The 72,089-nt window shown below is 34.9% G+C and overlaps 1 pseudogene; it reads right to left on the reverse strand.

The window, feature by feature from the left end:
• Positions 1-260: 260 nt before the first annotated feature.
• On the reverse strand, positions 261-28,048 carry LOC149550644 (chaperone protein ClpB1-like; annotated as a pseudogene).
• Positions 28,049-72,089: the final 44,041 nt, after the last annotated feature.

The raw sequence follows: 72,089 nt of genomic DNA on the forward strand, positions 1-72,089 counted from the left end.
TTTTAATTTCAACTATATTTTAGATTCTCTTAGCATTTCATCACTGATCTTCCAATCTTTGTGCAAGCAAGTTAATATGTTTGAATCAATATCCTTCTAGTGTGATGTCCATATCTACTTTAGGACTAGAAACCTTCTAATACAGAGCTCAGATTTCTGACCGACTAAACACTTTGTAGCATAACTTTCAGTATTGATATAGGAGGGTCAATGGATAAAATGTATTTAGATAATTATGCTTTTGGACTAGAACCCTTCTAATATAAGGCTCAAATTTCAGTCTGTAGTTAAAATTCTTCTTCCCATTGAATGGTAGATTGGACAAGCAACGAGGCATGTAATACAAATGTATAGAAACAAGAAAAAGACTCTGAAAGTAGACATACAGGATCGTACGCCTTCTCAAGGACAAGGTCTAAAGCTGCATCATTGACTGCCAGAGCAATTCCCCTCTCTGCAAGGCGTACAACTACATCTTTTATCTGCAATCTAGCGACTTTCCTCAATTCCTCTTTTGTGAGAGGATCAAAAATAATTATCTCATCCAGTCTGTTTAATATCTCTGGCCTGAAGTGTTTTCTGACCTGCAATAAAGTTAAAAGATAATTCAACACAACACCTCCTTTTTTTAGGATCATAGATATCTCCATGACAACTAGATCAGGATGACTGAGTACAAGAAACCACAAAATGGCATAACTCAACTACATTTACTTGTTGCATTACTCTCTTTTTAGCAACATGCATGGATAGGCACCAAAGAGTCCTGCAAGCAAGTACTATGCTCTGAGGTTTGATGTCAAGATAATGACTGTGTTAGAGAAGTTAACTGTCCAACCATGCCCATCTGTCAATCGACCATCATCAAGCATCTGAAGCAAGGTGTTTAATATAGATACATGCGCCTTCTTAACTTCATCAAATAGAACAACACTATATGGCCGTCTTCTAACTGCTTCAGTTAGTTGTCCACCTTCTTCATAACCAACATATCTGGAATTAATGATTAAAATTCAGCTAAAATATTAGCTACTTTTAGTTAGTATATTAATATAAAAATAAAGAAAAATTCTTTGGAATAAGACCAATTTGAAAGAAGCATAATACACTATACATACCCAGGTGGAGCCCCAATGAGCCTGTAAACCGAATGCTGCTCCATGTATTCAGACATATCAATCCGAACTAGGAGGTTTTCATCATCAAATAGTTGTTCTGCAAGAGCCTTTGCAAGCTCTATTTTTCCAACTCCAGTGGGTCCCAAGAATAGAAAAGATCCAGTAGGTTGTTGTGGTGTCCCGAGTCCTGCCCTTGATCTCAGCATAGCATCTGCAACTGCGTTAACTGCTTTCTCTTGCCCAACAACTCTTTTATGCAAACTTTTGGCAAGGTCTAATAGCCGCTCCTTATCATTTTGGCCAAGTCTGGTAACAGGAATGCCAATCCATCGAATCACCACCTGCATGAATTAGTAATTTATATTAATAGCCCTGCAATTGTGCAGTAAAGGTACTGTCACTAAAATTTACTTTCAGTTTTCTACATTGCATACAAATCATAAACCATCACCATTGTAAGTCCACCCTGAATTTAAACTCATAGCCTATAGTTACAAGTGCTAAAAGTATCAATAAAATAAGTGTTAAGAATAATTTAGAACATCCACATTAGACACACCTCTGCAATTTGATCAGGTCCTACAACTTCTGTTAACATTAAATTTCCTTGAACATTAGTTTCATGTCGAGCAATTGATGTATCTATCTCTTGAAGAATCCGTTATCTTAGATCCGCAACTCTTGCCAGATCCATCCTATGCTGTGCCTCCTGGAGAGTATACAACAATTCTTCACGCTTCTGCTTCAGCCGACGAATTCCATCCACTCTCTCTTTTTCTTTCTGGTGTTTCATTTTAAGAGGGTGCAACTTATTTCTCAAATCATTAAGCTCATTTTGAACTTGTGGAATTTGAAAAATAAGAACAGTACGTTATCCTACAGAAATCCCTTGCATACCACAATAATCTTCTCTTTCTATGTGTGTATACAATGCTCATGCAATATAGCAAAATAGTCTTTTTAAAAGAAAGGTAGATCTCCATACTAACCTCCACGAGCCAAGCCTTGCTTGCTCTGTCTTTCTCCTTTTCAAGAGCGTGGAGCTCAATTTCTAATTGAATTCGTTTCCTTTCAAGTGCATCAATTTCTTCAGGTTGACTATCTAATTGCACTCTCACATTTCCACATGCCTCATCAATCAGATCAATTGCTTTGTCAGGAAGATTTCGGTCTGTTCATAGTCCAAATAAGAAAACAATAATTAATCAATTTCACAAAGCCCACAAAATGTCTACATTCTACTCAATAAAAATTAGTGTCTCAAGCTTCAGCAAACTTCTTATACTTTAAAATCAAGTAATTAATTATACACAATCACTCGATTAAAATCAAAATTCTATCCATTTATGATAAAATCTCATATCTAAAGAGCTGCCACACAATGTCATCTTTTTCTATCACCACTTAAATCATATGAATATCTATTTGAAGAACTTACTAGTTATATAATGACTCGATAACTGGGCAGCAACCACTACCGCTCTGTCCATGATCCTCACACCATGGTGACCCTCGTATTTTTCTTTCAGACCACGCAAAATGCTGATTGTGTCGGCCACACTTGGTTCAGCCACGTACACCTTCCAAAGACACTTGTTGAGATAATCTACTCACAAGGTGATCTATGATCCTACAGTGATACAGACCTGAAAATAAAATGCACCAATAAAATTAATCAAGGGCCAACTTTCTGAAATCGGCGCTTGAATGCAGCATCTTTCTCTACGTATTTTCGATACTCGTCCAGTGTAGTTACTCCCACACACCTCAAATGGCCGCGGGCAAGCATTGGTTTCAATAAATTAGCAGCATCCATTGAACCCTCAGCACGTCCTGGGACAAACCCCCTTTGTCAAATTGAAGACAACTAATTATAATGATACATATTTAGATTTAATCAAATGGAGAAAGAAAACAATTTAAAAAAAAAACACTCACCAGCACCGAGAACCAAATGTATTTCATCAATAAAAAGAATGACTCTTCCTTGGGATTCATCCACCTCCTTCAAAATAGATTTTAGTCTTTCTTCAAAGTCACCCCTGTACGTTGTTCCAGCAACTAGGGCTCCCATATCCAATTCTATCAATCTAAATTCCAGCAAATTACTGCAACATTCCAAAGAAATTTTATGAATGTCAAAGTGCAAATTCATGAAGTCCCAAACCAACTGCAAAAACTGCAATTTAATGCCAGTCCCTATCCTAATACTACTTAAATATTCCCAAGCATCAACATTTTATTATATGTTAGCTTACAAAGGCAAAACTAGTTTACAAGGACATGTGCCAATCTTTAACCAGAATGCACAAGGAATCATGCTGACCAGATATCTAGAGCTTAGAATAGCTTGTGCAAGTTGCTTCAGTGTTATTAATTTCAGCTTGTAGTAATATATAAGGGGGCATAGTGTTGCATCATTTGAACTGTCAATTGCTAATTTAGAAAGAGGTGTGCCATGTAGAACAGTGTAACGTATATATTGCCACCAAAGTAAAATTCGAATGTAAAGTTTGAACAATAATATAACTAACATAAAACAGATTATGAAATCCTTTTGCAAGTACTAATGTATGCTTACTACTATCTATCTTACAGGAAGCCCTGGGTATATAAAATAAAAATAAAAAGACCGGCATAAACGTCAAATGTTCCTCTCTTATTAAGCTTTTTCTTTACTTCAAAATTGCTAAAAATAAGAACCTGTTTAGCAGAAAACAACTTACCTTGGCACATCTCCTCTAACAATCCTTTGAGCCAGTCCCTCCACCACAACAGTCTTTCCAACACCAGCCTCTCCAAATAGCACTGGATTGTTCTTCATCGTCCGACACAGAATTCTGATGATTCTCTTGGTCTCTTCATCTTTGCCAATAACTGGGTCAAGCTTCCCAGCTAGTTCCACCAGGTCGCACCCATAGATCTTCAGAGCCTGGAAGTTTGTATGACCAAAGGTAGTCTCTAACTTCTTTCCTTCTACCCTCAGCTTCTCAATTTTAGATTTAACACCCAAAGCACTTACACCCGCTTCTTCAAAGTTGTCCACAATCTGTGAATCCTCCAATAATCCTAGAATAAGATGATCTAGAGCCAAATGAGAATCTCCTTTCTTCTTTTGTCTCGATTGTGTGCACCTGATGCATTTGATTAAAGCAGTGCTGGGGGGATTTTCTTGTGGAGCAGGGTTATGAGAATCAGGATATATCTTATAGCATAATACTAAATTTAAATTTTCTGGACGAAACCCCAATCTACCTACGATATCCAATGATTCAGGAATTCTAATTTATTACATCATAATGAATTTAACTCTGTATAAAACGCATCGACTGCCAAAAAATAAATATCAATACTATTTTAACAAATTGAGCCCCAGTTAGCCCATAGCTCACATCGTGCAATGTATCCCAACAAATGTAAACCCTACCCTGATGCTATTTTCTCTAGAACTAAATGATAACAGAAAAAAAAGTGAAATAAATTCAAGATCAATGCACCCATCAGAGCAGATCTCTGGTCAAATAGCTCTGGTTCTTCAACTCTTGCGCGCGTTGAAGCTGAATAGAATCAATGAAATGGGCAGCATTTGCCTTTTTTACATATTAAGCTCGTGTTGGTCAAAATTTTGACCAACACGGGCATAGATTTAAAAAAAGCCATATTTTCCCTTTCCATACCGACCAATTTAATAAATGGTCAAAAATTTTGGTCGAAAAATGACCTCAAATGTACTAGTGTTTTCTTGGCTTGCATTAAAACATACGATCTTGACTAGTGACAGATTGAATAGACTGCATATTGTCCCATCTTTTAACTTTATTTTATGTAATGAGTGTGAAGAATCAGTGGATCATCTCTCTGTCTCATGCCCATTTTCTTATCAGTGTTGGAGCTTCATTTTGAACAAATTAAATTATAGTACTCCACTTCAAAATGATCTTTGCGATCTCTTTCAAGCTTGGCTAGTTCTTTACTCAAACTATTTATTTGCAAATCTATGGAAATGTATTCCAACATTGGTTGTCTGGGTTATATGGTGGGAAAGTATTAAGCATATTTTCAAAAAAGAATCTCATTCCTTAGAAAAAGTTCTAGAAAGAATTGAAAGATCTGTATCGGAGGTGACAAACACAAGTTCGAGAAACTCAAAATTTAACCCTATTGTTACCTCTTGGGATTCATAAGTGATTCAGAAATGGAAATTTTTATTTATTCCAGATGGTTGGAAAATCAATAACACAACTTCTTCTCCCTTATCTCGAAGAAACGTAACTTGGAGACCCCCAGATGCAGGATATTGGAAACTAAATTTTGATGGTGCATCAAGAGGCAATCTTGGAAATTCTGGTCTAGGTGCATGCATTAGAGACTCTAATGGCGAAGTTGTGGCACTTACAACTTCCCCTTTGCCTATTGGTACAAATAATATTGCAAAAGTCCAAGCTCTACTAGCTAGTCTCATTTTAGCCAAACAAGGTAATTTTCGGTTGTTGTATATTGAAGGTGACTCTTCTGTAATTATAAATGTTTGTATTCATACAAAAATTTATTCTTGGAAATTAAAATACATCCTCATCCAAATCTAGAGGCTCTTAGATAATTGTCATGGTGTTTGCATATCACATACATTAAGGGAGGGAAATCAAGTTGCTAACTCCCTTTCAAACATGGGTTGTGATGGGCTATTCCTCTCATCATTTCATTCGATACCCATAATTGAAAAGTACAATACTCTTAAAAGTTTAATCAAGCTTGATAAGACTATCTACTCGCACCTGAACTAACCTTCAATCATGGCGTGGGTGTTTTGTTACACTCACATTTATTATATCTTGTGGTTTATTATCCCTATTACGTGCGACAATATTTGGGCAATTAATGGTGATCTCAAAAGTTCTTGACAACTATGCATTGTTGTTTTCTCTTGCTTCAAAACGATGCATGGGATGGATATAGCTACTCCATGTGGGTTGTGTCACAAGGTTCATAACCGCAACTCTATCCACATTAAGAATACTCTGCATGCTGCCTCTCGGTCTTTGGGTTTTTAGTTTGAAGAACGTGTTAAGAAAGTTGGATATGCTCTTGTTGACCTGCAATGGGTTTCAAACTTGATTCATCCTCAGGGGCCTTGCACTGGTAACATGAATCCTCAAACTAAAGACTGGAATGAATGGAATTATATTTTTGCACTTGCTATCCCTTCACTCTCAACATCTCATGTTGGTTTGGGCTGGTCGCCTATCTCTTCAGTGGAGGCATGTTTTGGTTGGGGTCCTGTGTGTGATTATGGTGAGGACTGGAATGTTTCTTTCACCAACCCAGCTGGTGTTCATGATGCTTCTGTATGTGACAACAAACCTCTCTGTGGCTATGGTGATATGGAAGAATGATTCTGGGCCTGGTTTTTTCTTTTTGGGTTGTTATGTTTTATGAATCTTAACTTCTTAAGGGATCAGTTGTTATTGGGTTTTTTTTTTTTTGAAAAATGATGACCATCAGTCTTTGTTCACTGATAAGTATATCATCAGGTGGTAGTTGTTTCACCCTTTTGTGATTATACTTTGTCAATAGTTCTATGAAATTATGTAAAATCTATGTATATAAGGGATGAAGCTAGGTTTTCTTCACTGATTCTTTCCCAGTTGACCTTTTTGAATCAATTTTAATAAAATATTATAGTGGCTTGCCACTTTTTGCCCAAAAAAATAAATAAAAATATTTTGTATTTTAAATATATTATAAATGTAACTTATTACTTTAAATTCATTTTCTTGATTGTTTAGTCTCATTTTCTTGACTTTTTGTTGGTAAACAGATTGTTCTTTCCAATGTAACTCTTAAATGCTCGAACCTGTGAGAAACAATTTGATACCAACAGTTGGATAACCTATCATGAGGTTGATAGATTTCCTCTAAATTGAAAGGTACAACTCCCTTACCAATGATATTCAATGAATTTGTTTGTTCCTAAAGTAATTGGGTACGTTCTTAACCTGAGAATGGAAGAGGAAAACCAAGCCAGTCCTAGACAGAAGTAACTCAGCCAGACTTTAGTTCTACACCTAGCCAATACCAAGAACCCACAATTCCTATGACTTCTCGACATTGGTAATGCAATGAATGCAGATTATGTGAATGCAATGAAGAAATGAAGATTTAATATTCATATTTCTGCAATAGGAATACGTGCAAATGCTCTGATCTACAACACATTCGTTATCTGACACAAGATGCAAGATAATGTCCAAAACCAAATACAACAATGCTTTGATTGAATATATTCGAAAAATAATACCCAAATTCTCTGACTTGAAGCAAAACTCTTCTTTGTTTTGAACACAACAAATACAATGCTTTGATTTTTATTTGCCTGCAATTCTGGACAAATCTATTACAGAAATCAATGCATGAAATGAAATGCATAAAATAAACTACTGTCTCCCCTCTACTCCAGCAATACCTACTCTTGCAGAAAAGAAGAACCCCTTGCAAATGAAAAGGTTTTACAATAAATACGTTCTCCAGCAACCGTTTGAATTCTTCTAGTGACTTTTCAGTTCTGTAACTGATCTTGTCTCTTTGACTTCTCATATTTTTCCTTTTGAAAACTGATATGCTTATTAACATATTTAAATTATATTTTAACAATTGACATTTAAATATGTTAAATCAATATCAAAATCTTTCCTTTGTTGAGCGGACAACAAAATAAATACTGCTGCTAGGTAAAAATGGGTCACGTTTTGGGGGGAATATCTTTTGATTCCACCGTTGGATTGAGCCCATCTTTGGATATGTTTTTCCAAACCTAATTATCTTCATTCTGATTGGAGCGATCAGAAAAATAATCATTGAGTCAAAAGATATGAGCTACTGAATTCTACTCTATATGACTATTACAAAATTAGAATTGATAAAATAAAGTTTCTAGCCATTCTTCTTTCACATGCTATGTAACCTAGATGTCTTCAATTTGCCACTATGTTATCTTCCATGCTTACCATGTTTATTCCTTGTTGAATTTTGGAAGTGATTCTCTAGAATGCTTGTGGCAGAAAATCCCAAATGAAAGTTGAAAAGCATACCAAGTTCTTAGTTTTCCACTTCTCTATTGTAGGTGAAATTCACACATTCTAGTAACAGCTGCACTTTGAAAATAATTAACAAACAATAATTCTTCTTTGCTATCAGGTCATTGGCTATGGAACACTCTAATTCATCCTTTGTGGAAATTTGACTTTTTTCTTCTCCCTTTGCGGAAAACTCCAAACTGACTACGAAAGGTGAAGTAGAAAATGAATTTTCCACTTCATATTTAATGTCATGTTGATGTCCAAATCGTCAAGAAATAAATCATTATGAGATTACCATTGTTTGTTTAATCAATTAAGAGCTCTTTTCCATCTTTCTAATGTGGATTTGATGCTTGGTGGAAATTCCATTTTTGAATGCAGAAAGCGCACCCAATTTTCAATTTTCCACCTCCATGTCGTGGGCACAATTTTGATGAAGATTGATTCATAAATTACTTTTTTGAAGTGATCTTGATACTGGACCCTATATATCTTCATTTTGGATTGAGATTTGCCTTTTCTCTCCTCATGTGGAAAATTGAACTTTGACTGCGAAAGGTGTAGCGGAAAATGAGTTTTCCACTACGCTTTTTCCTTTTGGTGGAAAATGAAACATTTGCTTCTCCAATGAAAAATCTAAAACTGACTGCAAAAGGCATAATGGAAAATGAGTTTCCCACTATGCTTTTCCCTTTCGTGGAAACTGAAACATTTGCTTCTCCAATGGAAAATCTGAAAATGACTGCAAAAGGTGCAGCGGAAAATAAGTTTTCCACTACCTTTTTCCCTTTGGCGAAAAATCCCAAGTTGACTACTCCATTGCGGGAAATTCAAGAAGTGCTTCTTCATGGTAGAAAAATGAACTTTGACTTCCATTTGCTTTCACATTTGCATATCTGGACTCTGTAACAATTCAATCCTTCATAAAGACTTTCTTAGAATCAAGGAATGCATTAGTTGAAATTTATCATGGGTGGCGACTTAAAAGTTTTAAAAATTGGGATACTTTTAGTGCGCCTACAGCTGGCTCTGAATGGGGATTATGTGCTGCAAAGTGCATAAAGAATCCAGAATCTCTAGCAAAAAACAAGTGCCTATCCATTGGGCTACATAGTCTATGTACAAATAAGATTATCAAAGAATTTCTAGCCCGGAGGGCGGAGGGGAGCAAGGCAAAACCAAAACTAAGAAAGTGGGAAACACTAAGCTAAGTACACCAAAACTGCAGAAACAAAAGCTTATTTACAAACACAGGTGAGGAGGCCTCACCAAAAGAAGAGCAAGTAGGAAGAAACTCACACATGGCCATTAATCGACAAGGAGAAGTATAATCCTTTCCGGAAAAGAAACTTGCACTCCAACAAGCTATAACAAAACCATTTCATTTCCATGACTTCATCATTGCTGAAGATGAATTTGGAAGCATGCCGAAAATATGTGACCCAAAAATATTTTCCAAGTAACCATGCTTTGTCATAAATTTTTGATTTTTTTGTATCCTCATGCACATTATTTCTCATACATCCAAACATCCTTTGTTGAAAAGAAAAATGATCACACACTTCTGAAAATGGAACCGCAAAATTTTTACACTCGTAACTTTTGATGTGATCACTCTTAAGAGGAATCCCAGTAGATAAATTAAGATTGTAAAAATCTAAATGTCCACACAATTCTAAAACATATGTTGCATCATACTCACATTCACTACAATCATCTTTGATAGCAATTTCAAATTTCAAACCAAGATTAAAACATAATAATTCTTCATCGCACATAGGGTCAAACTGAACCAAAATGACTTAATCACTTTTTGTGGCTATCAATTCTGAAAATTTTTCATCCAAATTTAAAATCTCAATACTCGACTCAGTTGTAGAAGAAGACTTACATTTGGCCAGCATCAAGATTTGATTAGGTTCCATTTCGTGATGAAAAAAAATATAATCCAGCTCTAAACCATCTTCATGGTGTTGCAACACTTCATTAGCCGTCAAAGGTATTTTTTTGGAATCTGACCTTGCAACCACTTCTTCAACCACATCTTTAAACTTAAAATGATATTCATCAAAACATGTTTTAGCCTTTTCATCAATACACAATTCATCAAGAATACTCAACTTGGCATCTTCTACGAAAGAAAATAATTCTAACACTGTAGATTGAACATCATCTTTTCTATTATCCTTTTCAAACTTGTAAGTCCCATATTCTACTTGTTTGCAAACAAAAGGTTGAGTTTCATAAAGAGTCTTATGCAAAATATAATCTTCATCATTTTCTTCAAATTTGAAACTTTCAACAATAGGAAGAAAAGAGGGTACGGACAATTTTTCTTTTTCTTTTTCATATTCACTTACCATTTTATTACCATCTTCAAGAATCTCCATGTTCATAGAAGTGGGCACATCCAAAAATTGGGATATTTCTTACTCTCCAAGAACCAAGCAATTTGTGAATAAAGATTCTTCTTTTTTTATTGGTTTTTCTCCAGAAAAATTTGCTGAAATGAATTTTCCTTTTCTTTGATCTTGGACATTAAAATATCTTTGGATCTCACACTTTAACAGTAGAGTAGATTGATGATCTTATGAGGGATTTAATCCTTTTCTTTCAGCTTCAGTAATACTTTGTTTAAATGCAATCCAAAGGAATTGTAAGTTAGGATCACTCTCAGCATTTATTTCTTCAAATGTGGGTTTCCTTTTGATTTTCTTTCTTGGTTGAACTTCTTGAGACTGAAAAATTATAGGATACAAAATTAGGTGGGACTTCTGAAACCACTTCATCATCCACCTTTAATTCATTGCTTACCTGCAATACCCTTTCCTCACAATGCTGCAATAACTTCTTTTTTACCTCCAGCTCTTTCATCTTGTGATATCTAGAACAAACACTTCTCCATAAAAGAATTGGAGCATGATCTTCTTCAATGTTTAAATTCATTTTTCTCCTGCGAGTAATGCTTTCTCTAAAAGCATCAAACAAATCACACAATACTGGATCATGAGTTTGATGAAGTTCAATCAAAGAAGGATCTGACCTTCTTCCTTTCACAACTTTAATGGGCATGGTCTTTTAATAACAAAATTGCCAATCTCTTGCAAGTAGAGCTAATAATAAAAATTGAGGAAGTAAAACTTCAGCACTAATCTTCTTTTTTGCTTCCCTAGTGGAGTCACCAAAAATCTGTTGGTAAACAGATTGTTCTTTCCAATGTAACTCTTAAATGCCTGAACCTGTGAGAAACAATTTGATACCAACAGTTGGATAACCTATTATGAGGTTGATAGATTTCCTTTCAATTGAAAGGTACAACTCCCTTATCAATGATATTCAATGAATTTGTTTGTTCCTAAAGTAATTGGGTACGTTCTTAACCTGAGAATGGAAGAGGAAAACCAAGCCAGTCCTAGACAGAACTAACTCAGCCAGACTTTAGTTCTACACCTAGCCAATACCAAGAACCCACAATTCCTATGACTTCTCGACATTGGTAATACAATGAATGTAGATTATGTGAATGCAATGAAGAAATGAAGATTTAATATTCAGATTTCTGCAATAGGAATACATGCAAATGCTATGATCTACAACACATTCATTATCTGAAACAAAATGCAAGATAATGTCCAAAATCAAATACAACAATGCTCTGATTGAATATATTCGAAAAATAATACCCAAATTCTCTGATTTGAAGCAAAACTCTTCTTTGTTTTGAACACAACAAATACAATGCTCTGATTTTTATTTGCCTGCAACTCTAGCCAAATCTATTACAAAAATCAATGCATGAAATGAAATGCATAAAATAAACTATTGTCTCCCCTCTACTCCAGCAATACCTACTCTTGTAGAAAAGAAGAACCCCTTGCAAATGAAAAGGTTTTACAATAAATACATTCTCCAGCAACTGTTTGAATTCTTCCAGTGACTTTTCAGTTCTGTAACCGATCTTGTCTCTTTGACTTCTCATATTTTTCCTTTTGAAAACTAATATGCTTATTAACTTTTAAAGTTAATAATGATATATATTAACATATTTAAATTATATTTTAACAATTGACATTTAAATATGTTAAATCAATATCAAAATCTTTCCTTTGTTGAGCGGACAACAAAATAAATACTGCCGCTAGGTAAAAATGGGTCATGTTTTGGGGGGAATATCTTTTGATTCCACCGTTGGATTGAGCCCATCTTTGGATATGTTTTTCCAAACCTAATTATCTTCATTTTGACTAGAGCAATCAAAAAAATAATCATTGAGTCAAGAGATATGAGCTACTGAATTCTACTCTATATGACTATTACAAAATTAGAATTGATAAAATAAAGTTTCTAGCCATTCTTCTTTCACATGCTATGTAACCTAGATGTCTTCAATTTGCCACTATGTTATCTTCCATGCTTACCATTTTTATTCCTTGCTGAATTTTGGAAGTGATTCTCTAGAATGCTTGTGGCAGAAAATCCCAAATGAAAGCTGAAAAGCATACCAAGTTCTTAGTTTTCCACTTCTCTATTGTGGGTGAAACTCACACATTCTAGTAACAGCTGCAATTTGAAAATAATTAACAAACAATAATTCTTCTTTGCTATCAGGTCATTGGCTATGGAACACTCTAATTCATCCTTTGTGGAAATTTGACTTTTGTCTTCTCCCTTTGTGGAAAACTCCAAACTGACTACGAAAGGTGAAGCAGAAAATGAATTTTTCACTTCATATTTAATGTCATGTTGATGTCCAAATCGTCAAGCAATAAATCATTATGAGATTACCATTGTTTGTTTAATCAATTAAGAGCTCTTTTCCATCTCTCTAATGTGGATTTGATGCTTGGTGGAAAGTCCATTTTTGAATGCGAAAAGCGCACCCAAGTTTCAATTTTCCACCTCCATATAGTGGGCACAATTTTGATGAAGATTGATTCATGAATTACTTTTCTGAAGTGATCTTGATACTGGACCCCATATATCTTCATTTTCGATTGAGATTTGTCTTTTCTCTCCTCATGTGGAAAATTGAACTTTGACTGCGAAAGGTGTAGCGGAAAATGAGTTTTTCACTACGCTTTTCCCTTTGGTGGAAAATGAAACATTTGCTTCTCCAATGGAAAATCTAAAACTGATTGCGAAAGGCGCGGCGGAAAATGAGTTTCCCACTACGCTTTTCCCTTTGGTGGAAACTGAAACATTTTCTTCTCCAATGGAAAATCTGAAAATGACTGCGAAAGGCGCAGTGGAAAATAAGTTTTCCACTACCTTTTTCCCTTTGGCGGAAAGTTCCAAGTTGACTACTCCATTGTGGAAAATTCAAGAAGTGCTTCTCCATGGTAGAAAAATGAACTTTGACTTCCATTTGCTTTCACATTTGCATATCTGGACTCAGTAACAATTCAATCCTTCATAGAGACTTTCTTAGAATCAAGGAATGCATTAGTTGAAATTTATCATGGGTGGCAACTTAAAAGTTTTAAAAATTGGGATACTTTTAGTGCGCCTACAACTGGCTCTGAATGGGGATTATGTGGTACAAAGTGCATAAAGAATCCAGAATCTCTGGCAAAAGACAAGTGCCTATCCATTGGGCTACATAGTCTATGCACAAATAAGATTATCAAAGAATTGCTAGCCGGGAGGGCGGAGGGGAGCAAGGCAAAACCAAAATTGAGAAAGTGGAAAACACTAAGCTAAGCACACCAAAACTGCGGAAGCAAAAGCTTATTTACAAACACAGGTGAGGAGGCCTCACCAAAAGAAGAGCAAGTAGGAAGAAACTCACACATGGCCATTAATCGACAAGGAGAAGTATAATCCTTTCCGGAAAAGAAACTTGCACTCCAACAAGCTGCAGCAAAACCATTTCATTTCCATGACTTCATCATTGCTGAAGGTGAATATGGAAGCATGCCGAAAATATGTGACCCAAAAATATTTTCCAAGTAACCATGCTTTGTCATAAATTTTTTAATTTTTTTTGTACCCTCTTGCACATTATTTCTCATACATCCAAACATCCTTTGTTGAAAAGAAAAATGATCACACGCTTCTGAAAATGGAACTGCAACATTTTCACACTCGTAACTTTTGATGTGATCACTCTTAAGAGGAATCCTAGTAGATAAATTGAGATTGTAAAAATCTAAATGTCCACACAATTATAAAATATATGTTGCATCATAATCACATTCACTACAATCATTTTTTATAGCAATTTCATATTTCAAACCAAGAATTAAACATAATGATTCATCATCACACATAGGGTCAAACTGAACCAAAATGACTTCATCACTTTTTCTGGCTATCAGTTCTAAAAAAATTTCATCCAAATTTAAAATCTCAATACTCGAATCAGTTGTAGAAGAAGACTTACATTTGGCCAGCATCAAGATTTGATTAGGTTTCATTTCGTGATGAAGAAAAATATAATCCAGCTCTAAATAATCTTCATGGTGTTGCAACACTTCATTAGCTGTCAAAGGTATTTTTTTGGAATCTGTCCTTGCAACCACTTCTTCAACCACATCTTTAGACTTAAAATGATATTCATCAAAACATGTTTCAGCCTTTTCATCGTTACATAATTCATCAAGAATACTCAACTTGGCATCTTCTACGAAATAAAATAATTCTAACACTGTAGATTGAGCATCATCTTTTCTATTATCTTCTTCAAAGTTATAAGTCCCATATTCTACTTGTGTGCAAACCAAAGGTTGACTTTCATAGAGAATGTTATGCAAAATATAATCTTCATCATTTTCTTCAAATCTAAAACTTTCAACAATAGGAAGAAAAGAGGGTACGAACAATTTTTCTTTTTCTTTTTCATATTCACTTACTATTTTATTACCGTCTTCAAGAATCTCCATGTTCATAGAAGTGGGCACATCCGTAAACTGGGATATTTCTGGCTCTCCAAGAACCAAGCAATTTGCGAATAAAGATTCTTCTTTTTTTATTGGTTTTTCTCCAAACAAATTTGCTGAAATGAATTTTCCTTTTGTTTGATCTTGGACATTGAAATGTCCCTTTTCTGATTTTATATGATATTTCAAGCCTCAAATCAGATCTTTAAAATCAAACAACCAATATTTCAAAGATCCACCAATTTCTCAATAAACCCCAAATCGGGTATGCCAGAAATAGTACCAAAAGCTTCACAGCTTCACCTATTATTAATAAATCTAAAAGTGGACAATTTTACAGAAATTTGAGCAGCATAACAGCCTATAAAATGACATTTCCAAATCTATATAACATGCACACAATAGCTCCCAAACGGAGGACAAAACAATGCTCATCGGGCTCTCGAAAATAGCATAGAATAGCCCGAAATCACCACAAAAACTTAATAATCTATCACAGAAGTATAATCATATCCAAATACATATATTTAGCTCTATTTTAACATTTAAAAGTCTAAAATACAGCAGCAACCCAAACTGATATGAAATACTCAACTGAAAACACCAAACTCTTACAAAAAACAAACCCGAAAACTCACAAATCTGCACTGTTCAGCACAAAGGCAAACTTTGCATGAGCATGCACATGGAATGGCTTCAAACTCCCATCCTTAGCCTTCTTAGAAACCTGCAAACTCCCGTTCTTGGTTCTCCTTCTCCACAGGTTTGGCAGCCTCTGAAGAATAACAAAGCAATGCGCAAAAATGAAGTTCTGGAATGAGCCCAAAATGCCTCCAAACCCCTTAAAAGAGGGCATAACCCTAACTCACATCCAAGAGGGGTTAATAAAACATATTTTAATAATAATTTTCATTTATTAGCCCATTAGCTTCCAAAGTTTATCCCCTTTTTCCGAAACTTCACCTTTTTGGGCCTGCCTGCCTTAGCAAAGATTATTATTTTTAATTATTTGAAAAGAGGACATGACAAGTCCTCCCCTTCCAAATATTGCTTGTCCTCAAGCAATGGCCAAACAATAGACCAATCAATCCACTTGGATCCCAAATGTAGTCATGAACGATACTATTGTCAATTAACACAGGCTCCTGCAATATCCTCTGCAATATAACCAAGAGGAATCCATAATCAAACTAACAATTACTGCTCAACCAAACTCCAAAGTGACAACTTCCATAGTCAGAAACCCACGAGACACAAACTCTTTGAACATCAAAACTCAAGTAAAGTGGACAAATCAAATTGCCAACATAGTAAATACCATCAATGCATCCCACTGGCCTATACAGAATGTACAATCCAACTCTGCAACAATGGTGAATGCTCCCGAATGAAACTGTACCAAGTATGGAGAATCCACACACCGTACAACTCCTGCAGTCAACACAACTCTGCAGATCACTGGCCACTATCTCATAACCATAACTCCCATGCACCCCTGATGGTGAAAAGCCATCACAAGATAAACAACAAGAAATGGAACCCAAACCAAGTTTGTTTGCCATCAACTCCTCAGCACAACGATCACATGCTAACTGATGTACATACCCTGAAATATAATATTGATAAAAAAAACCAACCTCAGTCAACAGCTCACCATGGACAAGTGATACAACCCACTGTGACTGATCACTAAGTAAGTCAGGAGATGTCATAGCCAAAGGAGTAGAATCAATAACAACACCTGCTAAAGCATCACTCCAAAACTCCTGCTCTAAGTCATGTATTATCAAGTTGTCAACTGCAGGACCTATCGCCATGTTGTGCCCATCACAACTCTCATCCCAAGGCATCAAACTATCCCATAACTGATGATAAGCACTAGGAACCAAAGTACATTTCTGTATCATCATCTCATCAACATGGTCATCAAAGGTGAATTGATGAGCATACCTCACAATGTAATGTCGATAGAATGTGCCAATCTCAGTCAGTGGCTCAGACTGCAATCCAGATGTAACTAACTGCAATTGATCACTAACCAAGTTGGAACTGACTACTACCTCTGAAGACATCGCCAAGGGAGTAGTATTACTAGCAGGAACCATGCCAACTGTCAGCTCACTAACATCACACATGGTCTTTGATACATCATCTCTAGTCTTCATTCCATTAGTACTAGAGGTCACCACCATGTCAGGCATACCACAACAATCTGTTGCAGCACCCAACTCAACTGAACCTAACTCTAATGGGGACAAACTCGATATGCCAATGTTAGTATCAAGGATGGATGCATCCCCATCTCCACTATCTTTGACAATCTCGACCATGGACATCCTTGGATCACCAGACACTATAGCTTGTGACTGTATAGAATATGGTAAAGATTGTAGTTGCTCTAACTCCATGGTCACTTTAGCCAAATGAAACTGTGACTCCTTGAAAGCCAACTATGTACTCTCAAGAATCTCAGAAGTCACCTCAAGGTGCTGAGTAAGCTCACTCACCTCATCTTCCTTGGCCAAAAATGCATCGTATGATGTATTGTCCCACTCCATAAGATAATCTCTATTGGCTACCAACTGCATATAATCCTATCTCAAAATCTGGATAGCCTCCCATAAAGAGTGGAACTCTGTCAAGGAAAGATAACTGCCTCCCTGCTCATCACTAGTTGGAGAACCCCATCCATAAACTGCTAACAACTGACGAGAAGCATCAAAATGTTGGCAAGCAATAGCAATGTCTCGCTCACTAACTCTCAACTGATTAGACACATGATGGCACTAGCTAGACTGTCTCCTACAAACCTCCTCTGATGCACTGTCTAAAAGAGTATCCTCAAAGTTACTAGTCTCTAGAGTATTACCATCCATATCCTGTGAATCAACTCCAAAGCTCATATCAACATATGGAGTATCAAAAACTGTAGCACTAATGTCTAATTCCTCTGTACCAAAAGAAACTGCCAAGGAAACTAAGTCTTCAAAACTACCCACTGCATCCTCCCGGATGTCATCAATGCCAATATGATCCTGGGACTCATTTGTACACACTGCCAAATATGAAAGATCATCAACACATTTCAGAAAGTATGGTCGACTGGATATATGAACAAAGCCCAACACTAGTGTATAAAAACTAATACCAGCATCGGACAAGCTGTTGGCACAAGAAAAGACAACACCGTGCAATCTGCTAATCAAATCCATGATAGCACCCAAACAAACATTGCTACCAAAAAGTGTTAAACATCTCCAGTCAACTGAATCCCAAACGCCAATATAACAATCTCGAGCCCATATCTGTAAACTAGAATCAGCTGGTAACTCAAGAAAACTCCTCACCTGAGTAATATGAACAATACCAACTAACTCCACATACCTATCATGATGAGATAATGAAGTCACAATATTGTCTTTGTTCACTTTCAGTCGGCTGGACAAATCATGTGAAGTACTACCAGCCTCAACCTCATGTGTTGAAGCATCTAACTATGCTTGGTACTCTTTCTCAGCAAAGTCATGAATGCTTAATGTCTTCTCATCTCTACCAAGTATCTCACCATCATGCACAACAACATCCGCATAATCATCATCTGAACCCACTACGTTGTAGTCACTACCTGTTGTAACTATACCATCTTGAATACTTGTGACATCACCCTTTGATGACCTGTATACAATTGTCTCAATTTGAGTATCAAGTTGACCATTACTATCAATCTGCGTAATATCCTTTCTCACTACCTCCTATGGTGGACTAGAATCTGAGACCTCAGCCTAGCTATAAGCTAGTTTCTCAAACTCCTCATGCAAGTTCTTGGTAATTGTGTCATCTGCCCTGTGAGAAAATTTTTCAAATAGAAATCTAGTCAACTTATCCACCTTAGCTGGGTCGGACAACATGTCATTCATTATACGGTGGTGCTCAACCAACTCTTCAGACATGTCATGGCTTATTTTCCTAAGTTTATCTCGAATGTCTAAATAACCATCCTTTCTACTGTTTTGACTCTGGATATCAATTGTCCAAGATCGTGTCCTCTAAGACTCTGTACTATACCTGTCCATTCCAGATAAAGTAGAGTGTAACCCCAATAGGTTATAACTTCTTCAAACACCAAGAACTAACATGCAATTGATTAGAAGTAGCATGCAACCATAGATTTCGACATGCAGCTGATTAGAAGCAATATGCAACCACCAAATTCACCAAGAACTAACATGCAAATGATTAGAAGTAGCATGCAACCATAGATTTTGACATGAAACTGATTAGAAGCAACATGCAACCAAAAAATTCACTAAGAACTAACATGAAAATGATTAGAAGTAGCATGCAACCATAAATTTTGACATGCAAGATTTGGGTAGTTATCAAAACTGACATGCAAACTTCTACAAACCCTCAGGTTGGCAAGATCATAGCTCTGATACCACTAAAATGTCCCTTTTCTGATTTTATATGATATTTCAAGCCTCAAATCATATCTTTAAAATCAAACAACCAATATTTCAAAGATCCACCAATTTCTCAATAAACCCCAAATCGAGTATGCCAGAAATAGTACCAAAAGCTTCACAGCTTCACCTATTATTAATAAATCTGAACGTGGAAATTTTTATAGAAATTTGAGCAGCATAACAGCCTATAAAATGACATTTTCAAATCTGTATAACATGCACACAATAGCTCCCAAACGGAGGACAAAACAATGCTCATCAGGCTCCCAAAAATAGCATAGAATAGCCCGGAATCACCACAAAAACTTAATAATCTATCACAGAAGTATAATCATATCCAAATACATATATTCAGCTCTATTTTAACATTTAAAAGTCTTAAATACAGCAGCAACCCAAACTGATATGAAATACTCAACTGAAAACACCAAACTCTTACAAAAAACACACCCGAAAATACACAAATCTGCACTGTTCAACACAAAGGAAAACTCTGCATGAGCATGCACATGGAATGGCTTAAAAATATCGTCCTTAGCTTTCCTGAAAACCTGCAAACTCCCATTCTTGGGTCTCCTTCTCCATAGGTTTGGCAGCCTCTGAAGAACAACAAAGCAATGCACAAAAATCAAGTTCTGGAATGAGCCCAAAATGCCTCCAAACCCCTTAAAAGAGGGCATAACCCTAACTTACATCCAAGATGGGTTAATAAAACATATTTTAATAATAATTTTCATTTATTAGCCCATTAGCTTCCAAAGTTTATCCCCTTTTTCCGAAACTTCACCTTTTTGGGCCTGCCTGCCTTAGCAAAGATTATTATTTTTAATTATTTGAAAAGGGGACATGACAAACATTAAAATATCTTTGGATCACACACTTTAACAGTAGAGCGGATTGATGATCTTATGAGGGATTTAATCATTTTCTTTCAGCTTCAGTAATACTTTGTTTAAATCCAATCCAAAGGAATTGTAAGTTAGGATCACTCTCAACATTTATTTCTTCAAATGTGGGTTTCCTTTTGATTTTCTTTCTTGGTTGAACTTCTTGCTCACTCAAGACTAAAAAATTATAGGAGACAAAATTAGGCGGGACTTCTGAAACCACTTCATCATCCACCTTTAATTCATTGCTTAGCTGCAATACCCTTTCCTCACAATGCTGCAATAACTTCTTTTTTACCTCCAGCTCTTTCATCTTGTGATATCTAGAACAAACACTTCTCCATAAAGGAATTGGAGCATGATCTTCTTCAATGTTTAAATTCATTTTTATCCCACGAGTAATGCTTTCTCTAAAAGCATCAAACAAATCACGCAATACTGGATCATGCGTTTGATGAAGTTCAATTAAAGAAGGATCTGGCCTTCTTCCTTTCACAACTTTAATGGGCATGGTCTTTTAATAATAGAATCGCCAATCTCTTGCAAGTAGAGCTAATAATAAAAATTGAGAAGTAAAACTTCAGCACTTATCTTCTTTTTGGCTTCCCTAGTGGAGTCACCAAAAATCTATTGGTAAACAGATTGTTCTTTCCAATGTAACTCTTAAATGCCCGAACCTGTGAGAAACAATTTGATACCAACAGTTGGATAACCTATCATGAGGTTGATAGATTTCCTCTGAATTGAAAGGTATAACTCCCTTATCAATGATATTCAATGAATTTGTTTGTTCCTAAAGTAATTGGGTACGTTCTTAACCTGAGAACGGAAGAGGAAAACCAAGCCAATCCTAGACAGAACTAACTCAGCCAGACTTTAGTTCTACACCTAGCCAATACCAAGAACCCACAATTCCTATGACTTCTCGACATTGGTAATGCAATGAATGTAGATTATGTGAATTCAATGAAGAAATGAAGATTTAATATTCATATTTCTGCAATAGGAATACGTGCAAATGCTCTGATCTACAATACATTCATTATCTGAAACAAGATGCAAGATAATGTCTAAAACCAAATACAACAATGCTCTGATTGAATATATTCGAAAGATAATACCCAAATTCTCTTAGTTGAAGCAAAACTCTTCTTTGTTTTGAACACAACAAATACAATGCTTTGATTTTTATTTGCCTGCAACTCTGGCCAAATCTATTACAGAAATCAATGCATGAAATGAAATGCATAAAATAAACTACTGTCTCCCCTTTACTCTAGCAATACCCACTCTTGCAGAAAAGAAGAACCCCTTGCAAATGAAAAGGTTTTACAATAAATACATTCTCCAACAACCGTTTGAATTCTTCTAGTGACTTTTCAGTTCTGTAACCGATCTTGTCTCTTTGACTTCTCATATTTTTCCTTTTGAAAACTGATATGCTTATTAACTTTTAAAGTTAATAATGATATATATTAACATATTTAAATTATATTTTAACAATTGACATTTAAATATGTTAAATCAATATCAAAATCTTTCTTTTGTTGAGAAAAAAACAAAATAAATACTGCTGCAAGGTAAAAATGGGTCATGTTTCAGGGGGAATATCTTTTGATTCCACCATTGGATTGAGCCCATCTTTGGATATTTTTTGCCAAACCTAATTATCTTCATTCTGACCAGAGGGTCGAAAAAATAATCATTGAGTCAAAAGATATGAGCTACTGAATTCTACTCTATATGACTATTACAAAATTAGAATTGATAAAATAAAGTTTCCAGCCATTCTTCTTTCACATGCTATGTAACCTAGATGTCTTCAATTTGCTACTATGTTATCTTCCATGCTTACCATGTTTATTCCTTGCTGAATTTTGGAAGTGATTCTCTAGAATCCTTGTGGCAAAAAGTCCCAAATGAAAGTTGAAAAGCGTACCAAGTTCTTAGTTTTCCACTTCTCTATTGTAGGTGAAATTCACACATTCTAGTAACAGATACACTTTGAAAATAACTAACAAGCAATAATTCTTCTTTGCTATCAGGTCACCGGCTATGGAACACTCTAATTCATCCTTTGTGGAAAACTCCAAATTGACTACGAAAGGTGAAGCAGAAAATGAATTTTCCACTTCATATTTAATGTCATGTTGATGTCCAAATCTTCAAGCAATAAATCATTATGAGATTACCATTGTTTGTTTAATCAATTAAGAGCTCTTTTCCATCTCTCTAATGTGGATTTGATGCTTGGTGGAAATTCCATTTTTGAATGTGAAAAGCGCACCCAATCTTCAATTTTCCACCTCCATGTAGTGGGCAGAATTTTGATGAAGATTGATTCATAAATTACTTTTCTGAAGTGATCTTGATACTGGACCCCATATATTTTCATTTTGGATTGAGATTTGTCTTTTCTCTCCTCATGTGGAAAATTGAACTTTGACTGCAAAAGGTGTGGCGGAAAATGAGTTTTCCACTACGCATTTCCCTTTGGTGGAAAATGAAACATTTGCTTCTCCAATGGAAAATCTAAAAATGACTGCGAAAGGCACAGCGGAAAATGAGTTTTCCACTATGCTTTTTCCTTTGGTGGAAACTAAAACATTTGTTTCTCCAATGAAAAATTTGAAAATGACTGTGGAAGGCGCAGCGGAAAATAAGTTTTCCACTACGTTTTTCCCTTTGGTGGAAAATCCCAAGTTGACTACTCCATTGTGGAAAATTCAAGAAGTGCTTCTCCATGGTAGAAAAATGAACTTTGACTTCCATTTGCTTTCACATTTGCATATTTGGACTCAGTAACAATTCAATCCTTCATAGAGACTTTCTTAGAATCAAGGAATGCATTAGTGGAAATTTATCATGGCTGGCGACTTAAAAGTTTTAAAAATTGGGATACTTTTAGTGCGCCTACACTTTTAAACTTTCCTTTTTTTTTATTAGAAAAAATATTTTAATCATCAAGTAAGGAAAGCGGATATCATATATATGGACATTTTAAACTCTTATAAAAATTTTAATGAGTTTTTTGTTATATTATTAATTTACATTTATTTCTTAAATTTATAATATTATTATATGATTTTGTTTTTTTAAATAGATAATTGTATTTTAAATTAGTTAGTAGCAATTATATGTCTGAAATAAAATGAAAGAATTAAAATGACCAAACTATTTGGCCTTGTTGACTCCCAAATTAAAGGCCTACTACTCTAAAAGATACATTATTTATATTTTACAATATTTTGAGTTATGAATATTAAAATAAAATTCAAATGTCTTTAATATCATTTTCTATAATTTTTGTTATATTTTTACTTATGGCTTTTTGAAGGAATAATAATTTCAATTTCAATTTTAATGTGATTTTAATTATCTTTGTTTATGAATTAAATAAATTATTTTGGTTTGTTTTGTTTTCAAGTTCTTACATATTTGGATAGGATAGGATGATGGAATGATTTAGGTTTTGGATTAGAGGTTTATTTCGATACTGAATAAAGTGGAAATGGATTTGTTATAGTTGAGCTATAGACCCTAATAAAAAATGACTAGATTTGAAAATAATTTTGCATGCATCAAATATATCATAAAAATATATTGAATATACGCAATACTTAGCAAGTAAAAGCTCTTTTTATCAAATTTTCTATTTATTTCACAATTCAATACTTGCCAAAATCACAAATTAAATTTGATGAGTTAATTGTAAAACTAGACACGAATCTTACTCCAATTTGATGCGTTAAATGTACAACTTGACTAGATTCTCAGCCCAAAATCCACTACACTAAGGCAGGAACTTTGGCGCTTGTGTCCCTTGTTTAATTATTGGTAATAATGTTTAATTGGTAAACATAATCTCTTGTTCGAACTAATTCAATTGAAGCTACAAGATTAACACTTTGTCTTAGCAAGGGAGGCCAAGAGGAGGGATCGTTTGTACGATGAACACATTGCGCTCTCGAATGATGAGACATAAATTCATCTCAATATGATATTTTAAATTAAAGAAAACAACATAATTTAGATGCTACCTTATGGTATCATAAAGTACGCTTCAATTAGGAATATCAACCATATGATATTTATCATACTTAATTTCTTTAGTATGTGCACTTTAAGGAAAATATTTGCACATGGTGTTTCCAATACTACATTTGATAGTATACACAATGCCATATTTTAATAAGATAACTTCAAGAATTGTCTATGATGTATGTGCTATCACAATCTGCATAGACATCAATAAAATGATATTCATCATGACAACTGATTAAAATATTGTTAAGATCGACCTTACAATAGTAACCACAATCAAAACATCAATGACAGATTGTCACCTCTCATGATGTTTGTACAGAATCATGTCGTAACTCACATGATATCTAACATGAACTGTATCAAAGGTTGAATCCACCATGGATATTCCAAGAGTGTGGAGCAAGGGTTTTCACCTCATACTTCTCTCACAAAGAAGAAACATTATGAGAAATTTCACTTGGAACTTCTCTCTTACATAGAAGAACTCATTAAAGTAAATCTTGTGTAATTGTTGGTGTTGAGTCTCCCTCTCAGTAAGGGTTGTGATCAATAACTCCAATCTGGTCTTTAATAATGTATAAACTTCACTTTGGTAGAAGTCTTAGAGAAATTATTAGTTGTTAGATCTTTAGTGATAATGTACTTTGAATGAATAACATTTCAAGTATCCATCTATGGTTTAGGCATTCACGTAAAGAATTTTTTGTTTACGCATGGAATTTAATCTCATGTATCATAATCCGTTGACTACTTTAGTTTCCTAATCACTAGAGAATCCATCTCGACATGGTCTACTCCCTTTGAATCAATACGACCAAGATCTTAAAAATCAATTGAATCATATCTTCAATTTGCTCCCTTTGTCATGAAAGTATAGTTTGATTTATAGTAACATGAGTAAATGTATTAAATTTTGGATTCATCTCTAGCTTTGGTTATGTTAGACATTCATGCTAACGTGGCTACCTTCTGAAGCTCCAAGTACATGCATCAACCTCTTGACTTCCAAGTTTACCTTTGATGGATGTGTCAAACTCCTTTTGATTGTTATTTTCTCTAATGGAATGTCAGACTCCCTCTTGTTATAGAAGGATAATCATAATTCTGATCATAGAAGATATCTTTCTCCAGTAGCCTCACTTTATCTAGCATGATCATTAGATGACTAATGAATCTTAGATCAAAACCTCTTTGGAGTGATTGTCATAAGATTGAGTCCTGCACAATATTTGGTAGCATGGCTAGTGTACCATTCTTCATTTTCTGCAAAAGCATCCACGAGGACAATGAAAAAGTTCAAGGCAAAAGGCATACCTTGGTTATTCCTCAGTAGCTCAATGGTAAAGTAGTCGATTGTTAACCAATTGGTTGTAGGATCAAATCCTATTTCAAGAGAGCTCTTTTATTCTTCTTCAAGAACTTGGTTCCATAATTATAAGCAAGATATTGTCCACCATAAAAAGAGAAAAATTTTCCCTATTTAACTGAATTGGAGTAAACCTCTCTTCGCTCCGATACATTCTTTTTTCAATAATTAACTTATCACTTCATTGATAATTTTAGCAATGTTACCAACATCTACATGTAGATTGGGAATAATCTAAAACCTAGGGTTAGCCCACTCATACATTTCAAGTTATGAGCGAGCTATATTCATCAATTCTCTCAAATTGATTTCGATCAAGAGAAGGTCCTTGGCCTTTTCATCTTCCTACCTTATGTAGACTGCATAACCTTTATATCATGGGCTAGTTGATAGGATATGTGAAATCTTATTCGATCTGCTCAAGGATTTTAAATGAATTATTAGGAAGTGGTAAAGTATGAAAATGGACTTCATATCAATGATCATATTCTTTCATTTTAAGCAAGCATTTCAATCAATTATTTCATAATCTTTCATTTCTTTTTTAATCTATCTCTATATTGTTTTTTTTAATAAGTAAAACAGGTTTTAAGGGGTGCCTGAAACTCATCGGTTTACAAAAGAAGTAGACATTAAGTTTTGAACCGAAAAAAATAACAAAGAAACAACAGCCCAAAGAATGCCAGGAGAGCCATACAAAAAGGGACAACCTCTAAAAGAGAAGGCGAGCAATAGGTTTTGAAAGGACCCAAAACCTTATACAAAACTGGCCATGAAGATTTACATTTCGGTCCTGTCTTTTGAGAACGTAAAGACGTATCAAACAAAGGTTTGGAGGACTCAACTTTTTTTTTTTGCCTTTTACTGATGTCCATCCATCCTCCACCTTCCCAGCAACCTTTTGACAACAACACCATTCTGAACCAAAGCCACAAGAGGGACAAATTCGAATAAAGAGTTTCAACAACAAATGAAGGGACATCTATAACATTCTTGGTCGCCATCATGGGGACAAGATTTGAATCATCAGAGACAACAACAAAATCCTCCACCAAAGAAAGATTATTCTAAGAAGAGCTATCCAACCCATCCACAATTGTGGATACTTTCTGAACCATGTAGTGATCATCTAAAACCCCCAACCACCAAGAAGGTGATTTCTTCAATCTAACCTTATCAGAGGAGCATTGTGCAACGAGATGACCAGTCTTATGGAATTTCTTGCATCTGAAGGGAATCCCCTCATAATCAAGAAGTTGAATCCAAGAACCATTCGGAGAGGCCAACTTAATCATTTTAGGGAGCCTCTTGGAGACATCAATCTCCACAAGAATGCAAGCATATGTCATCCTATATACATTGGAAGATGTTGAATCAACCAACAAGAAGTCCCCAAGGACCTCCCCCATAGCCTCCAGGACTGAATCCAACCATAAGTGAAGAGGAAGATTTGGCAACCTTACCCACAGAGGAATCTTATTAAAGGATTCAGACGACGAGTCAAAATCCTTATACCAAAGTTTGGCCATCAAAGGGAACCTCTCCTCCCAAGAGAAACCACGACACTGGATGGAATTTCTATCTTTAGCATTTGCAAATTTCACAATAAAAAAGCCCCTTGCCACAAGGTAAATCTGAACTAAATCCGAAATGATAGGTTTCCAATATTTGGAAATCAAAGCATGCAAATCTGAAAGAGAGGGCCAAAATCCCCTAAAACAAAAAATAGTAGCTGAAGAAGAGTAGTCCTCCACATATGTGGAATTCTTATCAACAATTTCTGAATCTAGGTGAAGCACAAGCAGGTTACTTATAGAGATAGGCACAGCCGAACGAAGCCTCAACTTTACAACAAGACCCCCAATCCCTGCCTCAAAGGCAACCACATTTGTATAAGAGATAGAAAATCTCCCCACGACAACCTATGACTAAGCAGTAGGCGAACATTGAGCCTCAACAACAAGAGACACAAGAACAGTAGCTGTGACGACCCTAGCCGCAACAGAGGGACGAAGAGCTTCCATTGCTGCAATTGGAGAGTGAGCATCATCCCCATTATCTTCCAGAGAAAAATGGGTGGGAGAAAAAGAAGATTGAAACTTGGCAAGAGTAGCATAGGCAAGAGCGTGAGAAACTACAACAACAAGAAACATCAGTGTGGGAGCACATGGAACCGCGAGAGTAAGAGATGTGGTAGGGAACCAACCCATTGTAGATGGACGGGAAGCCTCAACACCAGCAATGGGAAGAGAGCAATGGGTAGGAGAAATAATTTGAAATGCCACTCAGGTGGGAGTAGGAACCATCATAAAAGAAAAAAGAAATTTTTGGGAAAAAGTCCAGTCCTATACCCCAGGCAAGTGGAGCAGATACTTGGCATGAAAGTCTCGTAAGGGAAATTGGCCTACAACCCTTCTCCACTATGAATGGGAGTCAAACCTATGACCTCGAGGAAGTAAACCTTAAGGCACAGACCAACCCACCTACAAGTGGCGACTATCCATCTCTCTCTATATTGTTCTATGTAAAGGAGTTGATGAAATAAATGAATTTTAACAATCCTTAAAAAATATTATTTACGGAAGGATATTGAAATAGGATGATGTTATAAACATCAATGTTGATAAAGAGCACAATTTCAATGTAAAATTCTAGTTTTCTATGGTAAGAATTTTTATTATTTTCATTATGAAAATTAATAAATATATTAATATAGATGTTAATATACAAAATATATAAAATAATATATAGGAAGATATACACTCTCCCCCACCCTCCTCCCCTAAGAATCTCATTTCCTCTCCTACAAAAAGACCTAAAAAACCTACTCCATTTAGGATTCCATCAATTGCCCATTGATCAAATGAATTACTTGTTACAGCTAATTCTCATATACCTTTAATCAAGATTATGTCATAATATATGTCTATATAAGCTCGATAAAAATAGCAATTATATCGATTGGTCCATAATAATCTTCATATTAGGATTTGTTTTATGACCTTTGATAAGAAGTAAATAGGTATATAGAAAAATATAGGCAATCATTATATCAAAAAATGTTATACCGAGGGATTGCATCTAGTAAAAATTTGAGCCAATTCTCTGGATGTTTCTTATCAAAAGGGGTCATCGATGAAGTAAACCATTGAGATAATATGTCACAACTCATTTCGCTTTGAAAAAAGGAACTCTTATCAATCCAATAAACAAAGTAAATATTCCTAATGTAACTAAAGGAAACAACATTGTCTAGCCCAATTCTTTTGGATATGCAAAAGATCCCTTATGGAAGAAGAAATGATAGGTGACAACCAAACCTCTGTTCTTTTTGTACAATCCTTCCATCTTATTGGAAATTTGAAATGCTTCTTTGGAAAAGGAATTATTACTTCCTATAATTTTCTTTGACATAAAATCTGGTCTCGTTCTATTTGATATTTTGGTTTTCTCCTCTCCCCACATAGTACTCGAATATAGTGTAATATGGTTGTTATATGAATTAACTAAATTTACACAGAAGTCTCCTTAAAAGTAAGTAAATACATACGAAACATGTAAAAGGCAGTTAATCCTAGTGTGAACCAAGTTATTCCCCCTGAAATGGGAGAATATAACTTACTACCACTAAGAATTTGGTCTTTAGACCAAAAACAAGCAAAGGGTGAAATACTAGAAAGATAAAGTGTTCCTAAAAGAAAAGTAATTCCCATAATTGTTATATATTTCCTCAAACCACCCATAAGAGCCATATTTTGACTTTTACTTGGGCAATATCCAACAATGCGTTCCATGGAATGAATGACTCATCTAGATCCTAGGAATAATAATGCCTTCGAATAAACATGTGTAATCAAATGGAACGAAGTGATTCAATAGGAATCTATCCCTAGAGTTAACATCATGTAACCTAATTGAGACATGGTAGAATAAGCCGAGCCTCTTTTAAGATCTTTTTGAGCGAGAACTATAGTTGTTGGAAATGGTAAGGAACAATAATGCCTTGGAATAAGCATGTGTAATCAAATGGGATAAAGCGATTCGATAGGAATCTATCCCTAGAGCTAACATCATGTAACCTAATTGAGACATGGTAGAATAAGCCAAGCCTCTTTTAAGATCTTTTTGAGTGAGAATCATAGTTGTTGGAAATGATAAGGAGTAACTGAGAGGGAAGGGGTAACTCAATTACCAAAAAAACAAATCCATGATCCCTTTAAGATGTCAACTTAATAGAAAACCATAACCTTGTTGAACCTTAGTTAACACAAAATAATCCTCTATAGCCTTATTAACATTAAGAATTATTGTCACTCGGTAAACACTCAATTAACACTAAAATAATTATTTCTTAAGATGTTTAATGTGATTAACCTTAATTAACTTAGTTGTAGAAATATAAAGGAAATAACATGAACACAAAAGACATCAAGATTTAATGTGGAAACCCAATTTGGGAAAACCACCAATTGCAACTAGTTACTATTTTTCACTCTTCTGAAGTGAGCCATGTTAGGAGCCAACCCTGTTAAAGGTTACAAAACACACTGTTAGAAGATTTAATTCACCCTTTTAGGAGTGGCCTTGTTAGAGGTCTTCAGACACTTGAATCTATAAATGCCATCTTGTTAAAGGATTTGCAAAATAGATGTTAGGTTAGGAGATTTGATTCATTGCACAATTATTAGAGAGTAACAATGACTTGACCTGATTGCTAATGCAATTGGCTTTGTTGATTCAAATCTCAGTTCTGGCTTGATTACTTCATCCCCTTTTATCGTATTGTTCTTTGCAGCTTGGTCAACTCGGATACTCTGTCTTCTTACAGATATCCTTCTAATTTGCTTCCCTTCATGTTCTTCAATTCCACATGTTCCTTCTTCAATCCTCAAATTGACCTTTCATTTATATGATTTATCTTATCAAGTTAGCTTAAATACACTTTTAATCAAACAATTTTCATCTCTAAAGTTGGCTAGTATTAACCAATAAATCTTATCAGACTCAATATGTTGATAGTCGGTTAATACAGAATTGAGTACTCAGTCAACACAGAGAAACCCTTTGTTAACTTACCCAACTCGGTTAATACTAAATTTTGTTGACACATGATCCATGCTCTTTCCTTTGGTAATTGAGTGAACTTGGTTAACATAGGATCTATGCTAACTTTCCTTTGGTAACCGAGTGAACTTGATTAACACAAGATCTATCTTGGATGCTCGAGTGAGCTCAGTAGATACTAACTATGAAATTTTTTATAACTGGAATGCTCAACATACATTGGAAAATATCTTTGATGCTCGAGTGAGCTCGATTGACATTGGCTGCTCAGTAAAGGCTTGAAATTTTATGTAACATCAAAGGCAACATACAATTGAATAATTTTTTTCAACAATCTCCCTCTTTGACATTTCTTGCAACACAACATGTCATAATGCAATGAAATTTTAGAGAAAAATAGAAGGATAATATCCTTAGTTTTATTTTGATTCTCATCCATGGGAACTTCCTCTATTAGTGAGAACTCCCTCTGACATCAATCTCTCCCTTTGGAATGACTCTCTGATTTCGCTAACTCAACAAACTCTTCAAAACTCTCCCAAAGTTTCTTTGATAAAAATTCCCAAAATCTCTCTAATATGAAAACAAAATTTCCCTCTTTGACATCTCATGCCAAAGATAAAAATCAATAGACTTACCATGTACCTGATGTACTGATTCATATGCAATCTTCTTTGTCAATACTGCATCAACTTGATTAATCTTCAAATGCTTAGTTGATGCATTACTACTTTTTGATTAGTGAGATTCAAATAGTGGAATGACTCGTAGCTTACATCTTAGATACAAGAATACATCCTTACATAATGACTTGGTGAATATGTCTGCAATTTGTTCTTTTGTATTCACATATTCCAATCTCACCTTTTTGTCTTGCACTCTCTCAAGAAATGATATTTTATTGCAATGTGCTTTGTCTTGGTGTGCATCACTGGATTTTTGAATATGCTAATTGCATTGGTGTTATCACAGAAGATAACTACTGGATCCTTGATTTCTTCTTTCATACCTGACAACGGTTATTTTAACCAAACAATGTTAGAACAACGGACTACTGCTGCAACATATTTTGTTTCTATTATAGATTGAGAGATGCAATTTTGTTTCTTTCTTTTCCAAGACACTAGCCTCTTTCCAAGAAAGAATGCTCCACCACTAGTGCTCTTCCTATTATCAATACGTCCTACCCAATCAACATCAGTAAAGGCTTTCAATTCAAAGTTACCTCCTTTCTTATACCACAATCCATAGTCTTCAGTACCCTTTAGACACCTCATAATTCTTTTTATTTCCATCATATGATTTTCTTTTGGATTAGTAGAAAATCTTGCCACCATACCAACTACTAGTGCAATATCACCTCTTGTGTGTACTACATACTAAAGTTTTCCAATCATTGATCTATACGTAATTTGATTTACCTCTTTGGAATCATCATTTTGGAAAGCTTACGTCTAGTAGACATAGGTGTTCCAACTGGTCTAGAATCCTCCATTCCAAATATTTTCAATATCTCCTTGATGTACTTTGATTGAGTGATGTAGATACCATCATTCTTTTGTTCAAATTGTAGGCCAACAAAGAATTTGATCTCTCCAAACATTGACATTTCAAATTATTTACTCATTTCCTCATAAAAGGATTTACATAAGTCATCATATCTAGTAAATAATATATCATCTACAAAGATTTTTGCCAGCAATATCTTCTTTTTTGGTCCTTCCTTGATGTATAGATTGTTTTTGTCATTTGTCTTTTGAAAACCAATTCATACCAGATAACTATGCAATCTTTCATACCAAGCTATGGTGTCTTGTTTGAGACCATATAAAGCTTTGTGTAATCTACAAACCATATCCCTTTTGCTAGGATCTATGAAACCTTTAGGTTGCTCAGTGTAGACCTCTTGTTCTAGGATTCCATTCAAGAAAGTTGACTTCACATCCATTTGATACACTTTGAATCCTTTATGTGCAACATAAGCAAGTGGTGTTCTAACACCTTCTACTCTTGCAACATGAGAAAAAGTTTCTCCATAATAAATATCTTCTTCTGGAGCATATCCTTTGCATACTAACCTTGCCTTGTTTCTTGAAACTTTTCCATCTTCATTCAACTTATTCTTGAATACCTATTTTGTCCCAATTACATTTTTTTCCTTAGGTCTAGGAACAAGAGTCTAAGTTTTATTCCTTTCAATTTGTTCAATCTCTTCATTCATTGCCTCAATCCAACTTTCATTGTCTAATGTGTCTTTAATAATTCTAGATTCAAACTTAGTAAGAAAACATGTACCTTTTAGTTTGTTCCTTGTCATTGTGCCTTTTGTTTGATCACTAATCATTTGCTCAGGTGCATGATGCCTTCTGACATTTCTAACAAGCATAGGTACCTTGGATTTAGGACTTGTTTCACCATGCTCAAAATGATCTTTTGAATCATGCTCAAGTCCCACTGTCTATAACTCGGGTCCTTCAGACTGTGACTTGGTTTCACTGGCTGCAACTTGGGTCCTTTTGACTATGACTCAAATTGCATTGGCTACAACTCGAGTTGTACTGGAGATTTAGGGGACTTAGATAGTGAAGACTATTGATTTCTAGTTGTATTTGCTTGAACTTCAAGTAAAGTATTAGGTTCAAAGTAGACAAAGTTTATGTAGTTTTTAGGTTCTTTGTTGCTTTGTTCTTCAGTATTTTTTGCAAACTCATCATATTTTACATGTGCACTTTCTATGACCTTGTGAGTAGTAAGATTCAGACATTTATATGCTTTTCTTTTGCTGGAGTATCCTAGGAATATGCTTTCATGACTCTTCACATCAAATTTTCCTTTCCTTATTTCTTTTAAGATATAACATTTCCTTCCAAATACTTTGAAATAACAGACACTAGGTTTATAGCCATAACATAGTTCATAAGGAGTTTGATCATCATCTTTCTTCAACTGAACTATGTTCAAGGTATGAACTGATGTTCTAATTGCTTCCTTCCAGTATTTGATTGCAACATTTTCCTCTATCATTAGTGTTCTTGCACAATCTATAATGAATCTATTTCTTCTTTTTGCTATGCCATTTTGATGAGGTGTACCAAGTCTAGATACTTGTCTCTTGATTCCTCTTTCATTATAGAATTTATTGAATTCATTTGAGATGAATTCACCTCCTTTATCTGACCTTAGACATTTTAGTTCCTTTCATGTCTCTTTCTAAACTTTAGCCAGATACCACTTGAACTTTTGAAAAGCTTCAGACTTATCTTTCAAGTACATCACTGTCATCATCCAAGAATAATCATCAACAAATAAAATGAAATACTTATCTCCACAATAGCTTTCTATGCCAATAGGTCCAAAAAGGTTTGTATGAACTAGCTCCAAGACTTCTTCAGAATGATAGTTCTTGCTTTTGAAACTTGTCTTTCCCATCTTTCCAATTTGACAATTTTTGCACATGCCCATATCAAGTTTCATTAGACTTGGAATGCCTCTTACTCTTTTATTCTTGATTATGTTGACTAGATTATCAAAATTCACATGACACAATCTTTTATGCCATAACAAAATTTCTTCTACTCGTGATATGAAACATGAACTTTTAGTTAGATCTAGATAGAATAGATTACCTCTTGTTTGATTTCTAGTCCCAACTAGATTTCTTTTTGCATCTAGCAACTTGGCCTTCCCATTCATGAATTCTACCTTGAATACAATGTTGTTCAACTGTGCCACACTGAGCAGATTGTGTTTCAATCTTTTAACCTAGTAAGCATTGTTACATCTGAGTTTAGTAGTTAATGCAATGCAACCTTTTCCTTTTACATAACTTCATCATTTCCAAATCTGATACTCCCACCATCATAGTGTTCCAAGTGTTCAAATTTTGATTTTTCACCAGTCATATGTTGAGAACAACCAATATCAATAATCCATGTGTCATTCTTGCTAATATGAGAAATGAGGGTCATCTTATCATTTTCATTCTTTGGTTCATCTTTAATAGCAGTGTAAACTATTTCATCATCATTACTACTATCTGAGTCTTTAGCCATGTAACAAGATTTCTTACCTTTATCCTTATAGGCTTTGTAGCTTTTTGAAATCTTTCTTTCCTTTGTACTTTTTTGTCTTATTTTCCTTCTTTGTTTGGAAACCTTGCAGCAAGGTGACCAACTTCTTCACAAGAAAAACATATTAGGGGCATTTTACCTTTGTACTTTCCTTTGTCTTTAGGGAATCTTCTTGCAAGAAGGGCTTTAATGACTTCAAGATCATCATCATAATCTTCTTCTTCTTCACTTTCAAACTATTTGCCTTTAGATTTTTCACCTTTTTTTTTGAGTGAAAGCTTAGCTTGAAATGCAAACTCAATACTACCAGATTTAGGAGCATAGTTATCAAAGTTGTCTAGCTCAAAGGCTATCAATCTTCCCACTAGTGCATCCAAAGTTATATCATTTTTGGGATTGCATCTCATTTCTTGAATACCTAAAATTCTTATTGCATGAATAGGAAGAAGAGTTTTGAGTATCTTACTGGCCACTATTACATTATCTATTTTTTCTCTTGAGGCTTTGATTGCACTCACACTTGCATTGATTCTTTCATTGTATTTTGCAATGTTTTCATCTTCTTTCATCTTCATCTAATCAAATAGACCTCTTAGACTTTTTGCCTTAACTCTCCTCACATTGTCATCTCCTCCATACATATCTTTCAGCTTGACCCACATTTTACGAGCAGTAGGACAATTCTTGACTTCATCAAATTTAGCATAGTTGAGAGTAGAGGCAATGTCTATCATCATTATATTGTGATTCTTCTTTTCCATAATTTGGTCCACAGACAAAAGTCTAGTAGGTGCCACATACTTGTTCTCTAGAAATTCCAGGCTCGTGTCTCCAATGGTTGCTAGATGTAGCTTCATGAGTTTCTACCATGCTTGGAAGTTATCTCTATTTAGCTTAGGAATCTCCCTTCTATAAGACATCTTGATCTTTAGCTGAGGTCCTTGAAACCTTCTCTGCAAGCATCAAAAGCTCTGATACCAATTGTTGTAAATGGTAAGGAGTAACTGAGAGGGGAGGGGTGAATCAGTTACCACAAAAACAAATCCAAAATCCCTTTAAGATGTCAACTTAATAGAAAAACCAAACTTTGTTGAAACTTGGTTACCACTAAATGTTCTATTGTAGCTCGGTTAACATTAAGAATTATTGTCACTCGGTAAACACTCAGTTAACACTGAAATAATTATTTCTTAAGATTTTTAATGTGATTAACCTTAATTAACTTAGTTGCTGAAACATAAAAGAAATAACATGAACTCAAGAGACACCAAGATTTGATTCACTGCTATAGTTATTAGAGAGTAACAATGACTTGACCTGATTTTTTATGCAACTTTGTTCATTCAAATCTCAATTTTGGCTTGATTACTTGATCCTCTATGATCAGATTATTCTTTACAGCTTGGTCAACTCGAATACTTCGCCTTCTTATAGATATCCTTCTGATTTTCTTCCTTTCTTCATGTTCTTCAATTCAACATTTTCGTTGACCTTTCATTTATATGATTTACCTTGTCAAGTCAACTTGAATACACTTTTCATCAAACAATTTTCATCCCTTAAGTCGACTAGTATTAACTAATAAATCTTATCAGACTCAATATATTGACAATCATCTAATACATAATTGAGTACTTAGTCAACACAAAGAAACCCTTCGTTAACCAACCCAACTCAGTCAATACTAACTTTTTTTGACTTTCCTTTGGTAATCAAGTGAACTCGATTAACATAGGATCCATGCTCACCTTCCTTTAGTAACCGAGTGAACTTGGTTAACACAAGATCTATGCTAACTGTCCGCCCGAGTGAGCTCGATAGATACTAACTCTAAACTTGGTTATAACTAGAATTGTTAGCATACATTGGAAACTATCTTTGATGCCCAAGTGAGCTTGGCTGACGTTGATTGTGTTGAAGTTGATGAAAGATCAACTCCACAGCTCCCAAGAATCACCTGCATGCAAACAATTATCATAGAAGAGAGAATAGAAAAGCTATGGAGGCTAAAATTCTTAGATCTATAGTTGAGACATTCTTGATGAGAAAAAAAGGAAATTGCTATTACCAAAATTGAATGAATCTTTACAATGAGAGATTGTCCTTATAAAAGAGATTGAAACCCTAAAATGGTCTAACCTAGGTTGCATCATAATAATTAATAAAAGAATTAATTATTAAATGCCTAAATTTTAGCTTAAGCAAACTAAAGTTAATTAAGAAATATCTAATTACTCTAACACACCCCCCGCCCCCCCCCATTAGATAAACTTAGGGAGTAGCTAAAAACCTAGAAACTACTACAAAAAGTAGATTTGGGTCCCAACAAGAAAGTTTGATGAGGTACTCAAGCACATCCAAATCTTTGTAAAGAGGAAAAATACAAAAAACCACATGAGAGAAAACCCTACTCCAAAAAGAGATGAAATTAATGTTGAAAAGAAACTAGTGAAGGAATACAATGTGATCAATGAATTTTTTTATTCTTGGCAATTATGTATTTATTTAGTATTTTTTTCCTACATGTTTGTTTGAATTCCTAACTAGATCTATAGTAGAAATTGCTATTACCAAAACTGAATGAATATTAACAATGAGAGATCATCCTTATAAAGGAGATTGAAACTCTAAAATGGTCTAACCTAGGTTGCATCATAATAATTAAAGCTTAGCTTAAGAAAATTAGAGTTAATTAAGAAATATCTAATTACTCTAACACTAGCCCCCCTCTTAAGATAAACTTAGGAAGTAGCTAAAAACTTAGAAACTACTGTAGAAAGTAGATTTGGGTCCCAAAAACAAAGCCTGATGAGGTACCCAAGCACAACCAAATCTCTGTAAAGAAGAGAAATAGAGAAAACCACATGAGAAAAAACCCTACTCCAAAAAGAGATGAAAATAATGGTAAAAAGAAACTAGTGAAGGATTGAAGAAGCCTCCAAACTAAGGAATGTTTGAGAAATCAGAAGAGACATAAGACTAATACAATAGATAGGAATAAAAGATGATCGTGAAGAACATCACTGAAGCATGTAGACATTGCAAAGATCTGCCAAAAGTAATTGTTAATCTGAAAAATCTCCACTGAAATAGAACCTAACCAGGTAGAGAAGACTATAATTTGCATCAAATCAAGAGACATACAAAGGAAAAAAACTGAACTTGAAGATACAAATGGCATGAAACACCAAATCCTGAAGATTTGATCAATTAAAAATGGAAGACTGCAACCAAAGTAGAAGCGAAAAGAAAAGTGTTTATATGGTAAATGATCTATCTCACCGAAATGCATAGATACCCAACCACTACATCTTCCTAGTACATAGGATTAAATACTGAATACATAACTCACTCTATCGAACCAAGGAAGCATGAGAAACAATAGAAGAACACCCCCCCTCCCCCCCCCCCCTAATGTAGACAACAATGACATGACAGGCAACTGGAAAAGAGGGCCAAAAGAACTGCATGTCAAGGAACCACAATCAAGATGCACAAAAGAGTACATATGGGTGTATTGAGGTGATCAATCTTAGACATGTCATGAGGCTAATGTCATAGAAATGAAACTTACTGGACAAAGGAAGATACCTAATAAAGGCAGAATATCAATCCCCCATAGCACTTTAATCAGAGTAGTGTATGTACAATAAGGCACAAGATATAACGAATCCCAAGAATACAATAATCTACATGTGTCCTTAGATGACATTGCTTGAATCAGAAGGCAAAACAACTACTAATCAAATCAAAGATACAGTAGATAGCAATCTTCATAGCTCCCTCAAACAAAGAACATATGACAAACAGACGAAAAATATCTATTATTCAATGATACATATGACACATGAGTCTGTAAGAGTGACCCTAATGACATTAATCAACCATGCAAGAATAATTTGATGATTGCAAATATAGGTTCCAATCGTTTATAAATCTAATCAACTATAGAAGAAAAGAAGCACTCACACAAGGAGGCATGACAGGTCCACTGAAATAGTGCATCACTAGAGAGATAAGAAAGGCAAGATCCATGCAAAGAGATCATGATCTTGACCTATCTTTGATGTAGGATCTGGTCCAACCTCTAATGTCGTGACATTTTGATGTGCCTCTACTTGTGGCCATAAGAAGAATGGATGGATTCCACTTGAAATAATTGAATGACATGAGAAATAAAGAAGCTGAAAATTCCATCTGGGAGAACTATGATCTTTAGTACCTACAAACAAAAACATACATATCTTTTCCTAACAACCTTAACTTTGATACTATGTTGAAGTTGATGAAAGATCAACTCCACAGCTCCCAAGAATCACCTGTATGCAAACACCTATCATAGAAGAGAGAAGAAAAAAGCTATGGAGGCTGAAATTCCCAGTTCCATAGATGAGACATTCTCGATGAGCAAAAAGAGAAATTGTTATTAACAAAAATGAATGAATCTTTACAATGAGAAATCATCCTTATAAAGGAAATTGAAACCCTAAAATGGTCTAACATAAAATAATTAATTATTAGATGCCTAAAGTTTAGTTTAAGAAAAACTAGAGTTAGTTAGGAAATATCCAATTACTCTAATAGGCTACTCAGTAAAGGCTTGACATTTTTGTGTAACATCAAAGACAACATGCAATTGAATGATTTTTTTCAACAATAGTAGCTCCCAATAGAACTGTAATTCAACCTATCCAAGAGATAAGATACATTATTAAAGGTAGAGCTTTAAAAAGAGGAAACAATCGAGCTACAAGAAAAAATTATGCTTCTACCATAGTAGTGGCATGTCTAAGAGTTGAAATAGGAGTAGGCCCTTCCATAGCATCAGGTAACCATATATGAAGTGGAAATTGTGTAGATTTGGCTATTGGACCTAAAAATAAAAGAAAATCACACGAAGTAACAAAAAATGGAAAAACCCCATCAACGACAGTCAATTCATTTAATTTTGCAAACCTATTGAAATTCAAAACTATCTCTTACCCAATAAAAACCTAGAATTCCTAGTAAGAGTCCAAAATCTCCTGCATGATTAGTTATAAACATTTTTTGACAAGCATTAGCCGCACTAAGTTGCGTAAATCAAAAACCTATCAAATGAATAAGACCACATTCCTACTAATTCCTAATAAATATATATTTGTAATAAATCGGGGCTAATAAGTAACCCTAGCATAGAGGCATTGAAAAAATTAAGGTAAACAAAAAACCTCACATATGTTTTATTGTGCAACATATAAGTCTCATTGTAGATCAAAAATGGGTATTCAGAAATAAGTTGAATGAAGATGGAGAAGTATCAAGGAACAAGGCAAGGTTAGTATGCAAAGTTTATTCTCAAGAAGAAGGAATTGATTATGGTGAAACTTTTGCTCCTATTGCATTATTAGAAGGTGTTAGAACACTACTTGCTTATGTTGCACACGAAGGATTCAAAGTGCATCAAATGAATGTGAAATCAACATTCTTAAATGGAATCGTAGAAGAAGAAGTTTACATTGAGAAACCTAAAGATTTTGTAGATCTTAGAAAAAAATGATATGGTTTGTAGATTACATAAAGTTTTATATGATCTCAAACAAGCTCCTAGAGCATGGTGTGAAGGATTGCATATTTATCTTATAAATATTGGTTTTCAAAGGACAGATGACAACAATAGTCTATACATCAAAGAAGGACTAGGAAAGAAGATATTGTTAGTAAAAATCTTTGTAGATGATATATTGTTCACTAGATATGATGATCTATGCAAGTAATTTTCTAGGGAAATAAGTAAGGAATTTGAAATGTCAATGTTTGGAGAAATCAAATTCTTTGTTGGTTTGCAAATTCAATAGAAGAAGGATGACATATACATTACTCAATCAAAGCACATCAAACAGATACTAAAGAAGTTTGGAATGGAGGATTCTAGACCAGTTGGAACACCTATGTCTACTGGACATAAGCTTTCCAAAAAGATGATTCCAAGGAGGTAGATCAGACTACATATAGATCAATGATTGAAAAAATTTCAATATGTGGTGCACACAAGACCTAATATTGCATTAGTAGTTGGTATGGTGACAAGATTTTTAGCTAATCCAAAATAAAATCATATGATGGAAATAAAGAGAATCATGAGGTATCTTAAAGGTACTGAAGATTATGGATTATGATATAAGAAAGGAGGAAACTTTGAATTGAAAGCCTTCATTGATGTTGATTAGGTAGGTAGTATTGATGACAGAAAAAGCACTAGTGGTGGAGTATTCTTTCTTGAAAAGAGGCTAGTGTCTTGAACAAGCAAGAAGAAAAATTGCATCTCTCAGTCTACGGTAGAGGCAGAATATGTTGCAACAATAGTCAATTGTTCCAATATTTTGGTTCAAACAACTATTGGCAGGTATGAAGGAAGAAATCAAGGATCTAGTAGTTATCTTGTGTGATAACACCAGTGCAATAAACATATCAGAAAATCTTGTGATGCATACCAAGACCAAACACATTGCAATAAAGTATCTTTTTCTAAGAGAATTGGTGCAAGATAAAGAGGTAAGATTGGAATATGTGAATACTAAAGAACAAATTCACCAAGCCATTACCTAAGGATGCATTTTTGTATCTAAGAGATAAGTTAGGGGTCATTCCTCTATCTAAAGCTCACTAAATAGAGATTTAGTGATGCATCAACTAAGTATCTTGAAGATTAGTCAAGTTGATGCAGCAATGAAAGAGTAGATTGGATATGAATTTGTACATCAGGTACATGGAAACTACATTGATTATTGTCCTTGGCATGAGATGTCCAAGAGGGAGAGTTTGCTTTCATAACACAAAAATTGTGTAAGGAAGAGTTTGTTTTTATTTGAAGATGTCAAAAAGGGAGAAATTGCTCAAAAATATTGAATGAGATATCAAAGAGGGAGAATTATCTATCAGAAGGAGAAGTTGCAGACAGAGAAATTAGAGATTGATGACAAAGGTAGTTTGCACTAATAGAGGGAGTTCTCATGGACGAGAATCATAATGAAACTAAGGATATTATCCTTAGTTCTATTATTTCTCTAAAATTTCTATGTATCATGACATGTTGTGTTGCCATCATTGCCAAAGAGGGAGATTGTTTGATATAATCATTCAATTCTATGTTGTCTTTGATGTTACACAAATGTCAAGTGTATGATGAGAAAATTAGTATATGTTGAGCTCACTTGGGAGTTAAAGGATGCTTCAATGTAAACCAAGTTCAGATCAAGTGTCTACCAAGATTACTCGAGCGTCAAAGGAAAATCTGCAAGGAATGAGTGTTAACCGAGCTCACTCGATTACCAGAGAGAATTTGTAGGAAGATAATGTCTACCAAGTTCACTTAATAGAAAAAGGAAAGTTGGCATGGAACCATTATTAACCGAGCTCACTCGGTTACCAAAGAAAATCAGTTTAGGATGCAACGTTAACCAAGTTCACTTGGTTAACACGGGAAAATTGTTTCTGAGTTTGTCTCTACTGAGCTGGGTCAGCTAACGAAGGATTTTCTTGTTTCAACATATTGAGTCTGTTTAATTAATTTGTTAGTTCTAGCTGACTAAAGGGATGAATATTGATTGTTTTAAGTTGTATTCAAGCTGAATTGACTAAGTAAATGATATAAGGTCATGTTGAGGATTTAAAGTATGAAAGTGTGGAAGATAAGAAGATGCATAAAGGAAGCGAATTGGAAGGATAAGAAAAATATCCTTGTTGAGCTACAAAGATTAATCTGATCAAGGAGGATCAAGTATTCAAGCCAAAATTGAGATCTAAATCAACAAAGATAGTTGCATCAGCAATCAGGTCAAGTCATTTTTACTCTCTAACCATTGTAGCAGTGAATCAATTATCCTAACAGAGTTAGCCTAATAGCTATTTTGTAATTTCTCTAACAAGGTGGTATTTCTAGATTAAAGTGTTTGAAGACCTCTAACAAGGCCATTCCTAACAGGCTGAACTAAATCCTCTAACAGGGTCACACCTAACAATGTGTTTTTGTCACCTTTAACATGGTTGGCTCCTAACAGGGCTAACTTCAAAAGAGTGAAAAACAATAACTAGTTGTAATTGGTGGTTTTCCCAAATTGAGTTTCCATGTTAAATCTTGGTGTCTCTTGTGTTCATGTTATTTCCTTTATGTGTATGCAACTAAGTTAATTAAGGTTAAACACATTAAACATCTTAAACAGTTGATATTTTAGTGCTTGTTGAGTAATAGTAAATTACTAGTGTTAACCGAGTTGTGTTGTGTTAAATGAGTGTTTTTGTACTTACTGAGTTACAACAGTTTTTCAATTTCTGCAGAGTTTTGGAACATGTTTTGTATTGACATCTATGGGATCTAGGATTTACTTTTGTGGTAGCTTATTCACCCCTCCACTCTTAGTTACTCCTCTTATATTTCCAACACCCATAACCATAAAGTAATCTTATTGTACCTATTAATAGTTAACACACCCAACCTATTTCCAAATTACACCTTTAGCAATGCACCAAATCAACATACTATCCATTGTGACTGTCATACCTTTGTTTGTTGAGATAGTCACAACTTAAACTCAACCACAGTGCCCCTTTACCTAAAAAACACATGGATACTATTAGAATCCCTTAACACTTAAACACTTCCATTATAAACTATATACTACTTTCTTCAATTAATCTTACAATAAGGTTCATGCCTATGACCTAGATGTGTTAGTCTGAAGATGGTTTAGAAGGCCTTTATTTTAACAAGAACATGTTATTTACTTTACATGGTTTCCTACACATAATGTGAAGGCATAATATAAACATTTTCCATATTTTGACCAATCATGGGGATTTTACACACAAAAAACAAAAGGATTCTACTTTTTATGAGATTACTAATTACCTTAAGGAGGGCTTGATAGTTTAAACAAAAGCTTGAATGCCTTCCTTAAAAACTATATGAAGTTAAATGAAACAAAAGCCTAAATAAGCACATGTAGACCTTTATTAAATCCTAAAGACAAAAGATGTACCCACATGATTCCTCACATTCAAATTTGGCCTACAACAATTAGTTAGACTAGACAAAAAAAGGAATTATGCAAAGAACCAGAACTGTATTGATCGCAAGCTTGATATATTGACTCTTGCCCTTATTTTGATTTCTCTTATTTAACTTCATTTGTATTCTCTACCATTCATGTGGGTTGTTGACTTGTACCATTCTTCAAAGGTTGGTTTATGTGAGATTGGCTTTTCACTTAGAGTTATTAATCTACTATATTTTTTAATCTTTTTTATTTTGATCTCTTATGACAATTGATATTTGTTATTCATTTGGAAAAGTATTTTTAAAAGAGTTAAGTTCATTGAAAATGCGACTTATTTGTAGGTAGTAGATTTAGAGGACAAGCTACAAAAATATTGTGCTTCATTATAATGCCCTATAAATAATGGGGATAAGTTTTGGACTCGCAAATAGGAAAGCCATGGAAGTTGTGCCTTTGATCTTAATGAGCATGACTACTTCAACTCTATACTTATATCAGATTGTGAATGCAAATTGGAAATCTTGTCTAGTTTATTTCATTTTACGAGAGGAATAAAGAGGTTTGTTTGAAATTTGAAACCTAGCTAGATATAGGCACGACTCAAATCTGGTCTAGATTTAGAATCAAATGATGAAATTATACATGAAAAAAGAAACCAAATAATACAACATTGATAATTTGGTTCTTTTAGAGCATACATCTCAAAAAATTCCTACATCATCCATGAAAAAAAAATACTCTAGAATGTGTACCTTGTAACACATGTCCTTTGCTGAAGTGGGCTATCTCAGCGATCTAGGTGCTGCAACATTATCAATGGAAAAAAATACAACTATTTCAACCTAAAATATGAAGAAAATAATGTTCTTAAATGATATGTGTGACAAAATGTTCATATTCATGTGGATACATGTGACAAAATATAACAAAAAAAGGTTCCAGACCTAAAAAGGTGAATCATTTTCCCATCTTTTGGTGCATGTCATTTTTTAGTCGCATCATTGTCACCAAGAGATTCACACAATTAGTTGTCATCCAATCATAGGTTAATGTTGAACTTCACTTGGTTCCCAGAATAGTGTAATATTATCTACTAATCAGGGCCAATCATGTGAAGGTGGAAGCTCATTCCCCTCCACCCCCTAACATCTAAAGTCCCTGTTAACATCTAAAATTCATTCATTTTATTAATAAAATGTAACATTAATGAATTATCACATGATAACATTCATTAACACTTAAGTTTTATTAGAACATTCACATTAACATTAAAACATAAGATTCATCAGAATATTCACATGAGCATTCAATAGAACACAATTAAAACATCTAGATATAAACATCGGTCATTATCAAATAATTTACATAAATGAGAATCATTACTTTTTTGTCTTTTTATTTTTTAGTCCTTCCCTATATTGTTGCAGAGGCATATCCATGTTGTCCTCGATATTTTTTGTCACTTGTGGACATGATCTCGTTGTCCTTTGTAAAGGTGAGTCCTCTGCACTAACATATAAAAGGGTTAAATTTAAAATTTGAGACTTTAAAGAATATTGTAGCACTCTTTACCTTGTCCAACCACATCATCTTGCCCAATGGTTTGAACCTCAACATGCTCATCAGGAACAACCTCTACATCCCCTGCAACTACAATACAAGATGTTTTCTTAATCCCAACACATATTATAGTTAAATTTATATGACTACACCAAATTCAATTTAAAATGTTTGCTTGTATTAATAATTCAAAAATAAAAAATTGAATAGAAAATATATACCTTCAGTACTATGATGCACATTCAAATCGACACCTCCATGGTGCTTGAGTGGTGTATCAGGATTGGCATGTTGCAATCCAATGTAAATAATTAGTGCATTTATCAACAATATATACATATAAATACAAGACAAATATTGAGAAATGTTAATCATTCATTTTAATACATATAAATATACTTACTTTAAAGTTTTAAACAAATATAGAATCATTGTTTCCTTACTTAAAACAAAGATAAGGACTAATATTTTTGGAACTTAATATTAAATACAATCATTGCTAAAGTATTCAATTTGAAATAAAAATCAATTGACTTATTTACCTCATCGATAGATCCAGTAGAAGAACCTTGTGCACTCATTGCTCAAAGTCATTCAGCCACAATTGTATAGCCTTGTTTGTAGGCTAATTTCTTGTCCTCTTTAAAAGTTCTTTTTTAAAACTCCAAGGCCTACATTTTTTCTTGGTATCATGATTTTTTTTTAATCAATTTCAGCAAGACCAAATTATTTACGATTTAAAAATATTTTTATATAATTTTTCATTTAATTATAATATAATTTTTCATTTACTTATACTTACAACTCGTGCAACAAGTTTTGAATATCCACCCAAGCTGAGCTTGTGCTACGCATGCTTTTTTTTTCTTGATTCGGTTGGCTTTGATGTGTCATGAAACCTATGTGAAGTTTGAAATATGTTATATCACATAAGTATTAAGACTAATTAGTACATGATTTCATTCTAAATATTATGACATACCTTCTTTCCTCGGGTGGTACTATTTCTCCATCATGTCTTGCGCTTTTCTAAGTGGCATCCTTTTTGAGATTCTCCTACTTGTTAGTAGGAATATAGGAGAGTCGCTCATAATAAGGGTTGGTTTGCATTTAATTCTTGTAGTTGTATTTAATATACTTCAAAGCTTGGAATGCTTTCTCAAGGAGCCTAAGTCTTTGAAAGACGTTGGGTGCAAAAAGTGTTGTCATGGCATCAATGAGTTTATCCCTAAGCTCTTTAGTTTGTAAATTCCACCTTTTAAGAAAAGAAAATAATTGTTAGATTCATAAATGAATTGAAGCTACCTTTTAATTTAGTTGAAGAAATTGATTGAAGGAAACATGATCTAGCAATGAAATCAAAATATGATACCCTATGTGTATGGTCAGCCCAAATATGCGCAAACATTCATCATTAAGTTTTTCATAAAATAGATTATTCCCTACAAAATAGTAATGGTATTAGTAGATATTGCAAGGGACTACACGGGAGGTTAGTGTATTTGATTATGAGTATAAGATTGTATAGTAAAAGAAAGGATCAATCTTTTAAATACCTCAAAGTTGGGCTACTCTTAGGAAAAGTCCATCTTCATTGCTCACGAGAAATTGATCACAATTCTTTAGTGTCCCCGTACATGTAACACAAATACACCCAAGAATGTCCTCATTGCCTCCTACATAAAATGAGTCCAATATTATAAAATCCCACCTAAGAAATAATAGTTCAAATGAAATAAACACATGAAAAATGAGAGAGAAAAAGAGGAATCTACTTACCAATAGGTGTTGCCATCGCATCTATGGCCATGCTACAAGTTGTCGACATTGTAGTCGGCATTACCTCTTCGATTTTGCTCCTTGTAGTAGGCGACACGGTAAACATAGGATCAGTGGTAGGAGCTGAAAATAAGATTTCTAGAGCACAATAAAACAAGATTGTTAGAGCTATTAAAAAAAATATTGTTCAAGAAAAACATAAGTGTAGGATAGAACATGCGATATAATTGAACCACCTGAATTATCATCCTCTGGGGCATTGCCCTTTAACCTCTTCAGCATCCTCTGTAAAAATAACACATGCATTTTATTTAATGACATAAATAAAAGAGTATACTATAAAAATTGTTATTGAACTTTTGTTATAATTAAGAACAACATTAATACTTAATGTATGTCTCAACTAGGTGCATCACCTCATCCTCTCTCTATTGTATTTGAGGAGTCTAAGGTCGAATTAATGCCAATTGTGTTGATGTTCTTGATAAATCATGAAGCATCTTTTGCAATGCATCCATAGGATTAGTAGTTGATGTAAAATCAATCATGAATTCATCCTGCTCATCCTACTCATCGTGCAGCTCCTCATGGACTAATTTTTCCTTTCCCTTTTCATGATCAACACTCGTTTGTGAGAAAAATATTATTAGCACTATATTTAAAATAAATCCAAAATAGTATTGAAGAATAAAACATAATAAAAAATGCACATTAACATATTTCTTATATCTAATTTGTGCAACAACAATGAGTTTTACCTATTGGGAAGAAGAAGTCATGTAGGAACAATCGTCACCGTGTGTATCGTGTGCCTATTGATTCATACTATAGCCCTTTATTTCAAAAAAAAATTATTGAGACATGTTAAATACATGTATTATTATTCTAAGTTAAAGAAATTTATTTTTAAAAAAGTTAATTGTGTGTTGGATTCATTGATTGGAGTTGATTTTAAATGTGCATATATGTACCACCTCTCCCATGATTGTAGGTTTTCTTGTATCTATGCAATTCAAATTGTAATCAATAAGAAGCTCTTTGCCTCCATGTATTGATTTTATTGCACATACTAATATGTGATTTCCCTTACGCACCTCAAATACAAAATTGGATCGCTTCTTAGTTGATGCAGGTCATGTACTATTTATAAAACCTACAATATTCCCTAATGCTTTTGGCCTTCCATCAATATATATAGCTATTGTTTTACTTTGTTCACTAACTTTTTGTTTTATATAATTTGTTGCGAGTGCATACTTTTTGCAACAATCTGCATCCAACTATTGTAATCATAGCAAGGCCTGACATACTCCATCAATTCAACAACCTTATTGTTAGAGACCTTTATGCCATCCATAGAAAACAAGCCCAAACCATGTAATGAGAATGGTGCTATGTGATATATCCTCTCTCCAACATAAAAATCAATGTTTATTGGAAGAAGTTCATTAGGGACCCATTGAAATTCTATAATGTTTGTACCTAAAGGGAACATCAGAGTCGCCTTCACTCTCATCATCATAAGAACATGACCCCCCTTGAGCAAGGAAAAAATTACATGTACTTATTGAATTTATTTCTAATATTTTGACCTCGAGTTGATCTCCTTGATTTAGACATACTAAATGTCTCACTTTCTTCTTCTATTCCTACAGTTTCCTCGCTCAAGGAAGACAAATCTAACAAATACCTATTCCTTGGTACCTGCACTCCATAAAATAAGAGAGATAGGTGTCAATGAGAGAGATATTTTTAAAATGGTGAAAGACATTAATCTCTATGGGGTGTACTGGCTTATACTTGATAATCCATGAGACTGTATGGGATGCTCGTGAAAGGGCTTTAGGTTTTTACATAATTAAATCAATTGGCTTATGTTAGCTAAAAAATTCATGATGCATATACTCAAAATTACATCGAATATTAGCATCATATGAATTATAAACAGTAAAAGGTACATGACATGTTAATCAAATTAATCATTGATCTATCAAAAAATCAATATTGAATAGCATAGGAATTGACCACATAACTATACATTTCATTCTTGTCATTGCAAATCAGAACCCCCTTCCATGTTAGCTGATCAAACCCCCCTATCATTGATATTATTCTTCATCCATCTCATCATCACGATCGTCTTCATCATCGACATCATCACCACCACTAACGTGGTTGTCATCATCGTCATCATCATCGTCGTCGTCGTCATCATCATCGTCATCATTATCGTCATCATCATTATCGTCATCATCGTCATCATCATTATCATCATCATCATGATTAGTAGCAGCATCATCATAGACTGACTCTCCATCGTGATCCACCTCTTCCTCTTCCTCAGTATCTTCATCTTCCATCGCATTATACTTTATTGGCCTTCCTCTTGGATCATGTCTAACAAAAAATGACCAACCCAGTTTATGTGGAACCTCTGATTAGAATACTTGCTCACATTGTCTTGGAAAAACATAGGGCTCATCCTCAACTGGCTCAAACAACCTTGTATTAATCATTGGAAATCCATTCTCATGCTCAATAACAGTTCTATCAGAATCATTTTGATTGAGTTTTAGTATGTAACATTTGACAAAAAAGAGAGAAGCAATTTGAACGAATTAAATTCGCAGTCAAGTATATCAACCAAAATTCCATAGTATCAACTTTGAGATTCTCAAGTAAGTCATTTCTAGATGAAATATTGGTCACCTAGTAGACTGTACTTATCCCATAATCACAAGTTCTCTTCGTGTCATCAAAATATTTGATACGAAATTTATAATCATTGCATAACATAGCCTTGTTGTGTTTCACCTACAATAATGTCAAACATGTATAAATTATTACATCACAAGTTCAAAAACATGTGGTTGATTAACAAACTTATAAGTACCTAGAGATCTCGTAAACCATATACTAAATGTATTTCCTTTTGTGTAACATTGGGATCTCCATTACAATAATCTTCTATAACCAATGAAGACACGAATTCCCATTTTAATCTATGACCAAAATGTTGACATCGTTTAATCCATACCATAATCCAATCTTTGATTGATTGCAATAAACAAATGTATTGCATCCCACTCTTTAACAACTATACAAAAGTAAATAGATGACTTACAATCGATTTATTTTGAAGATTAAGAATTAATTAAGTACAATAGCATCTCATAATTTATTACCTTTCACTTTCTTAAATCTACCATTTCCCACCAAATTGTTGGAAATAACAATGGGAAAGTAAGTTCTAAGGGGGGCGAGGTGAATTGACACTTAAAAACTTTCACCAATTAAATAATATACCAAACATTCATCTCATAACTTAGCATGTAAACTGAAAAAAGTAACCATACATCACATCCATAGTATAAAGTAAATTCAACACAACACATAAGATTTTGGTTACCTAGAAACCCTCCAATGAGAAGTTAAAACTGGGGTGGGAATGACACCCACAAATCTTCACTACTATAATTGTAAAGTGTGGCCTATTATAGCTACAATTTTTTGACCATAAACTATGATCTACCCTGTGAAAGATTTGCCCTATTAAAGGCTTACAAGACTATTAGGTCTCACCTTGATTAAAGAATTTCAAACTCACAATTAAGTAAGAACTTTATTAGGAGATTTACAACAGTCTGTTAGGACTACTCTATTAAGAGATTTACTCTGTATCACCTGTTTGAATGATCCATCACCTGATCCTTCGGTTAGCACCTTGCTTCTTAATCTCATACCTCCTCTTTACTGATTAACTCTTGATCCTCCTAATTAGATATGTCTTCTCTATCCTTTCATTGCTTCACTTTGTTCTCCTTAAACTGATTATGTAGTGTATAACTTTGTCATAGCCATATATACCACCATGAATGCCCTTTCAACTCTTAGCATTCATCTCCTCGAGCATCCATAAACTCCCTTAGGGTTTCCCTCCTTAAATAGGCATTTGTGGAGATGGGCTAGGTCATGATCAATAGTTGTGGTTGATCCTTATTGCCGCCTAATTGCTTCCCTTTTTTGATTGGTTGCATGCATTACATTGAGATGTGTAATATGATTCAATCCTTATCTCTTATAATCAAAAAATCATGTTTATGTCAGCCTAAAATTGATTACATAGAAGTTTGTGGCATAACAAACATCTATGTCAGAGACTGATCACTTGGCATGAATAAAATTTGATGCTCAACCTTCACTTTGCTCTACATGTTGATACTTGGCTCCTAAATAGGTCGACACTTACTGTTGCTTAACACTTAAATCACTTGGCACATATTATCTACTCGACACCTTTCGTTGGCTTGGCACTTGAGTGACTCGGCACACATTGATTGCTTAGCAACTACTAGTACTCAACACTAACTGTCATATTACTTGACATGTATTGTCTAGACCCTTATGCTTGGCATACACAATGCACTCGACTTGCATTTTTCTCTGCTAGATAATGACTAAGTGTTAAGTGTTTTGTCACTGCCTTGTCAAAACCAAAATGAGATCAACATTCTCCCCCTTTGACATGAGTGGCAAAAACACTTTGTCATGGCACATACATTCTTATTCTATGCATAAGTCAGACAATATATATCATCTTTTCTTGGCTTCAATACAAAACTTTAAAAAATTCATAATTTTCTCAAAAATGTTATCTATCTCCCATACCTTATTACACCCCTTGACTAAATACTTCATTTCTATTTCTGCTTCTATAACTCCTTCTGATTAGATATCTTCCTTGACAAACTTTCTTCAAAATCTTCAAAATCCTCCTTTTTTGACACATATGTCATTTGGGTGGTATACTTATAGTTTATTTTTCCAAAAATGGTTTGTGCACTTGCATGATGATTCCCAATGCAGAATCCCAATTGCCTATTGCTACATCTAATGATTGAATCTGTATTTCTAGACTTGCAGCCATATCAACTAAGCCTTCATGAGTAGAAAGATGTGAATCTTTTTTAATCAATGTTTCTACGTGGGCTAGTTCCTTCTACAATACTTCCATGTGTGGGGTCAACATGGACTATATGTTGATCAAAGTGGATCTGATATTTGCATCTTTTGCTTGCAACTCAGCAAGCCTACTCTGTGTTAACTTTAATCTCTAAAAATGTAATTGGTTAGTTATAGGAGATACCTATAATGAATTTCTAGTTGATTTTAACTCTCCTTTCAACTTTTCAATTGTTTGTTGAGTCTCTTGGGTAAAGATATCAACATCACATAGTTTAGTAAACAGAGAGTAAATGTACCCCAAAACTATCTTCACACCCTCTATCTTAGTTGTTAAATCAACTTGGCTAAGTGCAGTGGCACTAGATATCTTATCCATAACTTTTGTATGAAACCTCTTATCAGACCACTCTAAAAAAATTTTACATTGGTATCTATATCTTCATCTTTTATTTTGTCAACTATATGTACAAGTTTCTCAATAATAGGTTTATTTGTGAAAGAATTTGAAATATCAAATGCATCTAGAAAAATATCTTTAATATCATGTAGCATCTATTTTTACTTGTTCTCTCTTCTCAAAATTTCTTTCCTAGACTTGCTTTGAAGTGTCTCTTGAAGAATAGTAATTTCTTCAAGTGTGATTGTCGTAGGATCAAACTGTGGTAAAACAATCACCTCATCTAGATGCACATCCTCATATGATGTAGTCTTGGCACTCTTAGGTTTTCTTATACTCGGCCTTGAGATCTGCAATGGAGTAGCTTCTTTACTCAGCCTTTGAAGAGTTTGACTGCTAGGAGGAGGTGTGGTGACTAGTAAAGTAACTAGTGTCTAAATTGTTACCTGTTCATCATTCTCAACGGTCGTCTTATCCTCTTCCTTCTGTTCATTCCCCTATTGATCTTCAATGGGTTTAAGTGAGGATAGTGTCGGGTTTTCTTCCTTATCATTCTTCTTTTCATTACCCTCTTCATCAACATCCACAATAGTTGGTAATCTTAAACTTAGTAAACTTGGCAGTGATGTAACTGGTGGTACTGCCTGCTTCTCTTTCATCTCAATGATAATTGTTTGTACTAAAGATGGTGCTTGATTAAGATCTTCTTTCTATTCAGGAATTACACCTTGATCTATTGTCTTTTCTTGTGGCTCCTTTTCTTTCTCCTCTATAACTCTAGATGGCATTGAAGATGTATCTTACCGTTGCTTAACCTAGTGGATGCAACCTCAACCTTTTGAGATTAATCAATCCTCACCAATACAGGATTTGTGCATGGGATTGCAGTATTGGTAGAAAACTCTTTATGTCTTCCTCACTCAATGATATTATATTCTAAGTGGTTTCATCTGGTATGTCCTCAATTATGATTGAGTCCTATTGACTCTCCTTCTCTACGTGTATAGGATTGGTGCTTGGCACACTAACATATTGTGCATCATAATGCTCTTCCTCAGCTATATTATCTTTATTAATAGTTTCATCCTTATATGCATCATCTTTCTCTTCCATTGTATCAACCTTATTTGTTTCATCCTTCTCTTCTACAGTTTATGTGGTCAACCATAAATAGATTTCTAGAGTAGAGTACTCTGGGTTACCACCTCTTCAACATGTTTTCTCAAAATGTGAAAGGCTCTATATTTGGTAGAAAATATCCCTTTTTAATTCTCAACGGCATTGGAAATCATCTACTTATCCAAAATAGGCATAACTCGGGCTAAAGTAGCCTCTCTTTTTTGCCTTTTAGTTATCAAACTGAATTTCCATTTTTTCTTAACTCTTTCATATAAGCTTTTTGGAATGGAGTTGGAAATCTTTAATGGATTGGTCTTGAATGTGGCAATCATATCATAAATTTCCTCTTCTATATTATTCTTATCCTCACTCTTTAACTTATCAAAATCAACATGTGAAAAGCTAGATAAATATGCATTGGTCTTTATATTTTCACATAAGTTGTCAATATCAAATGAAGGGTTGTGGCTTACCACTTTGAACTGACTTAAGTCATCTGACTCTCTCTTCTCCTCATTTGAATTCTCTTGAGGTTTATACTTTCTCCTTAGCTTCTTAGTAGGATGGCTTGGCTTTGTTGTGGCACTCCCTCTTTTTCCTTTGGCCTTTGTCTCTTTAGCTTGTTTTGTGGCAGCCCTTGTGCTTGACCCTGTCAAAGGTGTAGCTGGCTTCTTTTTAGTTTTCTTTGCTACTTTCTTAGGCTTCTGCACTATCTTCTAGTGTACCTTTCTCTTCTTCTTAGTGTATTTTAATTCTTTCTCAGCATCCTCTTCATCATCATTAAGATCTTCTCCTAGACCTTGAGTCAGCTCCAAAGGTCCTTAACCTTCATCTTCTTCCCCTTCCTCTTCTTCTTCTTCTTCTTCTTCTTCTTCTTCTTCTACTTCTTCACCAAATTTCTCTTTCAATTTCTTTATCATCTATTCTTCTTTCTTATCACTATTGCGGCTTGTAAGTTAATGGTGATTCTAGATTTTGCCTCATCATAGATACCAAAGGATGTGGCATCCTTGTTAATTTCCTCTATCAGTAGTGCAGTAATAGTTGTTGAGGCTTCATCAACATTAATCTCATATGGTAAGGGTCTCAACCATCTTACCCTTGGAATTGTTGCATGTACATATGTGTAGTCGGCATCAACTAGGAAACATACATCATTGTAATGTTGTTCCACTAGTGACATGGGAATATTTGACCTTTGCTTCATAGACTTCTTAAAGTCTTCAATAACTAGTCATTACTGATTCAAAATCTTCACCTAGTTGTTCAATGAATTCTCCTATCTATTGAGTAACAAATTTGTTTGTCTTCCATACAACCTTTCCAAAAGTAGGAAATGTATTTTGCACATAAAATAATATGCAAATGATGAGTGAACCAAACTTACATGATGAACTCTTTTCTTTCCTTATAGCTTCAAGATTTTCTGATAGTTGTTGAAGTTTTAGCTCGGCTAGGTCATAGTTGTGATCTTTCTTTACAATCTTGTAGCCTAGGTTGACTGCCATACAAGATATATTGTTCAATTAGCTTGACTAGAAGAACTTGTGTGCAATCACACGAACTTAAAACACTATGATATGATTTGTGATCATGTTAATAAACATCCCTCATTTTTTCTACATGGCTCCAATATCCTTCTCAATCACCTCTTTAGAATCACTCCTCATGCTCTTCCCTTTTTCAAGGGTGGGATACCTTGTCACCCTATCTATGATTCTCTTAGAAATTTTGATAGGGTCGTTCTCCAACCATAGTTGATTGTCATGAATTCAGCTCAACACTATCTTTATCCACTCAGTCTTGAAAACCTGGAGAAAATCTAGGGCACGTGTTAACCCTTTCCACCCTATGATCTTGTTTTCCTCCAACACTTTATTTTCACATAGTTTCTGATAGATGTTTCTTATTTCCATATCGCCAACCTCACCTACCTTACAGGTATAACAACATCATACATCCTAGATCATTAAAACTTTTTGTGGTATCATTGATAGCGCACCAAATGGATCTCCTTTGTAAGTGATCTCAGGAATTGCAGGGAACAAAGGTTGTCTCACATTGTTACTGATCAATTAAACATTGAAAACCTCCTTTCCAACTTTCCTAGGTGTTGCTGAAGAACTCGTCGCCATCTTGACTCACTAGAGTTTGCAAAACATGAAATAGTGTAACTCGGCACAAGTTAAATACATTTCAAATCCATTGAATATTGTCGAGTTGCAGTACAATCTTGGTTGCAAATGTTGGAATCTCTTTTTACAAATTTCCTTTGTGCTCTTCAAAATTTGGTAAGTGTAAATGAGTCAAAAATCATCTATACAACCCTTGAACTCTACATTTATTTCTAGTGCTTACACAACTGTAAGTTTGACTACTATAAGATGCTCGGCATGCACTATCATTCCTTCATAACTTGGAAACAACATAGAAAAAACATATTGATAGAATATCTCATACTTCTAACTCCTTCATTGCATTTTGATTCATGCTAATATAATCTTTTTAGATCTTGGATATTTGGAATTGATGCATACTATTACATTTCAAGTGTCAATTCCATACATACCTTTGATTTCCTAGTTGGGGGTGATGTGATCACTTGATCCATTCGATAAAGTGACCACATCTTGACTTGATATGATGTAATCTTCCTAGTTTTTCCATGTCAGATTCATCTATAACTTTACCTTTTCAGCATCTACATTTCCTTTGCCTTTGCTAAATTCATTGCTTGGTGTAGGTGACCGAGTTGGACAATTTCTATGGACCTTGAGACAATTAAAACATGTAATCTCAGTCAACCATCTATTTTAATTGTCTTTGAAATGTGTCCTTATGCAATTTTGGGAAACATTATCATATTCTTCACAATAGTGACATCTATACCTTGCTTTATAATCCCAATTATAAGAATTTTCATTATGATGTACCTTTGTTTGCTTGTTTGATGTCTGCTTAGGCTTGGATCTGCATTCATATGCTTTGTGTCCATACTTCTGACAATAGTTTAATAGAATCCTTAAAATCTCTAGATGGTCTTGGTCCTGCATACATGTGCCTCATGTCCTTGATTGTTGCAATTGTAGCAGTATCCTTTGTATTTCTGCTTAAGGTTTTGATTGCCAATTTTTCTTCTACAAACATTTGTTGTGTGACCCAATTTTCCACAATTTCGTTGTTCTTTCCTTTGTTATTTATTTGTTCCCTATTAGGTCTTGGTGATTCCATTAGTTTCTCAAGACCTTTCTTTTTCAATTCAGTCATCTCACATAGCATTATTGATTCAACTTCCTGTTCCCTTTTCAGATTCTCGACTTCTTCATTTAGGACACCATTATTTTCCATCAGATCTGCAATTGTTGCATCATATTCTTTAGAGTTTCTTTCCACAAAAAATCCAGTAGTGTCAATTTCTTCATATTGAGTGTCATTTTGTTGGATAATTATCTCCTTTCTTCTCTTCAATGATTTTTGCATTGCATTTCTTGCTTCATTCAACTCATGTAGGAAAAGTTATATTTCAATCATCTGGTTCTCAATAATCATTTCCAATTTGTAGACTTCCATCTTCAAAATATTACCTCTCAAATTGTTAGACTTTTATTTTTAAAAAACTTAGCTCTAATACCAATTGTTGGAAATAACAATGGGAATGTAAGTTCTCAGAGTGGGGAGGGTGAATTAGCACTTTAAGACTTTTACCAATCAAAAAATTCACCAAACATCCATCTCATTACTTAGCATGTAAACTAAAATAAGTAACCATACATCACATCCATAGCATAAAGTAAATTCAACACATAACACATAAGATTTTGGTTACCCAGAAACCCTCCAATGAGAAGGTAAAACTGGGGTGGGATGACACCCACAAATCTTCACTACTGTAGCTGTAAAGTGTGGCCTATTATGGATACAAATTTTTGACCATAAAATATGATCTACCTTGTGAAAGGTCTGTTGTGTTAAAGACTTACAAGACTATTTGGTCTCACCTTGATTAAAGGATTTCAAACTCACAATTAAGTAAGCACTCTATTAGGAGATTTACAACAGTCTATTATAACTACTCTGTGAAGAGATTTCCTCTGTATCACCTGTTAGAATGATCCAACACTTGATCCTTTGGTTAGTACCTTGCTAATTAATGTCAAATCTCCTCTTTACGGATTAACTCTTGATCCTTCTGGCTAGATATGTCTTCTCTATCGTTTCAATACTTCACTCTGATCTCCTTAAACTAATTTTGAAATGTATAACTCTATCATAGCCATCTATGCCACCATAAATGCCCTTTCAACTCTTAGAAATCATCTCCTCTCGCATCCATAAAATCCCTTCGTGTTTACCTCCTTAAATAGGCATTTGTGGAGATGGGCTAGGTCATGATCAACAGTTGTGGTTGATCCTTATTGTCGCCTAATTGCTTCCCTTTTCTGATTGGTTGTGTGCATTGCATTGGGATGTGTAGTATGACTCAATCCTTACTCTTATAATTGTTAGAGTAAATAATTATTTATTAATTATTTATTCTTTTACTTAAGTTTACTTAGGTTAATGCATTTATGTAATAGTTGTAGTTGATGAGTTGTTGACAAAATGGGATTTTGTTCCTATCTAAGTCATATTTATCTCCTCGCCTTGTTTGAGGATATCCCACCTTTTGTGGACGTATGCTTAGTTGTCAACCTTATCTTCTAGCACTTTCTAGCTTGTTCTACAAGCTTTCTTGAGGCCTTTATATTCAGGCTTTCTCATTGTATTTCATAACTCATTTTCAAGACATATTATATAGCAATACATTTTTTTTTATTTGCAATATCTTCTCTCTCAGTCCATTTAGTTTTTCCAAGCTCCACCTCTTCCTTCTTTGGTTTCCCTTCAATAGGTTATTTGCATGCAAGTGATCTTGGTGAGCTGTGAAGTTGGCTCTCATCAACTTCTACATGGTATCAGAGCCTCCCTGTTGCTTCTTGGCTAAAGGTTTTTTGAAGCCGCGATTCGTAGACACAAACCCTAGTTTGTTTGTGATTTTTTCTTCAATCCAGGGGAAGAGCATTTTTTCGAAGCACTTTGGGCCTAAACGAACATTGCCATTGAGTTAGAAGGCCCGTTACAGTCAGGATTCATATAAAATTTATCTATATTGGACATAGTTGATCTGTGAGGCAAATTTTCTTTTGCCTGGGAGGCTGTATAGATGCATTTATTGCAGGGCAGACAAAAAAAAACTAAAAAAATCATGCACGGGCCACACCATTGCAGCACCACTCAATGGCCACTATCGCGCCACCAGCACAAAGCCCACGCGCCGCCACCACCGGCAGTGCAGCCACAGGTTGTGCAGCCGCCACTCCACAGCTACTACCGCTCAGCTAGCCTGCCACCCACCTCAACGACGCCCCCTATCTTCACCACCTCTATGACCACCTCCATAGCCCCACCACTTAACACCTGTTCCTATTTACATGGACATCTGCAACAGTTGGCACATTTTTCAGTAGACACATGGCATGAGTGCCATGTTGGCATCTGCCACGTGGACCCTGCCACGTCAGCTGCCACCTCAGCAAGCCTTTTTTTGCTATGATAGCTCCTAGACCGTCAAATTTAATGGTGTAGTTTGCTGATTTCAGCATGATGTCACCTTGCATCAACACCCCTAGTAGCACTCTAGGTCCCTTTTTGACCAACTCATAGTTTTTTGGCCATAACTTGAGCATACAGAGGTATTTTTCTGATCCAAAAGAAGTGTCAAAAAGCTAGTTTTGAGACGGAGACATTGTTATAGGCATTTTCAGGTTTTGATGCATTTTTTTGCTTGTTTTTGCAGTCAAAGTTTGAAGTTCTATTTTTCACTCCAGTAAGCTTTTCTTTTGCATCCCATCTCCATTTTTTGAAAACATTATATTTTTGGAAAGTTAGTTTTGTCATCTTTTCATATATACTGTCATTTCCTTCAGATTTTGTCCCATGCTCTTTCTATCATGTATTTGGATTTTTTGCTCTATGGTGGATATCTTGGCTGTTCTAGGTCCGAGGATTGTTTTCATGGCATAGGATCTTTTATTTTGAGTTGTACTATCTTTTGTATCAGTTTTTTCCTTTTCTAATCATTTTTGATATCATTTGTAAGCATCTTTATGTAAATGCACTAAGATAAAGTGCCACTCTTGTATTTCAGCTTCATGAACATTGTTTTGAGACAGTTGTACTTGCATTATTTTATAAAGCACCATGGAGGGATAGTTTTTTGCCATTTTTGTGCCCTCTTCCTTTTTTTGCCCCATGCAGAGTCGATGATCATGTCTTTATAGGTGTTTGTACCTCTTCAACTCTCTCGTCATTCTTGGTTCTTTTTGTAGAGGATTTTGGCCCACTTTTTCAGTTGCCTGTCATCTCACCCCATCTGCATTAGGGGGGGGCGGTTATTCTGTTGTTCTAATGCTTCCTTGGTTCGATGGTTCGATAGTGTGAACTATGTATTTAGTGGTTGATCCTATATACTAGGTGATTGCAATGGTTGGCTACCTATGCATTTTAGTGAGATGGATCATCTACCATATAGACACGCTCGGTTCGTGCCTTCTTCTTCCATGGAGGTTCTTCAAATCAGCAGTTTCATTCTGATGATAGAATTTGCAGCTTCTTCATGCTTCAGTGATGCTCTTCATGATCACTCTTTGTTCCTGTTTTCTGGGACATTCCTCTAGTTGGAGGCTTCTTCAGTCCTTCCCTAGGTTTTCTTACTTCTTTTTGGGGGAGGGTTTTTCCCATGAGATTTTCTCTCTTTCTCTATTTTTAGAGGTTGCATTTCTTTGCATTGTACATGGGTACCTAACATGGCCTTGTTGTCGGGACCCATTCTACATTTCATCTTAGTTCTTGTGAGCTTAAGGCATTCCCCTAAGTTGCACTTAAGGGGGGTGTTAGAGTAAATAATTATTTATTAATTATTTATTCTTTTACTTAAGTTTACTTAGGTTAATGCATTTATTTAATAATTGTAGTTGATGAGTTGTTGATAACATGAGAGTTTTTCCTATCTAAGTCATACTCATCTCCTCACCTTGTTCGAGGATATCCCACCTTTTGTGGACGTATGCTTAGTTGTCAACCTTATCTTCTATCACTTTCCAGCTTGTTCTACAAGCTTCCTTGAGGCCTTTATATTTAGGCTCTCTCATTGTATTTTATAACTCATTTTCAAGGCATATTGTATAGCAATACATTTTTCTTTTTTTGTAATATCTTCTCTCTCAGTTCGTTTAGTTTTTCCAAGCTCCACCTCTTCCTTCTTTGGTTTCCCTTCGACGGGTTATTTGCATGCAGGTGATCTTGGCGAGCTGTGAAGTTGGATTTCATCAACTTCTACAATAATCAAAAAATCATGTTTATGTAGACCTAAAACGGATTACATAGAAGTTTGTGCCATAACAAACATCTATGTCAAAGACTGGTCACTTGACATCAATAGACTATAATGATTGGCCTTCATTGTGCTCTATATGTTAATACTTAGCTCCTAAATAGCTTGGCACTTACTGTTGCTCAACACCTTTTGTTGGCTCAGCACCTGAGTGACTCAGCACACACTGATTGCTCAGCACTAACTGTCATATTACTCAACATGTATTGTTTGGCTCATATGCTCAACATACACCATACACTTGGTTTGCATTGTTCTCTGCTAGATAATGACTAACTATATTGTTAGTGCCTTGTCAAAACCAAAATGAGATCAATAATACTCCCATTTGAATTGTTTAATGGACTTGAGATCCGAAATACAATCTATTTGGGTCTTTGCTGAAAGATTAGGAAGATATTGAGTAACATACACCATCATTCGGTATACCATATATCCCTAAACCATAGAACCCTCAGGACGTGCTCTTTCTTGAACCAAGCCCTTCAAAAATTTCAAGTGTCTCTTAACCATCCACATCGACCTAGGCTATACAGGGCCACACAATTCAATCTCTTCAACTTCGTGTATGAGGTAGTGTTCTTGTGCATTGAAAAAAGTTGAAGGTAAACACTTTTGCATTTCACACATTACTAAACGAATTCTTTTCTTCCAATATTTTATATCTTCTTTATGTATTTCTTTAGATGAGAACCACCTACAAGGGATTCAAGACACAAAACATATAAATATAAGACTTTACAATATATTACTTGTTTGATATATTGAATAGATATCATTATTGACCTAATGTATTTTCTAAGATCATATATCACTTGTTTGATATTATTTTTGTTACCCATAAATGGTTCACATTTATTTTTTATATTATGATCAGGGTAACAGTTAAGAAGCTGTAAAACTGATTGTCTCCTATCGAAGTCCTATTGTGAAGATTGGCTTTTAGGTGTTCTTTGTTTGTAAGTCTCTTGGTCAAACAAATATGTGAACTTTAACATTGAACACTATGTTCAATGTTCAAGGTTTATAAGTTCATCATTTTTCTTGGTCGAGTTGGGAAAGTCAATCGTCCCAAGGATATTGTCGCTCATCATCGAAGTTGAACTTGAAGATTGAACACTTTGTTCAAGGTTCAAGTTCACCAATTCACCTTCGTGTCTAGTCTTTCATCATGAGTGTGGTTTCCAATACATCACGACTATTAAACTTGAAAATTGAACTATTTTGTAGTTCAATTTTTCATGTTCACCTTGTCATAAAGATTGATGCCTTTGGTGCCACGCATCTAGGTGGATAGCTCAGCAGAAGTGCAATGTTTACCAAATCTATGGAAAAGATTTGTAATAATTGGGAGTTAAAGGTAATGATGGTAAGGTATGTCGCAACATGTGTGGAACTCGGGTGAGCTTCTAATGATTGAAATTACTTGTCTCATCACTAGTATTGTCAGCCATCCACACGCTTTAAGTCTAAATTTTATGTTTTAAATAGAAGTTGCCTTGTTTTCATTCCCCTACTATTTCTGATTTTGGTAAAGTTTGTTTTGTCTCATCTAGATGTACGTGGCAATAGCTTAAGCTTTCTATTGCTGCAAGATTGCATGCACTCGACACAATGAGTCTCTAGCCTTTCATCTTTCAAGTGTCATTTGTTTCTGCATTATTTTAAGGATGTGCATTCTTTTTGTTTCATTGTGTTCTAGTTAAACTCTCGTCATGGCCACTCCTTTCCACCCAAAGCTACCTGATAAGGTCAGAGAGTTTGTTTTAAGTAGTATCCTACCTGACATGGAAGAAAAATTCCTTGCTAAAGAGGACATGGGAAAATTACTTGCTAGATTTGAAAACTCAAAACCTGGCTCCATATCTTAGAATGTCTCAAATAGTGGTCTGCTACAAGTATCTGCTTTCCCAGAAGCTTTCCCTTGTCCTGAATTAGTCTTAGCATGCAGAGATAGATATGATGCCACCAAAAAATATATTTTTACCTTTAATAACGAAGTCCTGGTGTATGTTAGTCAAGTTGTTGTAATGGGTGCTCTAAGAATTCCCCCGTGTGAAATTTATGAAGATTAGACCATTAGTTCTTCCTACACCCATTTTTCCATGGATATCACTTTATTTAACAACAACATTACAAAAAGTTGGCTTTTCAAATCAGAGAGAGGGGTTTACTGCCTTGCATGACCTTTGACTAGAGAACATATGATCCTTGAGGTTAAGGATGTCATTACGCTTCTAAACAAGGTGAAAGAGAACCCACATGCTTTTCATTTGGAAAATTGGATGTACTTTTTCATCCAAATTATTTTGGGGGAAGATAATTTCATTGATTGGGCAGCTATAATAGCTCCTAGGTTGTAGGAAGAGCTCTCTCAGGCTTCTAGAATGTCTAGTTTCTATATGACCTCCCTTTTTTTTATCCTAGCTTGTGGTAAAGAATGGAAAGGCTTACCATGCTTAGACTGGAACCCAAGCATGCCCATTTATGAGTATTACCCTCTCTTGTAGAAGAATAAAAACCCTAAAGGTTTCAAAATAGTTTGAGACACTTTCCTGGCCAAATTGGTGTTTGAATTGCAAGGGAAGGAGAACGTGAGTTTAAGAGAGGAAGCCACCCAATTGATTGATATTTATGGTAGTTTCTTTACCCAATTTCCCAAATTCACCTATCCCATGATTAAGGGATATGAAGGAAAGCTTCTAAGGTTACCTCGGCACTGCCTGGATCACTTTGTGTTAATAGAGATATGCAGACAATTGGCAAAGGTTGAAAAGATCTATAAAACTCAGAAAGGTTCTAGTTACACCTTCCCTATTGAACTTGGACATTACAAATGTAGGACAATTCAAGATGCCCTTAAGCTTACGGCTGAGATTAAATCCATGAACTTGTCAACCTATTCCACTATACCTAACTTTGATAGTCATGAGTTTGCCCTAAAATACTTTGAACTAGATTCCTCTGCTCTCGATGTATCACATTTAGAAGATTTTTGGCCTAACTATCTAGATGATTATGAAGCTAGGAGGAGGCTATGGTATTGGTTGTGACTAGCACAAATCAAAGATTTTAATCTCCTACTAGATACCTCTAGGGTAATTAAGGAAACAAGTGAAGAAGTTGTTGACCTAGCTTACATTGAGCAAGTGGAAGCTTACCCATTTCCAAAGATTGACTCGACAATGCCAAAGGAAGATGACTTACATACAAGAACCCTACCTGTCCTAACCAGAATAGAGCAATGGCTCATAAGAAAGAGGAAGTTAGGATCAATGGCTCATAGTGGACAAAGAATTCATGCTAATTTTAGTTCACCTTTAGTTGTTCTCGGTTCTAATGAAGTTATTCCTTCTCCTGCTCCAGGAAAGCTAAAGTCAAGCGTTAAACCTGAACACTTTGTTCAAGGTTCAGTTCATCTCCCTCCTTCTGTCAAGTGAACCCACTCTCATAGCAAGAATAAGTAGGAGAAGATGAAGAGCTTGAAGGAGACTCACGACAAACTAGCAATGATAGAGCTTGACTTAAGAGAAGAAATAGAAGGAACAAGAGTGTTAGTGAACAATTTTTCCCAAGATTTTTGACAATTTGAATAGGGGAGAAAATTGTAAACTAAAAAATTGAATTCTTAATTATTGATAAGGAATTCTTTGCTTAAGAAATTTGCTTTATATTGTTAAAGGTGCAGCTAACCTTCATGAAAAGATAATTGGATTTTCCTCTATTGAGGGAAAACCTTCCCAATAAGTGTTTTACTGAAAATACTTAAAAGCTCAAAATCATCTCATAAACACAAGATGAATACTAATGTTGAAAAACCATTTGATCTTAACAATCAATATCATACACATGATTTAATTTTAAAACCAAGGATAAATGATAAAATAATACAGATTCAACCTCCCACAACCTTCAAGGTTTGAAAACAGATAATTCTAGAGCACGCAGCAAATTTCAACTTCACCTCCACTTATAACATACACTCTCAAGAATGCAAATTATCATAAAGTAGACATTAGTATCTACCTCAAGAAGCTTCAGTATATAAAATTATAAAAATTTACTTCAATTGCTACTAACCCATGAAATATTCTATTTCAAAATTTAAAGTGTAGAGTATCAAAAAAAAAGTATTTTTATTTTAGACTACGGAGCGATTAACCCCTTTAGATATCATCTATTACATATATATAGGGCATAGGGCTGGATAGTTATCCAAAATTACCCTACTAGGAGTAAATTGTCTCTTCATTAACATAACCGTGTTAACTAAAATGCATGAAAGAAATAAATAGGAAAATGAAAGATAGCTACCCAATGAACACGTGCCATGTTAGGAGGAACCGTCCGCACCAGCCGCGATCCTTGTGGCCTTCCATGTTTTGTATGTAGTTGAAAATACGGAGATAACTGACTGGTGAGGTAAGCCGATGTATGCAATACTTTGCTTCTAGATTTTCTTTTCCCTCTTCAGTTTTGTTAGCTTTTCTCCATGCATCTACAAAATGTTTCAAGTTTATTATCAGCATAGCTTCGAAATGGGAAATGTTTGAAAAATCTTGTCTACATGGTGTCTTCTTTTCCTAGACCTCCTAGAACCGCTTTTGGATTTCATTTATGAATTCTTCTACGAGGGCTACGGAGTCACTTTCCTTTCCTGCGCAGTTTTTGTTGAAACACTTCAAATTACCTTGGATTATTTCATCTATAAGCCTGAGACCATCCATGATTTCTTTGATTCAAGTTACTGCCTGGACCAATGCCTCATTTCTCCATTCGATGCAATCTTTAGTCACATGCAAAGTTTTATCATCTAGACCAACCATATGGCATTTAGCTTGAAACTTCTACAATCCAAATCCTTGAATTTACTCAATCCAAAGCACCACTTTTACCCAATTATTTCTTTCTTTTTCAAAACTTTCATTATAGGATTCCACCTTCTTAACAATGACAGCAGTTTCTTTTGAAGATTTATCCAAAAGTCTGATATGTTTCTCAGTTTCCTTCAGGACAATTTGCAAACACTCCTCAGACGTTTGAGCAACAGCTTTGCATTTCTACAAATTATCAAGAAATTATTGGTTGGCCGAAGAGGATACATCTACCATTGCTGACATCTCATTCAAAGGTTTGGGTTCTAGATGCAGGATAGCATTGATGTATTGTGGCATGCTCTTCATTGCTTCCTTCATATCCTGCTTATCCTAGGCATCTTTCCAAACTCTATCTGCTATCTTTTTGTTTGAAGCTTTGAAAATATTCATATCAACTACATGACTCCCCTTTCCAAGTTCAATCCTTGATACTTGATAATCTTGAGGAGTGAGGTCCTCATGCGAACTGTCTTCTAATGGTTTGGCTATTTCAGTTGTGCAATGTCTTGAATCTTTATCAAACTTCAACCTAGAATCAAATTTAGACCTTTTAGTTTTTGAAGACTTTCCCTAGCACTTGCTAAGATAGGAATGGATAATGGCACCAAACTCCTCTTCCTCTCAATAGAGGTTTCCAGCCACTTGGGAATAGTGGGTTCTTTTCCTGTCATGGGGGAAACTTTAGTTAAGGTGAGGGCACCGGATTGAGTACCAGTACTTTTAGGAGTCTTCTGAGGATCTAGAGTACTATCAGCCATGGGGAGAATAGGAGACTGCTCTAAACTTGTCTTCATTTTGGCAGGATCTAGATCAACCGTAATTGTACCCTTTTCTTTGATTGATGTTGCTTTCTTAGTACTAGAGTGAGTTACTCTTCTAAAATTTGAAACCTCTTCAGGAACTTGAACTTGACGTGGTTGTGGAGTTACTTCAACTTCAACTTCAACTTCATCTTTCGGAGAACCTACAATAGGGTTAGCAATATCAAGGTTAGTGATGGCCTTCGGTTTTGGCTGTCTTTTTGTGTTTGTCTCTTGAGTATTTCTCTAGGACTCTAGGGGTAGTTGATTCAACATTCTTTGACTTCAACCATTTTTTAGTTCTCCTTGACACTTCTGAGGTACGGGAAGATAGGTCATCTTCTTCCCTTCTAGTCTAGTCAAGCTCGAGGATGGGTATGCATTCAATCTGATCAACATAGAATGGGTCAATCACGTCCTCAACTTCATCTTCTATTATCCCATGGGTGTTGAGGTTCAACTTAAACATATTAATCTGGCTGACTATCAACCTAGACTACAATGTTTTTCTGACTTCAAATTCATCAGGACAATTGGCCCAATAGTCTTCCAAATGTGGAACATGAACTAATGAGGATGCATGCCTGAAATTATCTCTAGCAAAGCCTGCATAGTCAAATTCTTCTCTAGGAGCATATGGTTTGAGGCAAAAATGTGACAATGTGGTTTCTGCTAACATAGCTTGTTTGAAGTTTGAGCATCTATAATGACCAATTTCAATGGGAAATAAGAAAGAGGCAGACTTCTTTGTAGTTTCAGGAGACTCAAACATAGAAACAAACTGCCTACATATCTTAGATAAGACAATACTATCTAAACAATAGCATGGCAACTTAAGAGGTTCACCAAAAAAACCCCCAACTCTGAGATACATAAATTTAGGAACTAAATATAGAAGCAGCCATAAATTTTAATAGCTTGCATTGATTCTTCTGACAATCTATGATTTTCGCATCCTTGGAGCTCAAATACTAATATCCCAAAGAAGACATCATTAACCCTCATGAATTCCTTGCAAGATTCAATTGCCTGAAGGTCTTTGTAGTATTGGTAGATGGTCATTTCTTTAGTCCAGGGCATGTGTGGAAGTCCCTCCCATTCCTTGGATGCCACAAAAATACAAACAAGGAATACAGAAAGAATGAGTTGAAACTACTCACTGTTATGAGGCCCCTATGTAGATTTTCAACTATTAAATCTGCCCAATCAATGAACTTTTCCCCTTTAACAATTTTTTGAATAAAAAGGAACATCCAACTCTCTCAATGGAAGGTGTGGTCATTACCCTTGACTCTATTCAAAAGTAACACAATATCTGCAATCTCACTAGTGAAATGTTCAATTGTTAAAGGCTTAGGCAATCTTGAACCTCCATCAGCTGGCTTCAGAAGCTAGGTTTGAGCTATAATATTATCATAATTCTTATTCCCGTCACAATACAGATGCTTAGATTCCTCAAAAGTCAAAGGCTCATAAGGTTCTTTATGAGGGATTCTTAGAGCCAAATTGACACTTGTCCTATTTATTTTAACCAACACCTCTCCTAAAACTTTCCTTATACACCTGGTGTTGGGGTCATAGTGGTTCACACATTCTACAACCAGTTTTGGACATTCTATAGCTGATGGGAAAGTGGCAGCTTTTAGTAACCCACTACTAGCTAATTTTTGATATATGGGACCAAACTAAACATTCCTTTCCCACTCAATTATATCAGCTAGGTTTTTGTTTACTAGGAAAGTATCCCAAATTTTAGGCAGGGAACTCAAAAGGAAAGGTTTTTCAAGCTTAGGAATTTTAGGACAGAGAAGCGTCATGGTTTAATTTGAAAGATATAGATTTACAGAGTTAAACCAAAACACTTCAAGTGAAAAGTAGGCACAAAATTGACAGAGTAGGAGATAATGCACTTACATTTTTTGGTAGAGTTCAAACTTCTACTTTCCTTTCTTACCAGTCAGCATTGAGAGCTCAAAATTGTTAAATGAGAAATTATATAGGACATGGTATAATTATAGGGAGTGATTTCTTGAAAATCCTAGGACAGATATGAGTGGGCGGAAATATTTATTACAATCGTGCCACCTGTACCTTGACAAGACTTGCAAGGTCATTTGCAGTTAATATTCATCAAATCTGCGCGTAGCTCAACTTTTCATAATGTCACAAAATCTTTGCACAACCTTTTCCCATAAAAGTAACTATACTTTAGCATGATTTCTCATAATTTCCATAATTATTGCACTTCATGTTTTTGAGATCACCATGAGGTGGGACCCATTTCTTTGCCTTGCAAGAATAAGTTCATAATCTCTTAATGCACATCTTGCGAGAAAATAAGCAAACATTAGAAAACCTCGAAGTCAAGGTTGAAGTTGAAGTTTGAATCAACTCTCTCTTCAACTTCAACTTCAAGAATATGAACATGGGCTGGCGGGAAGGAACTTTGCAAGGATGATGAGAAATGAGTGAAGCTGAACTTGAAGTTGAAGTGAGTTGAACTTCAACTTCAAGTTCAAGTTACAAAAGGACTCAGCTAGCAATATTGCACATTGTGAAAAGGGTTGGGTAACAATTGGCTCCAACTGGGGAATGAGACTGAAAGTATCATACACGGACCTAGAATCTTTGGTTTTGTAGACTAACTTTGAACATACCTAAACTAAAAACACACAAAATAGGAAACATAGAACAAAGCAACCAGAAGGGGAACAAAGCAGGGGGAAAATGATATTTATAATGAGGACAAAAAGTAGACCTAAAACTTAAAAAGCTTAAGATCCTATCCATTATATGACAGGGGTAAATCATCACCATTAAGGTACTTAAGTTTAAATGCATTGGGACCTAACTCAGCTAAAATGACAAATGGTCCTTTCCAGAGGCTTTCAAACTTAGTATGAGCTCCTTTTGGCTCTCTTCTTTTATCCCACAATAACACTTGATCTCCTTCCATGAGCTTCTGAGGCCTTGCTCTCTGATCAAAAATCTTCTTTACCCTCACCTGATGATTGGTGATGTGATTCGCTATTTCCCTCCTTTCCTCTTTGATCTTCTGGAGGTATAGTATCTATTTTTCGATAGAGGTAGAGAACTCATTTTCAATTTCCTTTTGCAGATTTAGAGTAGCAAGTTCTAGAGGTAAAGACAACTAGTCTTCAACTCCGTATACTAACTCAAACGGGGTCATACCAATGGTTCTTTTAGCAGAGGTCCTATCTGCCTACATTGCTTCATACAGTCACTTATGCCAATATCCTCCCTTCTCATCCACTAGTTTTTTCATGATATAATCAAATTTTTATTAGTTGACTCGGCCTACCCATTGCCTTGGGGAAAGTAGTCAAAAGCATGTGATAGTCTAACACCGTGATCATAATAAAACATTTGAATTTTACAGGACAAAAAATTCTGAGCATTATTAGTTACTATCTTGCCTAGCTCCCCAAAGCATGTCATAATTTTTTCTATCAAGAATTTGCAGACCACCTCAGATGTTGTAGATTTCATAAGAATCGCTTTGACCCATTTGGTGAAGTAGTCAGTGGCAGTGAGAATATGGGTATGACCAGCGCTGGAGTTGGGATTGATTGAGCCAATAAAATCTAGTCCCCATTGCTAGAAGAGATCTTCTATGAAAAATGGTTTCAAAGGTAGGGAAACTAATTGTGGCTTACCTATAAATAATTTGCATTTTTCACAATTACCTACCATTTATAAGCAGATTTAAACATACCTTGCCAATAATAACCACTCTTTAGTATCTTAAAGATTGTCATTGTGGATGAAAAATGTCCTCTACAAGCTTCATTGTGAAAGGTTTTGAGTAGCTTCTCTTGCTGATCAGTATCTACACACCTCAAGAACATACCATCTAGTCCTCTTTTGTACAAGATATCATCTACGATGACAAACTTTGTTGCTCTAAGTTGAAGGCTTCTCTTATCTTTTCCTTTCAGATGGTCAGGGCATTCCCCATAGGTTAGAAAATATGCTATATCTGAAAACCATTCATCTTTCAAACCTACTAATAAACAATTAGGGTAAGCTCCTTCTTCTTTGTTTTCAAACATAAGTTTACAAAGGCCTTGACCACAAACTAGTTTGTATGGTTTGATATCTAGATCGAACTCCTGGACTTTTGATACCCATGTAGCCCTGTTGTCTATTGCCACATCCTGTTGTGTAAGAATGATTTTAACTATTGTAGATGGTACATATACTATAGAATGTGAGTGTAAAATGACTATCGAAAATGTTTCATAGCCTTCATGATAGAAAATGCTTGCTTCTCAGCTAGGGAATAACGTAATTCATGTTTCTTTAGAGGGACACTGATAAAAGAAATAGGTACTTCTTCTCCTTTTTCATTTCTTTGGAGCAGGATACCTAACATAGTATGATCTAATGCATAACAATACATTACAAAGTCCTTAAAATCTGGATGAAAAAGAGTGGGTGCCTTTGCAACAGCTTTTTTTACCTCTTCAAATGCCTTAATTGATGGATCATCCCATTTGAAATTATGCTTCTCACTTAAAAATTTTGCCATGGGTTGTATTGTTTCAGCAAAGTCAAGTACAAATTTTCTAAGAAATTTGATCTGGTTGAAGAAAGAATTTACACCATTATGATTAACAGGGAGATAGAGTTGTTGGATAGCTTTTACCCTTTCTGGGTCGATCTTGATCCCTTCCTTGGAAACTATATGTCCCAACATTTTTCCTTCTATTACAGCAAAGATTGATTTCTTGGGATTCAATGAGATGGCATGTTCTCTACATTTTTCAAGTACTTTCCTCAGATCTTTCATATGCTTCTTTCATCTCTTGGAGAATACAGTCATATCATCAAGATAAACTGTGATGCACTTGTCTAAAAGATGTCTGAAAGTTGAGCTCATGGAACGTTGGAAAGTTGCACCTACATTTATCAAACCAAAGGGCATTCTTTTATAAGCAAAGGTGCCCCAAGGAGTTGTGAATGTCATCTTATGTTGATCTTCTTCAACAACTTCTATTTGATAATAACCCGAGAAACTGTCAAGGAAGGACATCATCTCTGAACCAGCTACTGTTTGAAGAATTTGATCCATTATGGGTAGAGAAGAGTTATCTTTTAGACTCGCCTAATTCAGGTTCCTAAAGTCTACA

Source organism: Cupressus sempervirens, chromosome 7 (assembly GCF_028749045.1).
Source record: "Cupressus sempervirens isolate cs-2001-9-10 chromosome 7, ASM2874904v1, whole genome shotgun sequence".
NCBI lineage: Eukaryota > Viridiplantae > Streptophyta > Pinopsida > Cupressales > Cupressaceae > Cupressus > Cupressus sempervirens.